Source organism: Saccopteryx bilineata, chromosome 1 (assembly GCF_036850765.1).
Source record: "Saccopteryx bilineata isolate mSacBil1 chromosome 1, mSacBil1_pri_phased_curated, whole genome shotgun sequence".
Classification (NCBI taxonomy): Eukaryota; Metazoa; Chordata; class Mammalia; order Chiroptera; family Emballonuridae; genus Saccopteryx; species Saccopteryx bilineata.
Genome location: NC_089490.1, coordinates 14,295,721 through 14,358,153, shown reverse-complemented (window position 1 = coordinate 14,358,153; position 62,433 = coordinate 14,295,721). Strand labels below are relative to the sequence as shown.

General features: G+C 52.0%; 2 protein-coding genes across 6 annotated transcripts in view; both read left to right on the top strand.

Annotated features, from left to right (window-relative positions):
- Positions 1 to 2,627: 2,627 nt before the first annotated feature.
- Positions 2,628 to 26,328, top strand: ETV7 (ETS variant transcription factor 7). Of its 2 annotated transcripts, none has more exons than XM_066252918.1 (8): positions 2,628 to 2,849; positions 4,352 to 4,487; positions 17,782 to 17,946; positions 18,331 to 18,429; positions 20,569 to 20,799; positions 22,573 to 22,715; positions 25,002 to 25,102; positions 25,215 to 26,328. In XM_066252918.1, exons 1-8 carry the CDS (start codon positions 2,844 to 2,846, stop codon positions 25,330 to 25,332), a joined length of 999 nt encoding a protein of 332 aa, XP_066109015.1. In that variant the 5' UTR covers positions 2,628 to 2,843; the 3' UTR covers positions 25,333 to 26,328. The 2 variants fall into 2 exon arrangements, with proteins under 2 accessions (XP_066109015.1, XP_066109014.1); XM_066252917.1 differs by having other exon boundaries at positions 18,331 to 18,456.
- A 21,937-nt stretch (positions 26,329 to 48,265) lies between these two features.
- The window catches only part of BNIP5 (BCL2 interacting protein 5), a 36,143-nt gene continuing 21,975 nt past the window's right edge, over positions 48,266 to 62,433 (top strand). The window contains exon 1 of one of the 4 annotated variants that reach the window (XM_066236827.1): positions 48,266 to 48,361. Coding sequence is in view for 1 of the 4 variants with exons in the window: in XM_066236653.1 (XP_066092750.1) it covers positions 61,291 to 61,490 (200 nt within the window). In the remaining 3 variants the exon portion in view is untranslated. The other 3 variants (XM_066236911.1, XM_066236745.1, XM_066236653.1) reach the window with 3 other exon arrangements.

Sequence of the window (62,433 nt, the reverse complement as noted above, 5' to 3'; positions counted from 1 at the left end):
TCCGCCGCGCTTTCCTCTCTGTCTCTCTCTTCCCCTCCCGCAGCCAAGGCTCCATTGGAGCAAAGATGGCCCGGGCGCTGGGGATGGCTCTGTGGCCTCTTCCTCAGGCGCTAGAGTGGCTCTGGTCGCAACATGGCGACGCCCAGGATGGGCAGAGCATCGCCCCCTGGTGGGCAGAGCGTCGCCCCTGGTGGGCGTGCCGGGTGGATCCCGGTCGGGCGCATGCGGGAGTCTGTCTGACTGTCTCTCCCTGTTTCCAGCTTCAGAAAAGTAAAAAAATATATATATATTGTTATTTTATTGAGCATGAACCACCTGTGCAGATTTCTTTTGTGAAGGAGGGATTCCACTTATTTCTGCTCCTGTGGGTTCATACTTTTGTAGGCTTAGATCATAGGCAGCCTTGCCTTTGCCCTTCCAAAGGGAAATGTTCCCGTTTTTAGTTATTTATCTATTTTTTAGTTTGCCCTTGGATTTGGCTTGCTGACATGGAACAGATCCTTAAACAGTTTTCTTTCTTTTATTCCCCCTCTTTTGAATAGGTATTTAGTCACGTGGTTCAAAAATCAAAACAATATAAAGAAGTTTGCAGTGAAAACCCTTGCTCTTATTTTCTATCTTGAATCCCAGTTACGCTTGTTTGTTACACATCCCTCCAGAGGTGTCTTTGTACAAATATCAATATACTACACACACACACAAAAGGTAGTGTGTAATATATACATGCTGTTCTATACCTTGGTTTATTTATTATTATTATTATTATTTTGCTTAGTATGGTGGTCAGGCACTGTTTTTTCCAATGTGAGCTCACTTACTCTTCATAACAACCTTATGAGACAGGTCTTCTTATTAGCTGTATGTTGCTGTTAAGGAAACTGAGGCAGGAGTCAATACAATGGGGCAGTAAAGAGGTTAACTAACATGCTCAAGGGCACAGGGCCCGTGAGTGACATGGCTGGTGTTCCCGGCCAAGCAGGCTGTCCTCAGACTCCAGGTTCCTACCTGCTCTGCTGCTCTGCCTCTGGAAAGCTTGCCAGGGTCCACAGAGACCCCCTCACACAATGCACAGTATTCTGTTAGATGGATATACCATAACTTATTTCATCAATCCCTTTTGAATGGATGCCTAGTTTTGTTTTGCCTTTTTTTTTTTTTTTTTTTTTTTTTTTTAAGTGAGAGGAGGGGAGAAAGTGAGGCAAACTCCCCGCATGCACCCTGACCGGGATCCACCCGGTAACGCCTGTCTAGGGCAGATGCTGGAATGAACCGAGCTATTTTTAGCTCCTGAGGCTGACTCATTTGGGCCAACTGAGCTGTCCTCAGCCCCCCGGGGGCTATGCTGGAACCAATCTACTGCGGGAGGGGAAGGGGGAGAGATGGGGGAGAGGGATGTGGAGAGAAGCAGGCGGTAGCTTCTCTTGTGCGCCCTGACTGAAATTGAACTGGGACATCCATACATGGGGCTGATGCTCTATCCACTGAGCAGACCAGCCAGGGCCTGGTTGTTTCTTGTTATTTGGCATTATAAGCCATACTGAAGTAAATACTCATGTACTACATTTTGAGTATGTGTAGGTATATTTGTTGAAAGAATTGCCGTTGGTGGGAATGCTGGTTGAAGAATAAATGCGTTTGTAACTTGGCTAGATTCTGCCATACTGCTCCTAGTGGGGTTGTACCTGTTTGTGCATCCAGCGAAGTGCCTGTTCCTCTCAGCCTCTCCAGCGGACTACGTTAATCAGCTTTTGAATTTTTGTTTAACGAATGGAGTAACAGCAGTATCTCAGAATTTGCACAGCTTTTTTATGAGGGAGTGAGTGTGAGCATCTTTTTCTATGTTCAGGGCCCCACTGGGCATTTTGTTTTATGTGGACACTGCCTATTCGTATCCTTTGCTCATTTTTCTGTTGTATTTCTGGCTTTGTTCTTACCGGCTTCTGGGAGCTCATGGTACATCCATGCTGAACCTTCCTTCTAACAGCATCCACATCCTCAGATGGTGTGCAGGTTATTCTGCACGTTTGTTGGTTTGCTTTAGTGCTTACAACCTCTCCCCCTTTCAGCTCAGAACAGAGGGAGCTAAGACAGGTGCCCGCGGGTGATGGGCAGGTGGGCCTGGCTCCTGAGGCAGCCAGAGGCCTGGGAAGAGGTGCCAGCCGGGTCCACTGAGTCAGGGCTCTAGGTCAGGAGGAGCACCACGCCAGCCCTGATGGTGGCTCTTGAGCCCAGGGATTTGGGGTCCCCACCCAGCCAAATGTAATATGAACAGAGGTCACCCACCCCTAAGGGGAGGCACCTGCTCCAGACCCCACGGCAGGAGCGGGTCCCCCTCCTATGGCACAAGGACAACGTAAGGTTGGTCTGTCGTGGTCCCGAGCCCAGGACAGGGGCTCCCTCCTCTCCCCGAATCCCGCCGAGTCCCACACTCATCTCCCTGGGAGCCAGGACCAGGCCGCCCGAGGAGCTGTCCGCGGGTCGGAGGGTGCAAGCGGGGACCCACGCCTCCAGACGAGCCGCGGCGCCCCGGGGTTCCGCGCCCGTGGGGCCGTCCCTGCCCTCCCCCAGGCCCGCCGGGGCGGGAGTGGAAGCCGGATTCCGCTCTTTCGTTTTCGTTTCCCGGAAGGATAGCGATTACCGGAGCGCCCCGCGCGCCTGGGAACCGAGCGCACACCACCCGGCACTTCTTGGAAGAGATCTCCTCCCGCGAGACCTCTCCGCTTTGCGGGGCAAGTTAGGGGTTTGGGAGGGGAGGGTCCGGAGTGCCGGCCCAGGGCCCCGCAGCCGCAGGCGTGGCAGCGCGCACCACGGACAGCCGGGCGGCTCCCGCGCCTCCACCTGTGATGCAGGTAAGAGCCTGGCCGCCGAACCCCGCAGCGCGAGCGCCACCGACCCCCACCGCTTCTCCACCACCTAACTTTCCCTACCATTCCATCGGGACTCCCCTCCCCCTTCCTCTCTCCTGGAGGGGATCTGACTCCCCGCCACACGCCCAGACCTCGCCATCCATCCCTCCCGGCTCCTCACGCTCTCTCTCTTTGAAACCCCTCTGCGTGCTGCTCCTTCTTCCCTTCTCCTCACCCCTGCTGCACCCGCATGTGGAGTCTCTGCACGTTTCTGCACAAGGCAGCCCCTCACAGGGGGCACGCACAACCCCCACGCAGGGGCCCTCTTCTTAGAGTCCCTCTGCTTTTGCCTTATTTCCCTGGGAGCCTCGGAACCGGGCCCAGAGCTGCTCTACTCCGCAACCCCCCCCCCCCCCAGGCCTTTCTCGGATCCCCTCTCTCCACGATCCGTATCCCTGCCTTTGCTTGCTCCCTGGCTTGATGCGGAAACCCCGTGCTCCAGCTCCCCCAGCTCGGGGGTCGCGAGGGTGGGGGGGTGGCATCTGGCCTTTCCCGGGCCTGCAGGCCCGCAGCCACAGGCCCGGAATTCCCCCTCCTCTGGCTTGGAACAGGGTGGAGGAGTCGATGGTCTTCTCGAAAGCCCTAGGCCAGTCTGGGGCCGCCAGTCCCTTCTCCAGCTTGGCAAGTCCCCACTGTCTCTGAGGCTGGGTTACCTGGGAAACAGCACCAACTGGGGCAGAGTGGGGGCGGGGCGGCCAGCAATGAAGCGGGAACTACCCAGAAAGGTGTTGGATCCTCTCGAGCAGTGACCCAGGCTCTGGAGTGTGCCTGGCTGGCTTCAGGTCCGCAGTCTTTCACTGCAAGTTGCCCTCCTTGGAGATGAACGCTACCCTCTCTCGGGGATCCTGGAGTGAGCAAGTGACTCTTGCTGGGACTAGTTTCACTTTTACTTTTCACGATGTTGCAGCTTGAGACCAGGCGTGAGCCCCCCCCCCCCCAGGAGCCTCCTGTTTCTGCAGCATCCTTCGGCCCCTTTCATCCTCTGGATGAATGGACTTGATGAGTGTCCTCTGGGGGCTACGCTGATTGGAATATTGGAAAGGCACAGACTTCCCTGGTGGGGGGACTTTGGGGCTCAGAAATGTATCCTTTCTTTTTCTCTTTTGAAAATAGCATTTAATGGTTTATTTCTGACTTAAGATTTTTTTATCCGGGCCCCTCAGGCCCCCAGTGAGTAAGAAGTATTAAGCCCTCAGAGTCTTGACAGGGCAGACTTCTCAAGCACATGCACGAAAAGCTCGAATAGGAAAGATGAGATTTATCACGCGTCCACCGTGTACAAGATGTTAATGGTGTCAAGCTGAAGACCGACATGGCTCCTACCTTTATGGTAGACAGGGGGATGGATGTTCTTTCCCGTGGAAAAAAATTCTAATACGTTTAAGGATGACCGTGCCGGTACCAAGAGGCTCTCTATTGACTGCCCTGGTTTCTCCTCTGCCCAGGAGGGAGCGCTGGCCGGTTCTCCTGTGAGCCCCGTGGCGGCCACGCCACCTCCAGGTACCCAGACCCAAGCCAGATGTGAAGCGTGGGTGGACCTGCTGGGTGAGGCTGGCATCTGCAAGCTGCCAGGAAGACTCCGTGAGTAGAGGGGAGGAGAACGGGAGATGTTTGAAAAGGACATAGATGGGAGGCGTCAACTTCTCTTGTCCGAGGACTTAACGTCCCTCCATTTGCTATTTCTTTGCTGGGTTTTCTTGAACTAGGAGGTCAGAGGAGGTAAATGTGGAGCCTCCCTGCAGAGAGAACCGCTGACATGCCCAAGCGTGAGGGTGCCCGTCCCCTCACTGGTGAGATGAAGGTTGGGGACCCCGTGAGCAGTTGGGTCTCTTTCTCTGGAGTCTGAAGACAAAGAGCTGGGGGCGTTGTGAGTGAGTAAGCCAGCCGGGGCTAAGCAGTGGACAGTTGTAGGTATGTGGAATCCTCTTGTGAAAAATTATGTTGACTTTTTATTGTTACAAAAGTAGCATGTGCTTATTAGTAAAAAACTGGGATATGGCAGAGAAGCAGCAGAAGAATGATGTAAAGAACAAACCAAATCCACCCCAAAATAAGCACAGGAAATGTATTGGCCGTGCAGTGCCTTCATTGCAGCTTCTAAGTCCTGCTCTTGCCTGAAGGCAACCAGCTGTGGGGCAGGCTGTAGACTGCCCGTGTTTATGCCCGTGTTTCAAATGGCAAAGCTGAGAGGTAGAAAGCTAAGTGATGCGTTGGAGATCACACAGGCTCTCTGTGCAAGGCCTTGGTGCAGCCAATACTCTTCTAAGAGATCTTTAAATGCACTTCCTAAGCTGTAGGAACCGTGTGGGATAGGCAGCTGGCTGACCGTGGGCAGGGTCTTTGATCTGGGTGGGGGTCCTGGGGCAGCTGTAGGAAGTCACGCCTGACCTGGACTGTGAAGTGCCCAGGCCACTTCCTCTCAGCTGGCCCTGCGGATGGAATACTGCTTTATTGATTTGACACCCATCTCATTTCCTGGCCACAAAGTGCTTTCCGAGGCACCGACAGGACTGAGCAGGATGTGGGGTCGGACTCCACAGGCCTTAGGAAGATCCCGCAGCCCCCTAAAGCCTCTGCTCTTTACTGCCTGGTATTTTTTAAAATGGGGGACAGAGCCTGCCTTTCCATGATTAGAGGGAAGGTGGGGGCCGAGACAGGGACACAGGGACAGGTGAGGAGCCTGGAGTGCCGAGGAGGCCCTCAGTGCTGGCAGAGCTGGGTGGAGGGGAGTGCCCTGTGTTTGGGGAGAGGGTAGGAGCCCTGCAGGGAACCCCTGCTGTTTCATTTTGTCCAGATGCTGACCCTGACCCGGAGTTTGGGGCTCAGGGCTGCTCCAGGGAGATGTTTGGTGACACTTACATAGAGGGTAGGATTTGGGCTCCATTCCCAGCCCAAGCCATGGTGAGGAAGAAAAACAGGACCTCGGGGACAGACCTAAGACCCTGAGTGTTACTGCTGAGCAGGACCTGAGAGATCACCTAATCAGTCCTCTCTGGCAGCTGAGAACGCTGAGCCTCAGGAGGGAGGGCTTCTCTGTGGGTCCCCAGGGCCCTCTGCATGCCCCGGAAGGCCACCACCCTATTCAGAGACCACGCCCACAGCTGGCTCTCCAAGCCCTAGGATGTCAAGACTGGTAGAGACCCTAGCTGTCACCTCAGGCAACAACCTCATGTTCCAAATATGGAAACTGAGGCCCAGGAGGTTTGTTCTGCCCGAGGTCAAGTATTCGTCAGTCCTCTGCCTTCCATTGGGTGCCTTTGCTCAAGGTACAGAAGTGGGGACTTAGAAAGGTTAGTTAACCACCTCGGTAAATACAATTATGTAAGCCTTTTCATTTTTTTGAAACCTCCTTCAGCGAGGCCCCTCCGCGATGGTCATCAGGCCTTTCTGCACATTTCTAGTGATAGGAGTTTCCTCCCCCCTTGAGCCAGCCCATTCTCTGGTTACTCAACTCAGAATACAGGGTCGTGGGACCGATCTAGAACTCCCGTGGTACTAGTCCTATTGCCCTGGGTTAGGTTTCCCCAGAAGCAGACCCTGAAATACTTCACAGAGGAGAGAAGGAATTCAAGAGTGTTGTTCTCCCAGGCCAGCTAGCCCTGTGGGCAACTGGAGCTCAGTCCCAATGGGGACCTCTGGGGGGCAGTGAGAGCACAGCCGAGGTTGTCTGTACCCAGAGGTAAGGAAGCTGGGTCTCCTGATGGGTAGACGGCTGCTTCCAGGGCTCTGGACTACCCAGCTTCTCAAGGTGCCCCGTTCACTGGCTGAGTCAGGCGCAGGGTCAAGGGCAACGCCTGGCCGCCTTCAGGGTGCAGAGGTTAGAGAGCCAAGGGCCATGGGCAGGGCACTACCGCGTCTTCTGCCTTTCTCTTCGTAGATTCCATGACTCATATTTACTTCTGAAAATATTGAGACAACACAGTTCTGGCCTTTAGTATACATCTAACAGTCTTGAAAGATAGGGTACCCTAAATGACTCATTTTCCTGTCGACAGAGTCCCAAATCAGCAAACTCCTGACAGCTCGGGAGGGTCTGACCTTTCAGGTGGCTGGGGTGATGGTGTCAGCCTGACTCTGACACGGCTGGAAACTGGATTTCCATCACTGGGCAGCTCTCTGACATTTGTTGCCGGTCACCCACCCCATTCCCTCCTCCACGTCCACCTTCCGTTCTCATCATTAGGGCTGGTTTGCCCCAACAGGGCGGTGAACACACAAAGCAGGTTCGGTTTCGCTTGGGAGTCGGCATGAGCAGGAGGGCCGTGGAAAGCCCACTCCAAGGATGATGTGATGCCTGGTGACTGCGGTGCGCCGGGCGGAGGGATAGGATGCGCGGGGCGCAGGGATAGGAGGCGCGGGGCGCCCGGATAGGATGCGCCGGGCGGAGGGATAGGCTGCGCCGGGCGGAGGGATAGGATGCGCCGGGCGGAGGGATAGGAGGCGCGGGGCGCAGGGATAGGAGGCGCCGGCCTCCAGCAGAATGGCCTCCGCTCACGAAAGGAGAGTCAGACTCTGCGTCCCTCTGTGCGAGTGGAGAGAGAGGGAGACTTGCCCCCCACCGCCGTCTCAGGGTCTGTCTGCTCGTGGCCAGGGTGGGGGGAGGGGGCCGTCAGGAGCTACGAAGGCAGTGCCAGTCCTATGACCACTTACAGGCCCGGGGCTGAGGTCACTGGAGTGAGTCTGGGAGGAGGGGATGCCACCCCAAGAGACACCTTGGGGGATCTCGAGAGGAGGCCATTTAAACATGATCACCAGCTCAGCCTGATTCAGTGGCAGAGAAACTGAGCCTCGCTGAGAGCAAGGATCACCGTGACGCCCGCGGTCAGATGGGGCCCTCACCCAGGACACTCAGGTCTCAGTCCCGAGTCTCCTGCTGTCCCAGGCATGCACTCCTGGAAGAAAGCTCCGTGCACTTCCTGCAGCCGGAGGTAGAGGGATTGAGGCATCTTTGTGTTTTGACTTTGACTTTCAAAGCTCCTAGTTGTGGCTAAGCCACAGGCAGAGACAGAGAGGCTGCCTCCTGCCTTCAGAGGTCACAGGCAGAGGACGGTCCTCTACAGCTCCCTGGCGGGGTGGCCAAGGGAAGACACCCTCGGGAGCTTCAACGGAGTTTTCACGCCCCGGCTCAAGCTCACATTCGTCACTTATAAGATAGTCCTGGGCCCTGGCCGGTTGGCTCAGTGGTAGAGCATTGGCCTGGCGTGTGGGGGACCCGGGTTCGATTCCCGGCCAGGGCACATAGGAGAAGTGCCCATTTGCTTCTCCACTCCCCCCCTCCTTCCTCTCTGTCTCTCTCTTCCCCTCCCGCAGCCGAGGCTCCATTGAAGCAGAGATGGCCCGGGCGCTGGGGATGGCTCCTTGGCCTCTGCCCCAGGCGCTAGAGTGGCTCTGGTCGTGGCAGAGCGATGCCCCAGAGGGGCAGAGCGTCCCCCCTGGTGGGCGTGCCGGGTGGGTCCCGGTCGGCGCATGCGGGAGTCTGTCTGACTGTCTCTCCCCGTTTCCAGCTTCAGGAAAAAAAAAAAAAAAAAAAGATAGTCCTGGGCACTGATTTTAGTAGATACGATTCTAACAGCCGTGGCTCTTCCTGGTACCCTAGAGCAGGGCGTTCTACAGGTGAAGGTGCTCAGGAATCTCCTGGTACAGTAGGTCTCGGGTGGGGCCCTGGTTTCTGCACCTCTCCTGGACCCCCAGGTGTCGCCACCGCTACTGGCCACGACGCATCTGCGGACTCATTCACACCTTTAAGTCTTAACAGTGATGTTCAGAGTCTGGTGCAGACTCACTAAGGAGGTGGCATCAACCAGTGTGTCAAATCAGTTTGTTTCAAAGTGACACAATGTTTATCAGAGTACGTAGTAAACAGAAAAGGTCACTGTGATTTCACAAACACTTTGTTTTGGCTATTTGTATACACGTGTGTGGGTCATAACATAAGGCTCATTTTCTACGGTGGGTTGAGGTCAGAATGGTTTGAGAAACGCTGCCCTCGGTCAAGGCCCGTTTGAAACAGTAAGTTAGGAGGATGCAGGCTTTAAAGCAAAAGGCAATGTGGAGTAGGGTGGATGGAGACTAGAAGAGAAGGTTGTGGAAGCTGTTAGTTTTTTTAAATTTTATATTCAGTATGAAGAGGGGAAGCAGAGAGATAGACTCCCGCATGCACCCCCACCAGGATCTGCCCAGCAAGCCTTCTATGGAGTGATGCTCTGTTCACCTGGGGTGTTGCTTTGTTGCTTGGCAACCAAGCTATTTTTTTTTTTTTTTAGTGCCTGAGGCAGAGGCCATGGAGCCATCCTGGGCCAACTTGCTTGAACCAGTTGAGCCATGCCTGCAGAAGGAGGAGAGAGAGAGAAGGGGAAAGAGGGTGGAGATGCAGATGGGCGCTTCTCCTGTGTGCCCTGACCGGGAATCGAATCCTGGACATCCACATGCCTGGCTGACGCTCTACCACTGAGCCAACCGGCCAGGGTGAAGCTGGGAGTTTTGACAGTGGCGTCATCACCCAACAATGAAAGGGAGTATAGCAAACAGCAAACAGATGGGAGATTCCTACAAATGGACAAAGAGCCTTTTCTTCTAAGCTCAGGGCATGGGCTGGGCTGTGTGCACTGTGGTGAAAGTGGAAAAGACCCCTTCTTCGGGCACAAGCCAAGCCAAGCTGTGGCTGGGGTTCACGCTGCTCCCCCTTTCCTCCCTTCAGATGGTTCCTTAATGCGGGACAGTAGAGCTGTGCGTGCTGGCCTTGTCCCCACAGCCTGGCGACAACCATATAACTGAGTGTGATTACCAAGGAAAGCAGTATCAGCCAAACAACCAGGGCAAGAACTGGGGTGACAGATCTGAGGGGCCCCTGGACAGACAGTGTCAGCAGTAAACTAAGAACAATGTTAGTGCTGACCCATAGTCATCGTGGCAGAGAAACAAGGCAGGCTCCCCCAGTGAGGGTGCTGGTCATCATAACAAAAGCCCACGGTTGGGCTTTTAGTCTTGACCAGGTACTATGCCGGGCATATCCAGAACATAGATATGCCGTCGGAATAGATGCCCTCACTAGGTCTGGGAAGGAGGTTCTGCCACTATCCCCACCGTACAGATGTGGAAACTGACCTTACAATGGGATGAATGATCTTGTCCATAGTCACCCACCAGTAAAATGGTGAAGCTGAGATTTGAACCTACGTCTCTCAGGCCCCACAGCCGTCACTCACTCTGAGCAACAGCCTCCAGCATCAAACAGTGACAGCCTCCATTTTTAGGAGCCCAGCCAAGCACGTTACCCGGTGCCCTGCTTTCGTCCTGGGGGCCCTCAATGGGGTCTCGGAACCAGGACAACCCGGTTGCGGGGTTTTTGACCTGATAAGGTTGACAGTTGGGAGCCACTTGAGTATCTTGAGCAAGAGAGAGGAGGGGTGCAGTGGGAAGAGAGACCTGGTCAGGTGGGCTGGGGGTGCAGAGGGGGTTGGGCAGGACCCCCAGAGGCCGTTTTGGCCCTCACTGATTAGCTCAGCTCCCTTGCTTAGGCAGCTTATCTTTATTGAGCATCTACTATGTGGCTGGCATTGCTGTAGGTGCTGGAGAGACAAAAATGGCTGCAACTGACACAGCCTGTGGCTCATGGTGCCCACGTTGGGGTGGGGGGGCAGTGCAGTGACTACATGAGGAAACCCTACACCTGGTGGTAAGGGCAATGAGGGCAACGCAGCGGAGGGACGAGGGGCGCCCCATGTCCAGCCCTGCTCTGCAGGTGGGGGCAGAATGTTGACTCTTTTTTTTTTTTTTTTTTTTTTTAAATACTTTATTGATTTTACAGAGACAGGAGAGAAAGGGGAGCATGGAATGGGAAGTAACAACTCATAGTTGTTTCAGGCTAGTTGTTCATTGCTTGCTTGCGGTATGTGCCTTGACCAGGGAAGCCCGGGGTTTCGAACCGGCAACCTTGGCATTCGAGGCTGAAGGTTTATCCACTGCGCCACCACAGGCCAGGCAGAATGTTGACTCTTTAGGGCAGTGATTCTCAAACTTTTTGAAGTCAGGGCGCATGTAAAATCCTACAACTGCCTGACCAGGTGGTGGTGCAGTGGATAGAGCATCGGACTGGGATGTGGAGGACCCAGGTTCGAGACCCTGAGGTCACCAGCTTGAGGGCGGGCTCATCTGGTTTGAGCAAAGCTCACTAGCTTGGACCCAAGGTCGCTGGCTCCAGCAAGGGGTTACTCGCTCTGCTGAAGGCCCACAGTCAAGGCACATATGAGAAAGCAATCAATGAACAACTAAGGTGTCCCAACGAAAAACTGATGATTGATGCTTCTCATCTCTCTCCGTTCCTGTCTGTCTGTTCCTATCTATCCCTCTCTTTGACTCTCTCTCTGTTTCTGTAAAACAAAAAATCCTACAAATAATTGTAGACACACTATATACAAATTTCTAAGAAATATGTTATAATAATTAAGTCAAATATTAAAGAAAAAAATAAAGTCCAAGCGTGCTTTATGATAATTTAAACAAAATAAATACAAAATTAAATTTATTCTGAAATTAAAAAACATTTTTATGTTACCTTTTTTTTTTTTTACAGAGACAGAGAGAGAGTCAGAGAGAGGGATAATCAGGGACAGACAGACAGGAACGAAGAGATGAGAAGCATCAATCATTAGTTTTTCGTTGCGCATTGCAACACCTTAGTTGTTCATTGATTGCTTTCTCATATGTGCCTTGACCACGGGCCTTCAGCAGACCAAGTAACCCCTTGCTCGAGCCAGCGACCTTTGGTCCAAGCTGGTGAGATTTTTTTTTGCTCAAACCAGGTGAGCCTGCGCTCAAGCTGGCGACCTCGGGGTCTCGAACCTGGGTCTTTGGCATCCCAGTCTGACGCTCTGTCCACTGCGCCACCGCCTGGTCAGGCCTATGTTACATTTTTTGAGTTATGCTTTTTAGAATTTGTAAAAAAGAGGGGTTAAAAAATTTAAAAATGACAAAAAATTATTGTTTTATATATATAGATGCATTCTTAGTAAGATTTAGTAAATTCTGTAGCTCCCAGTACAAATGTGTTAAGTTTTTCCATTCTTGTGTTTATGAGAAACATGAGCCTGATGTGTCTTAGCGATTTCTTCAATGTTTGGGCATATGTTTGAAAGGCAAACTCTCATTTCCTCATCCATACATTGAAGAATTCCTCTCTTTTTACTCTTAACTGTGTTGAGTGCAGAAAACCCCCACATATCATCTTAACTTTACATCAAACAAAGGATAGAAGAAACTTGCCTCTAGTCTTTCTGGGGAACATGGGGGGTAGTGTAAACAATCCAGCACCACAGCTTAACAGCCTTTTGCAACCTAATCAGGCAAATGAGGTGGGGAGTTGAGCAGACTGTCAGCTTACAGCCAATTCCCCACACCTCTGTCCCCCCAAAATGTAAACTCCAAACACCCTGTTGGTTTTTTGGTCCCCAACAGGCACATATTTCTCTGGAATACCATAGGGCGCACCTGGAAATCTAATAGGGTGCACCAGTGTGCCCTGGCACACAATTTGAGAACCACTGCTTTAGGGAGACATCCCCCCAAGCCCTCCCACCGAGCCCTAGACAGGCAGCTCCTCCCACCGCCCCAGCCACCAGAGTCTCTGTTCAGATCTGTCCAGAAACTGGGAGCCAGCCAAGCTGGAAATTCCCAGCAAGCAAGTCTTGGGACAGGACAAGTACAGTGATAGCTGGCTGGAGTCTGGAGAGACAAAAGATGGTTGGTGTGAAGGAACTGAAAACACGGGGGCCATTGCCAAGAGGGGGAGAAGCCATGGGCTGGCCTGCAGGCGAAGCCCCAGAGGTTTGGATAGACTGCCAGGGAGACCCAGTGCGCCCATGCCAGTTACAAGGCCCGGAGACTCCTGGGCAGTCCACACCTTAGCCAACACTCACCAGCACTGGCTGGGCTCTTAGGTGTGCCAGGCTCCGTGCCAGGCATTTCCCAAGTGTGACTTCATCTTACAGTAAGAGCTCTATTTGTCTTGGAGGGCACATGCCACACACCAGACATGGGCTTTATGGATTCTCCCACGGAGTCCTCGGAACAGCCTGTGTGGCTGGCACTGTGTGTTCTAACTTTGGTTGCTGTAGGCGGGTCCAGATGAGGAAACTGAGACAGTCATTTAGGTCCCATTGTTGACAGCTGGCCAGGCACCGTTGTGGGTATTTTTTGTTGCTGTATGTTTTCCTTCAAGTGTACTGATCATAAGTGGACAACTCCATGAATTTCTATGTATGTATGCACCTGCGTAGCCATCACGAACATTAAGGTCTGTCTAGACCATTTCCAGCGCCCCAGAAAGTTGCCTGGTGCCTCCTCCCAGTCAGTTCCCTGCCAGAGAGCAACCACTCCTGACACCTCTCCCCAGAGGAGTGCTATTTCTTCTTTTTTTTCTCCCCTGAATGTGCCCTGACCAGGGAATCGAACTGGCAACCTCTGCACTCTGGCACGGCACTCCAACCAACCAAGCTATTTGGCCAAGGCTTCATTTCTTATTTTATTTTTATTTATTGATTGAGAGAGGAAGAGAGAGAACAGGGAGAGGGAAGGGAAGCACTCATTTGTTGTTCCACTCAGTCGTGCATTTATTGGGCGCTTCCTGTGTGTGCCTTGACCGGGGATCGAACCCGCAACCTTGTCATTTCAGGACGATGCTCTTAACAGACTCAGCTAACTGGCCAGGGCCAATTTCTTACCTCAGTTTTATGTCTGGCTTCCTTCCCCAGCAGAGTATCTTTAAGCTTTATCCAGGTTTCGTGAGTGGCGCTCGGTTGGACTTTCTGGTTTATTACCGAGCATCATTTATTGCATGAAAATATCACAATTTGATTGTCCATTCTTGGGCTGATGGATATGTGGGGTGTTTCCGGTTCTTGTCTGTTGTGAAGAGAGCCGCAATGAACATTTGCATGCACGTGCTTGGATGTGGTCACCGTGTCTCTGAGGTCTCTACCTAGGGGTAGAAATGCTGGGCTCCTAATCACTGCACCACACTGCCCCTCAACCCAGCAGCCCAAAGAGGCAGCACTATTATCCCACTTCACAGAGGGGGGAAATTGAGGCTGAGAGAGGCTGAGCGGTGACTTGGCTAGTGAGGGGCTGAGCTAGAACCCAAACCTTGAGCGTGGGGGTTTGGCCCCGAGCTGGGTGGCTGACCCACTCACTGCTTGGAACCTGGTCCTTTCCTAGGGTACAAGTCCTATTCGAAAAGCCTTTTGACCTCAGTATTCTTTGAAAACATGGGGAGTGAGGAAGTCCCTTTTCTTTGTCACTGGACTGGAGGTAGTGACAGGGACTGGATGAAAGGTGAGCATAGGAGAGATCACACCATAATGAAAGAGAAACGGAATCACCCTCCAGGCAGATGGCAGGCTTCAAGGTTTCAGGTGCTGCTGTGGGCTGTGTGTGACCTCAGGGTCCCTCCGCGACAGCCTGGGAAGTCCCCTGCCCATCCCTGTGGACCTGGGAGCAAAAACCACATCTGTGTTTGATAATGTCTGCAGGTGCAGGGTCTCTCCCTCTTAGTGTCCTTGTAGTTTCTCGCGGAGGCAGAACGGCCAGAGGTGTGGGGGAGGGGGGAGGGATGGGGGCGGAGTGCGATCCCTCCTCCACGCTCTGGCCAAACACAGGAAAATGGGCCGCTTTGACTTCAGGAATCATAGTTTCAGATCTTTAGACTGACAGCCTCAGAAATCATGAAATAGGCAATGCTGGGGGAAAAAAAAAAAAAAAAAAAGCAACGGCCAGCTGTCCGCAGGAGCCCGGGCAGGCCAGGCTCCCGACAGGAGCTCCGTATCTGAAACCGCACGGCTGTCTGTGTACCACCAGGCTGCGCTCCCGCCCAGGCCCGAAATCCCCACTTCCACCAGCAAGGCGCCTTTGCCCGTGCATTCCTGCCCGGGGTAGGTGTTATTAAAACACCATCTCATTCTCCTGTGACTGCGCCTGGCCCTGACTGTGGAGGTGACACTTCCCACGTGTTTCTTAGTTTATTAGCCGGTTTGCTCTACCACACGGGAGTACTCGACTGGCAGGGATTCTGCCCCGCCCCTCTCCCGGACATTTGGCAATGTATGCAGACATTTTTGGTTGTTAAAACTTGGTGTGTGCGTGTGCTGCTCACTAGCGGGCGGAGGCCAGGAAGGTTGCTAAGCAGCCTTACTGAGCTCTGGACAGCCTCCACCGCCAGGAATTCTCGGGCCCCATGGGTCAGTAGGACTGGAGCATCCTGCTCCACTGTAAACTGAGGTAAGATTTTTTTGTTTGTTTGTTTTAGAAAATATTCAGAGCCCTGGCTGGATAGCTCGAAGCACGGAGGTTGCCAGTTCGATCCCTGGTCAGAGAACATACAGCAACCACACAGACCAATGTTCCTGTCTTAGTCTCGCCCTTCCTCTCTCTCTCTCTCTCTCTCTCTCTCATCAATAAAACCAAAAAAAGAACAAAAAAAAACCTCAGAGATGCCCTCGACCTATCTAGGCTTTAACCTTTTCTCTGTCATTTGCAAGTATTTTTTTCCAGAATCTGACCTCTTTTAGGTTTGTTTATGATATCCTTGTCACAAGTACAAAAATTGATGTAGCCAAACATGTCTTTCATTTTATGACAGCCTCGGAGTTTCCTTTCATGGTTATGGTTGACGTGTCCCCTGTTCTTCTTTAGTGCGTATGGTTTCTTATTTCTACTCTGTTGAAGTTTTCATTAGGCCATAAACTAATCAGAAATTGGTTTTTGTGAATGGTGGGAGGTTAGAGTTCAAATATATTTTTTCTGCGTGGCTTTACCATATCTTAAATGAACTATCCTTTGCCACTGAATTGAAACCCCACCCCTGCCGTATTTTAACTTTGCGCACATACACACAGACGCACACACAGACACCCCCCCTCCAGGCTCCCTCTTCTTTTTCAGTGATTCTTGTCAATCTTAGTTTAGTACCGTCAGATCCTGATTACATGACTTTGTGCTGTGTGGCGCCACAAAGATCACTTGTCACCTTTATTCTTTCTTCTCCCCTTAAGTAACGTTTTGGTCCATTTCCACCATGTATTCTTCCTTCCTGTTCACTCGTAGGTCCCAGAATGAGGCCGGGAAAGCCTCCCCTCCCCTCTGAGCCAGACCGCGTGGCCTGCATCCTGCGTTGGCAGCGCAGTGCGCGTTCCCCTTGGGCCGCCAATCAAGATTGTTATTAGACTGTCACTGACTTTGCTGAGGCCCCTCCCTCCTGCCAGTCTCCCTCTGTGCCCTATCCCCATGGCACAGTGCTTGGCACATGGCCAGTGCTTGTTAGATATTGGCTGAAGGAAGGAAGGAATGAATGAATAAGAGGATGATGCACATCGAAAAAAATGTTTTTCCATTGGTTTGAGAGAGAGAGGAAGGGAAGAGAGAAGCATCAACTCATCGCCCACTTACTTGTTCCATTTAGTGGGCACTCATTGGTTACTTCTTGTACATGCCCTGACCAGGGGTCGTACCTGTGACCTCTGGCGCACTGGGTCAGCACTTTATCCACTGAGCCGCCCGGCCAGGGCTGATGCACATTTTTTTAAAAAAAAAAAAACAGGTTCCAGTGAAAACTACTTTTCTCTGTTGTGTTGTTTGGGAGCAAGACAGTCAGAGGCTGGGTTGGTCTCTGTCACTGCCAGGGTGAGATGTTGGACAGCTGCCTCTCCCCTCTGCCTCAGTTTCCTTACCCAGGCTCCTCCACTCTCACACGGCGGGGGCGGGGGGGGGGTCCTGAGAGGGACACAGAGCTCTTGCCAGAGAAAGCACGCCCCAGAGCAGACCCCGGCCGATTCGTCACAGGGCAGTGCTGAGGGTCCAGGGCTTTCAGGGGCCCATGAAACAATTCTGATTTCTTTTGAAATCAGAAGAAAAAATAACTTTCAGGTAGAAGAAAATGTTTTAATCTGTAACAAATACTTAGCTTTATGCCAATGCAGTCATAAAACACAATTTAAAAAGAAATTTAGTGAGGGAAGAGGCCCATGAAGGCAAGAGTGCCCGGGACCCACGGGAGTCATGCTGTAGCCCTGCTGCTAAATGCCCCGGGGTCGGGGAGGGGGTAAATGACCGGCACTGGGAACACACTTGCCAAAGCAGAGGGGGCGGGGAAGGGGGAGAGAAGAAGGTGGCCACTTGTCTGAGTGTTGCCCAGAGGTGGGAACACAGCAGTCAAGGGTGGGTGGGGACTCCTCTGCCCCCTGAGCTGTTCCCTGGGCCAACCCTGACCTGAGCTGTCACCACGGAGTGGAAAGGTACCACAGACAGACAGACCTGGTTCCCGACCGGGGTGTGCCTCAAGCTCCTGTGTGACTGAACCTCTGGGAGCCTCGGTTTCCTTACTTGGAAAACAGTAACAACCCCTTCTTTGCAGGACGGTTGGTCTTTCACGCAATCCTTCAACGCGTGTTTATCGAGCACCTACTGCGTTCTAGGCACTGTCCTGGAACATACACGCAGTGTGCCCAGCACACCCAGCCCAGTGCCTGGCAGAGAGGGGTCCCTCATTAAACATTTGTTGAATGAGTGATTGGAAAATGGGCTGGGGTGGGGGTGAGGCGGGAGGGAGCACCAAAAATAGATGTGACTACATACATAATGCATAGATAATGATAAGCATAAACATATAATTATATAAATGTAAAGTGTAATCACAAAAAAAGTAAGGTGCCAGGAGGGGAAAGAACAGGGCTCGGTGACAGAGACAGTGACTGGGCGTGGGAGGCAGGAGTGTTTAGAGTGGGCTTCTCGGAGGAGGTGACAGGAACGGGAGGATGAGATGAGCGGCTGGTGGGGAGAGTGCCCCCGCCGGCCCCGCCCCCAGCCCGCGTGCGTGCTGCGCTTGCAGGGATCCAGCCGGCGCTCTGGAGCCGGGAGGACGTGCTGCACTGGCTGCGCTGGGCCGAGCGCGAGTACGCGCTGCAGCGCACCGCCCAGCACGGCTTCGAGATGAACGGCCGCGCCCTCTGCATCCTCACCAAGGACGACTTCCGGCTCCGCGCGCCAGGTTCAGGTCTGCGAGCTCCCTGGCTCTGTTCTCCAGCCGTGGGAACCCAGCTGGGCCCAGGGGGAGGTGCGGGGGCGTTGGCTGGAGGGCCACGCTCACCTGCCAGCCCCGAACACTGGCGCACGCCCCTCCTTCCATCGGAGCCAGAGCTGCCCTGCGGCAAAGGGGTCAACTCGGCTGTTGTTTTCAGAGTTCCGGGGCCCAGCCTGCTCCCTCACTTTCCCCTCCCGTTCCCTGGGGCCCTGTCTCCCCTACCACACTACCGCCTCTCCTCCCCATCAGCACTGGGCTTGTGACAGGACATGCCACCCAAGGGGCAGGTGACTGCAGCGGAATGAGGCCAGCTCGCCCACCCAGTCTGATCAGCTGCCCGCCCCCGCTCCACCCCAGGTGACGTCCTATACGAGCTGCTCCAGTATATCAAGACCCAGCGGCAAGCCCTGGCGTGTGGCCCATTTCTGGGAGGGGCCTTCAGGCAGAAGATGCCTGGTCAGTACTGCCCCTGCCTTCTGGCAGGTGAGGAGGCTCTTATCTGAGCTCTGAGCCTGATTGGGAGGGTTGGGAGGGCAGGGCTTCCCCCAGCAAAGTAATGAAAAGGGAGAGGTGTGGGGAACCCCTGTCCCCTCCCTGCCCTGCGCCCCCAGCCCTCACATCTTGCCCTCTGGGATCTGCAACAGGCAGCCCGTGGTCCAGCCCTGTGGCCAACAGGCCCTGCCTCTCACCTCCTTGCTCTGCTCTCCTCTCCAGCAAAGGTTGTTTGTATGGTGTCTGTTTCTTCTCCCCCTGATCTCTGCATGGAAACCACTCTTGTTAGGGTCTCTGGGGACCTGCACTTACGGATGACCGTGTCCACTTGCTGTGACCTCTCACAGCCTCCCATCCAGTGGGTCACCCTCCTCCCCCAAACCCTTCCCTTGGTTTCTAGGACACCCCACTGGTCACTCCTTCCCAGTCTCCTGGTTCTCCTCTTCTCCTGGACTTCTGAATGCAGGATTGCCCCAGGGCTAGGGGCCTCTTGTCTGCCTGCACTCAGACCTGGGTAATCTCACCTAGTCTCGGGTGTGAAGTGCCAGCCAGTGCCGGTGACGCCCCTGTACACCTGGACCTCTCGGAGTTGGAGACTTGAGCCCCCACACTGCCTGCCCCACCCCTGCACTGGGATGTCGAGTGGCCATCTCAACTCTAAGAGCAACTCGACTCCTGAAACAAATACCAGGCTCCCGCCTCTCCCCCAGGTCTTCCTGTCTCCTTCCTGTCTCTGGCCAAAATGCTGGGTGCCACGTTGGATTGCTTTCTCTCTCTCCCAGCTTTGGACCCCCTCACTGGCCTTCTTCCTTCTCCTCTTAACGTCCTGCGATCTGTTCTCAACGGAGCAGCAGGGGAGAATCATTAGTCAGGTCATGTGACACCTCTGCTCCAAGTCTTCCAATGGCTCCCGTCTCACCTGGAGTCAAGGCTCCAGTTCTGACAGTGATCTCCTGACCCTCTGCCGTCCTCTGCCACCCCTGTCCTCCGTGCTCAGCTGCTCCAACCACACTGGCTGCCTTGTTCACTGAACAAGTCAGAGACACTCCTGCCTCAGGGCCTTTGCACTTGTTCCCTGTGCCTGGCATTCCCTTCTCTAGATTCCCACATAGCCCACTCCTCTACCTCCTTCAGGTGTCTGTTCGGATGCTAACATGTTGATGAGGCCTTCCCTGAGCAACATGCACCTTTCCCAGGATTTCCTCTCTGCCTTATGCTGCTTTATTTTAACCCCTTATTATATACTGTTTCTATTTCCTTTTCTTATTACTATTTATTTATTTTTTAGTGCAAGGAGGGGAGGCAGAGAGACAGACTCCCACATATACCCCGGCTGGTATCCACCTGGCAAGCCCACTAGGGAGTGATGCTCTGCTCTACTCATCTGGGGCCATGCTCAGCAACCAAGCCATTTTTTAGCACCTAAGGTCAAGGAGCCACTCTCAGTGCCCAAGGCCAAATCGCTCGAACCAATTGAGTCATGGCTGCAGGAGGGGAAGAGAGAGACAGAGAGAGAAGAGGAAGGGTGGAGAAACAGATGATCACTTCTCCTGTGTGCCCTGACCTGGAATCAAACCTGGGACTTCCACACGCTGGGCTGATGCTCTACCACTGAGCCAACTGGCCAGGGCCTATTTCCTTTTCTTATTTTAATCATCTACCTGCCCCCACCCTCAACTAGACTATAAGCTCCATGAAGGCATGGGCTTTTCGGGGTTCAGTGATGTGTCCCCAAGATTCTTAGAACAGTGCCTGGCTCATAGAAGGTTCCCAATAAATATTTTTTGCGTGGATGGAGAACACACTAGGCTGAGATACAGGCCCCGGGCTCTGGACCCAGCTCTTTCAGGACTTGGCTTTGCAAACAGTTTTACAGATGAAGGAACGCTGGGAGACGGAGTTACTTGTGTAGGGGCTGGGGTGAGCACAGGGCTATCTGGCTCTCGCCCACGCCCTCCCCTGCCTCCTTGACCTCTAAGCAGGAGCTGGGCGGAGGAAGATCATTGGGAGAGCTGCCCCACCGGGCCCCCAGGCATGTCATCCAGGGGGCTGGGTTGGGGGAGGCTCTGGTCCCATGGAATCAAGGGTGCCATTTGCTTACAGAGGGGACCAGGCTCTCTCAGATGGTGCCCCAAAGAGGCCTCTTGCAGCAGCCACCAGATCTGGGGCTTTCAAACCCCCTGAGCCTCCTGGATACCCCTGACCTGGCCAAGTGGCCCCTCAGCAGGGAGAAGTCCCTCGACTTACCTCACTGTGCGGAGTTCGGCTGTAGGGCCGAGGGAGTCTGCTCCTTCTCGACGGCGTCACCAGCCCCCATCGACGGCAGGATCGCAGGTGGGTAGGAGGCTGTGTTCCCCTGGCCTGGCGGGGGGCGGCGGTCGTCGTCACAGGTGACAGGTGACAAGGGGTTTCATCTGGGGCATGAGAGGCTCTGCCTGTGCTGGGCAGTGGGGGTGTGGGGTGACTGTCCTGTGTGCTGGCCACAGTCTGGCCATAGCAAGCAGTGCAGCCTGGCATTGCCAGGTGCCCCTGATCTCCAGAGCAGAGATGGTGAAGCCTGTCATAGTCAGTCAGATGAGCATCTAAGACCTTACTTACTTTTACCTAGTTGAGGCGGCATGATTCTTTATTTAGTCCCACAGCAGCCCTTGAGGCTGGGATTGTTATTAGCCCCGCTCCCAGATGAGGAAAACGAGGCACAGGAAGGCTGAGTGATTCTCCCGTGTTCACACGGCGCTGCATGGCACCGTTGGGGTGTGGGCCCGGGCGGGGTGGCCCCAGGGCTGAGCTCTCACCAGGTGACACCCTGGCACTTTGCGTTGGTTGTGAAAGGACCGACTAGCAGACAGGCAAGCAGACAGACTGACAGATAAGCACCGGGCGATGTGTTCTATCTAGCCGTGCTGGGGCCACTGTGTTTATGCTAAGACACCACAGAGGGGAAGAGCCTGGCTTCTGGGTTGGAAGTGACTGGGAATCACTAAGTCACAGTTATATGGTTTTTAAAATAAGAACACTTAAGGCCCTGGCCGGTTGGCTCAGCGGTAGAGCATCGGCCTGGCGTGCGGGGGACCCGGGTTCAATTCCCGGCCAGGGCACATAGGAGAAGCGCCCATTTGCTTCTTCACCCCTCCCCCCTCCTTCCTCTCTGTCTCTTCCCCTCCCCAGCCAAGGCTCCATTGGAGCAAGGATGGCCCGGGCGCTGGGGATGGCTCCTTGGCCTCTGCCCCAGGCGCTAGAGTGGCTAGCGGTTGTGACAGAGCGACGCCCCGGAGGGGCAGAGCATCGCCTCCTGGTGGGCAGAGCATCGCCCCCTGGTGGGCAGAGCGTCGCCCCCTGGTGGGCAGAGCGTCGCCCCTGGTGGGCGTGCTGGGTGGATCCCGGTCGGGCGCATGCGGGAGTCTGTCTGACTGTCTCTCCCCATTTCCAGCTTCAGAAAAATACAAAAAAATAATAATAATTAAAAAAATAAAATAAGAACACTTAACATTCTCTGAGCACTGACTCTGCCACAGGCACTGGGCTAAGGGTGTGTTGTTGTTGTTTGGTCTGTTCTGTTATTTTGTGCTCACATCACCCAGCTGAGGGAACTGGCCTGGAGGCCCGGGCAGTGGGACTGGAGAGCTCTGAGCTCCCGGGCTCCCTCTGCTGCTTGCCCTCTGCAAAGGTACATTTGATCTTCCTGCCTTCAGGATGGAGATGGATGTTAGACCCTGCTGTAAAGAGTCCCGGGAGGGATGCCGAGTGACTGCCAGGGGCATAGAGGGACCCGGAGGCTGCCTGCCCCTGCGAGAAGGGCGTTGGCTCTGTTGTCAGCAGAGCTGTCTGCTCTGCCTGCCACCTAGGAGCTTGTGCCTTGGGGCACATCTGTACCTCCCTGAGCCCCTCGCCTCCCTCATCTCTTCCTGGGGATAAGGGTAGCTACACCTCAGAGTTAGGGCGATTGAATGAGACAGCGAGTAATGGGTGCCCCGTTTCTGCTAATACTGTGGTCCTCACGGTCCTGCTGCATGCCGGGGCTGCAGCCTCGAGGGCCCCAGGGCCTTCCTGATGCCCACCCGTGCAGCCCCGGAGAGCGGCTGCCTACACCCCTGTGCTCCATTGCAGACTGCCGGCTGCTGTGGGATTATGTGTACCAGCTGCTCTCTGACCCCAGGTACGAGTCCTACATCAGATGGGAAGACAAGAAGGCCAAGACCTTCCGCGTTGTGGATCCGAACGGGCTCGCCAGACTCTGGGGAAACCACAAGGTGAGAACGTCAGTCAGCGGGCGGGACGGTCCCAGTGCATCCGGAAGAGGACAGGCCGGCGGTCAGATGGACCGCTCAGCACTAGGGCGGGCACAGTCCTCACCTGACGGGGCTTCACAGCAGCTCCAGAAGATGTTGGGATCATTTTATCCTGGGCAAACCTGAGCCACAGACAGTTACTTCCTGAGGCTGGGGACTGTCCCTGGAACTTGGGAATCTTGCCTTCTGATTTCTTGGTCCCACCTCCACTTGGCACGGAGACCTTTCAGAGTGTGTTGACATGAACTGTACCATCGTACGCCGTGAGTGGTTGGACCAGATGAGGAACCCCGTTCCCTGGGGGAAGCTGGGACAGAAACCCAGGTCTCGGCCCTCAGGAGCTCTGGTGACAGGGCCGCAAAGGCCTGTGTGATGACGGGGACTGGCATTCCCCACATGGGGACTGCCCGTGCCTCCCTGGGTGTCTGCCGGGGGGGGGGGGCAATAACCAAGAACCTATTTCAGTAAGAACTAGGATTTAAAACTTAACTCTCATGTTTCTCTCACGGTTTACAGTGGTGATACAAAGCAAGTGTCCTTGTCTATAAATTAATTCATTGAAGTAAAAAGAAAAAAGAACCTTTTAAGAAAAACTAATACTGATAATGATCATCTGTAATACGTAGCCTTTCCTGAAATGGTAGAGCGTTTGATTGGCAGGCACTGCTCGGAGGGCTTTACCTATGTTAACTCATTTATTTTTAAAGATATTTATTTATTTATTTACAGAGACAGAGAGAGAGTCAGTGAGAGGGATAGATAGGGACAGACAGATAGGAACGGAGAGATGAGAAGCATCAATCATTAGTTTTTCGTTGCGCATTGCGACACTTTAGTTGTTCATTGAATGCTTTCTCATATGTGCCTTGACCATGGGGCTACAGCAGACCAAGTAACCCCTTGCTCGAGCCAGCGACCTTGGGTCCAAGGTGGAGAGTTTTTGCTCTAACCAGATGAGCCTGCGCTCAAGTTGGCAACCTCGGGTCTCGAACTCAGGTTCTCCGCATCCCAGTCCGACGCTCTATCCACTGCGCCACCGCCTGGTCAGGCTATGTTAACTCATTTAGCCCTCACAACCGCCTTGTGAGGGTAGGCGTTGTCAGATGGGGAAACTGAGGCACGGGTTGGTTTCTCAGCTTGTCCAAGCGCCTGCAGCCAGCAGGTGGTAGAGTGGGGACTTGGAGCAGCCGGCATGTAGCTCTGTGCTCCACTGTCTTGTGGCTTCTCCGTAGAGCTGGTGGCTGCAGACGTGCAGGTGACTCGAGTTTGGGTGTGCTTATCTGGTCCATCCCCGCATAGTACGGGGTGGTGCGGGGACTGAGGTTCATTTAATGAGCACATACTACGTGCTTTCGTGAACTAGCAAATGTAATCTTTACTACGAACCTGTGAGACGGACGTTCTTGTCCTCGTGTTATATAGCTCGGGACCCAGAATCGGGGAGGTAAAGAAGCTTGTCCGAGGGCACACGGCTGCCAGACGGCGGAGCTAGGGCTTGAATTGACACCAGAGTCCAGCTGCTTTGCCTTACCCTGCACTGCTGCCCCCAGCGAGAGAGGAGAAGGTCACATGGCCCGTGGGCCCAAGCCACCATGCTGCCTCTCTGATCACGCTTCCAACTAAGTGAATATTTATTTGTTACTACTTGTGACATTTGCTATTTAAAAGCAGCATGTGGCCTGATCGGTGTTGAGGCAGTGGATAGAGCGTTGACCTGGGACAGTGAGGTCCCAGGTTCGAAACCCCAAGGTTGCCGGTGTGAGCACAGGCTCGCTAGCTTTAGTGCGGGATCATCAACATGATCCCAAGGTCTCTTGCTTAAAGCCCAAGGTCGCTGGCTTGAGTAAGGGGTCACTGGCTAGGCTGGAGCCTCCCCTGCCTTCCCACATCAAAGCACATACGAGAAGCAATCAATGAACGACTAACGTGATGCAACTATGAGTTGATGCTTCTCATCTCTCTCCCTTCCTATCTCTCTCTCTTAAAAAAAAAAAAAAAAAAAGAAAGAAAAGAAAAAGAAAAGAAAAAAGCAGCATGTGACTCTCCTGCCCGTGGCTCGCAGCCAGGTAGATGAGAGCAGCACCCCGATACTTCTCCCCTGACCGCCCCCTGCCTTTTCCCTTCCAAACCCAAGAGAACTCTCGTGCACCCTCACAGAGCCCCCAGGCTGCTTCCAGGTGTGGAAACCGAGGCCGGGAAGGAGCGGGATGGGGAGTGGGGGGGTCACGCAGCTGCTGTGCCTTCCAGAACCGGGTGAACATGACCTATGAGAAGATGTCGCGGGCCCTCCGCCACTACTACAAGCTGAACATCATTAAGAAGGAGCCGGGGCAGAAACTCCTGTTCAGGTGGGTGGCCGCGGGCCGGGGTGCAGACGGAAAGTGGGGCTGCAGCTAGGGGGGGCGGGAGGCCCCCACTGCCGGGGCTGGGGGTGACTCGCTGCCGGGGACGGGGTTCCAGGTTTCTGAAGACACCCGGGAAGATCACCCGGGACGAGGGCAGCCGCCTGGCGCAGCCGGAGGGCCGGGCGCAGGACGAGATGGAGCTCAAGGAGGAGAGGCTGGAAGTTTCTCCATGAGGGGCACCCACGGGACAGAGACCGCCTCCCGTGAACGCTGCCGGCTGCACGGCCGGCCTCCTCCCTTCGGCCAGGGAGGCAGGGACCCGGCCCCCAGCCGGGCTTTGCGCTCAAGGGGTCAGAGCTGTTGTCTCAGGCCTCAGAGCTGCCTGGGAGACTGGGCCCACCTCTGAGAACGGGGAGGCTCGGTTCAGAACCCTGTGGGGGCCTCTTTCTTTGAGAAGGGCAACTATGGGCTAAGCGGGGCACAGGGTGGGTACACTCTTTCCCTGCCTTCCCCCGGCTCCCTGCCCAGTTAGGGAGAGGTCGCCTGGGCTGGGCGCATCAGCCCAACTCCTCCCTCCTACCGAAGGAAGCAGAAGGCGCTCTCTGAGCCTCAGTTTACCTGCTCGGTCAGAGGGGCGCGTTCCCGGAAACCTGCCCGCCCTCGGGGGCTGATGTATGATGGACAAAGGGCTATTGTTTTGTCATCCTTACTGATAGTAGCAATGATGATACCTGGCATTCAAGTGCTTACTGTGTGCGTGCCTTGTACTAACGGGTCCCGACCATGTTTTATCTCATTCAGTTCACACGCCCACCCCCCAGGGGGCGCGGAGGGCAGAAGTGGGGGCTAAAGATGGGGAAACAGAGGCAGAGATGCGCAGGGCTGGGATGTCTCTCCAGAACCCAGTGCTGGGACCTGTTCTCTGGGCGTGGCTCTGAGGGACGTGGGGCTTCTCAAGCACACAGGCTGTGACCTTGCCTCTCTGCCCTTGGCTTCTTTGTGGGACAACCCTCTTGTCCCCGGTTTCCAGTCCTTTGGTGACCCTGTGACTATGACTCGGGGAAAGTTGCCGCCCCCTCCCCCTGTGGCTTCCTGTGCTCCTCCCACACCTGTATCTGCCGTGTGACCTTGGACAGGTTGTCCCACCTCTCCGGAGCCTCCAGTTTCTCCCGTGTAAGGGGCGGGGTGCCGCCCTGACTGACCTCGGGGGACGAGCAGGTGTCCGTGCGGCGCTCCGGGTTGGCCTGCTCTGCAGGAGCACTCTCTGTGCTGCCTGAGGACCGCAGACCGCAGGCTGCTCTGGGGTGCTGGTTCCGCTTCTCCTCTCTGCTCCCCACCCACCCCGACTGCTGGCCGGGCCTCTGCCCCTGCACTGACCCCCTCCCGGACATGGGACAGGGCTGGGGAGAAAGCAAACGGAGAAGGGAGTAGTTTCACTTCATCTTAAACAGAGCTTCTTAGAGTTGCATCTTCTCCCGTGGAAGGAGGAGAAGCCCCTGTGGGGCCGGGCGGAAACCCCCTGTCTGGCTGAAGCTGCGATGGCCAGAGTCACTGTGCAGGGGCAGCTGATAAGCAGGCTCGGACTCTGGAACTCAAAGCCGGGACCGCTCACGAGCAGGGAAGCTCCTGGCTGAGTCCTGTCTGCGGCTCCAGACAGTGCCACACCCGACGAGGCCAGTCCGGGGGTCTTGGCCAAGGGTTCAGCAGGAAAATCCTGTCCCTTCCATCTTCCTTGAGACTGTTCTAGCAGCTGGACTTCAGTCCAGGATGGACCCATACCCCGTGGCCTTTTCCACCATCCCCAACGCAGAGCTGAGTGGGAGGGACCATCGAAATCAACTGGTCCAACCTCTCGCCCGTCGTGGCCATTTACATGCAGGTTCCCATTAGATTTCGACAGACGGTAAAGAAACAGTGGAGCCAAAAAATGGTGGGCCATTCCCTTAAGCTAGCCTCACACCAGCCAACGAGCAAACACACACAGGTAAAAACACTCCCCTCTTCATTCAGAGCTCACAAAGCCCTGACACATTCTCCGGTTCCACAACCAGGAGAATCTTCTCCGGTTCTTCCTAGAATCAAAAGCCCCACCAGTCTCAGCGGAGCTCACAAGACCCTTCAGCTCTGGTTACCCATCTGCACGACTTCATTCTCTCTGTTCTCTCTGCAAACATGGCTTCTCTCTCTGCCTCTTCTCCATCTCTTCAAAACTTTCTGGCACAAAAACCTCTCCTTCAGCAAACATTAGCAAGACAATGGCCCCTCCCAAGCAGGAAGGTAATTTGCAGTTTCACAGATCACATACCAGGCCCTGCCGGGTGACATTTTTTAACATTAAAAGTGAGCAAACTAAGGCCTGACCTGTGGTGGCGCAGTGGATAAAGCGTCGACCTGGAATGCTGAGGTCGCCGGTCCTGGGCCATATGTGCCTGGTCAAGGCACATATGGGAGTTGATGCTTCCTGTTCTCTCTCTATATCTCTCTCTCTCTCCTCTCTCTCTCTAATAAAAATGAATAAATAAAAAAAAATCTAAAAAAAAAAGTGAGCAAACTAAAAAAATACATTTTACAAACTCATTTGCCCCAAAATAGATAACACAACGGGGGCCAGTGACGGGGAAAGACTTGCCCAAGGTCGCAGAACCCAGCTCAGCCTGCTGGCCCCTAATGTTGCTTTCTTCCGGTCTCAGAACTTTTTCCTGGATCCATGAATGAAGTCGTAGGTCACTTCTTCCAGGTAGATGTTGGCATGTGCCTGCTGGTGTGTTCATGGTTGAAAACAGCTGCGTACCCTAAGGAGCGGGTCTCTGCCCAGGGCGATGAATCTCAGCCCACACGGGGACTCCTGGGGGCAGCGGTGGGCTGTGGGCATCGGCAGAGTGCCCCACCCGGATCCCAGGTCCTCGGAGTGTGCACGCAGCCCCGGGCTCCGCTCCACCCTCTCCCCACCTCCCCAGGCACAGTGGGCTGCACCTGGGATGGCGCCTAGGTGCCAGGAATGCAGGGATCCTGCAGCCCTTCCTTCCGTGAGCGCTGACCGCACGCCTGCGGTGTCCCTGGCGTCTGCGAGGCTCTGGGTTTACCTCCATTTTTTTTTTTTTTTTTTTTTACAAATTAGATTTCTGAAAAGTTGCGGGTCACTTGAAAACAGCACATGTCAGAATGGACTTATTCACAAATAATTTTTTTTTATTTTTTTGTATTTTTCCTAAGTAAGAAGCAGGGAGGCAGAGAGACAGACTCCCGCATGCGCCCGACTGGGATCCACCCAGCATGCCCACCAGGGGACGATGCTCTGCCCATCTGGGCCATTGCTCTGTTGCAACCAGAGCCATTCTAGCACCTGAGGCAGAGGCCATGGAGCCGTCCTCAGTGCCCGGGCCAACTTTGCTCCAATGGAGCCTTGGCTGTGGGAGGGAAAGAGAGGAGTAAGGGTAGAGAAGCAGATGGGTACTTTTCCTGTGTGCCCTGACCGGGAATAGAACCCAGGACTTCCACACACCAGGCTGATGCTCTACTGCTGAGCCAAAAGGCTAGGGCCTCACAAATAATTTTAACAAGTAGAAAATTTATGCCAGATTACATTAATTTCCACAGTAAATAAAGAGTTTATAAAAACAGCGATATATTAAGAAGTTTACCAGGCGGTGGCGCAGTGGAGAGAAAATCGGTCTGGGACGCAGAGGACCCAGGTTTGAAACCCAGAGGTCACCGGCTTGAGCACGGCTCATTCGGCTTGAGCATGGGCTCACCAGCTTGAGCCCAAGGTCGCTGGCTTGAGCAAGGGGTCACTCGGTCTGCTGTAGCCCCCCAGTCAAGGCACATAGGAGAAAGTAATCAACGAGAAACTAAAGTGCTGCAACAAAGAATTGATGCTTCTCATCTCTCTCCCTTCTGATCTGTCCCTCTCTAGTCCTCTCTCTCTCTCTCTCTCTCTCTCTCTCAAAAAAGAAAAAAAAAAAAAAAAGAAAAAAGTGAAGTTAATTAACAAAATAACTGATACAAGCCACGGTCTCCATCCAGTCAAGCTGTTTACAGCATTAACCCAGGACACAGCTCTGAGTTTGTCCATCTTCCCCTTGACATGCACCCTGTTTTGAAATTGCTTTTTAGTTTCATTTTTCAATTACAGTTGACATTCAGTGTTATTTTGTATTGGCTTCAGGTGTAGAAAATAGTGATTAGACAATCATACACTCTATAAAGTTTCTCTTTGGTATTTCTAGTACCCACATGGCACCATACTTAGTCATTACAATATTATTATTATTATTATTATTATTATTATTATTTTGGGGGGAGGGAGAGAGATGAGAAGCATCAACTCATAGTTGTGTCACTTCAGTGTTCATCGATTGCTTCTCGTAAGTGCCTTGATGGAGTGAGGAGCTCAAGCCAAGCCAGTGACCTCTTGCTCAAGCCAGCAACCTTGGGCTTCAAGCCAGTGACCTTTGGGCTCAAGCCAGTGACCTTGGGATCATGATAATCCCGCGCTCAAGTTGGCAAGCCTGCACTCAAGCCGGATGAACCTGCGCTCAAGCTGGCGACCTTAGGGTTTTGAACCTGGAATCTCAGTGTCTCAGGTGGACGCTCCACCCACTGCACCACCACTGGTCAGGCTACCGTATTACTGGCTATATTTCCTACGCTGTACTTGACATCCCCATGACTATATTGTAGCTACCAATTTGTACTTCTAAGTCCCTTCCCCTTTTCCACTGTCTCCTCAACCCCCTCCCCTCTGGCAACCACCAGGCTGTTCTCTGCGTCTGAGCACAACACGGATTCTCGCTGCGAAAGTCTTTCCCTCACCAAGAGGTAAGCGGCAGACCTGGCTCTCCCAGCTTCACTACAGCATGGCGCTCTTCCTGGAACCTGGTGCCCCGCCCGGTCCTGGGCTCTGACAGCAGGATGTCTGGCTGATGCTGGTGACCCGCGGCCTTTCTTGTGCAGGATCCTAGTGGTGACAACCTTTCCTGACTTCCTCCTCCGGTCCCTCCCCACGATGTTAATGCACATTTTCTACTCAAGTGTTCTCTCAGTGGTTTTGGAGACACGCAGGAAGCACGCCCATTTACAGAGCAAGGGCTTCGTGGCCGCAAACTGTCCAGCGTCCGGCGGCACCTGCTGGGCTCGGACGGAGCCTGGCCAAGGCTGGGGCCAGGTCCACTCCTCCGCGGTGGCTTGGCCACTCCTGGGACAGCCCTGACATTAGGGAGAGGAGTTTAAAGCGGGTTGTCTTGAAATCAGAACACGCAGTTTTAAACATATCTTCTTTTTTTTTTTTTTTTTTTTTTTTTTTTTTTGTATTTTTCTGAAGTTGGAAACGGTGAGAGACAGTCAGACAGACTCCCGCATGCGCCCAACCGGGACCAACCGGGATCTATCCGGCACGCCCACCAGGGGCGACGCTCTGCCCACCAGGGGGCGATGCTCTGCCCCTCCGGGGCGTCGCTCTGCTGTGACCAGAGCCACTCTAGCGCCTGGGGCAGAGGCCAAGGAGCCATCCCCAGCGCCCTGGCCATCTTTGCTCCAATGGAGCCTTGGCTGCGGTAGGGGAAGAGAGAGACAGAGAGGAAGGAGGGGGGGTGGAGAAGCAAATGAGTGCTTCTCCTATGTGCCCTGGCCGGGAATCGAACCTGGGTCCCCCGCATGCCAGGCCGACGCTCTACCGGTGAGCCAACCGGCCAGGGCCTTTAAACATATCTTAATCAGGCCCTGGCCGGTTGGCTCAGTGGTAGAGCGTCGGCCTGGCGTGTAGAAGTCCCAGGTTCGATTCCTGACCAGAGCACACAGAAGAAGCGCCCATCTGCTTCTCCACCCCTACCCCTCTCCTTCCTCTCTGTTTCTCTCTTCCCCTCCCGCAGCCAAGGCTCCACTGGAGCAAAGTTGACCCCGGCGCTGAGGATGGCTCTGTGGCCTCTGCCTCAGGCGCTAGAATGGCTCTGATTGCAGCAGAGCGATGCCCCAAGATGGGCAGAGCGTCGCCCCCTGGTGGGCGTGCCGGGTGGATCCCGGTCGGGCGCATGCGGGAGTCTGTCTGACTGCTTCCCCGTTTCCAGCTTCGGAAAAATACAAAAAAAAATAAAAATAAAAAATAAACATATCTTAATCATAATCTTAATTTTTTAAAATTTCCAAACCCTTGCGAGTTAACTGCTTGGGTGGGGTGGTGTGGGAAGGAGACCAGGCCCTGCCCTTGGGTCAGCACACTCCAGGAGGCGGGGCACCTGGCAGGCAGACGCAGACCCATGCGATGCAGTGAGGGGCGTACCTGCTGGGTCAGTGGTGACAAAGGGACACTGTGAGCCCTGTTTGGCAGGTGCTGGGGAAAGTGTCCCTCGGAGGGTCGTCCAGCCTTCCGCCCTGCGCCCTCTTTTCTTTTTGGAGGGGTGAGTATGAAGGTGAGGTGGCGGTGGGTGTTCCGTTCACAGGGGTCAGGGGAGCAGGTGCAGGGGACGGGGAGGGGGCTGACTGCAGAGGCCTGTCCCTGTCCCTGAGAGGAGGCGAGGGGGCCTGAGGCTTGTGCTCGGGCCGGCCTGGCACCCGCACCCAGGGAAGCAGGCCGGGGCAGGGCCCAGGCCTCCCGAGGGTGAGGAGGAAGCCTTCCGGAGAGGGAGGGACTGTCCCGTGTCTGGCCCACGAAGGAGGAGGCTCCCAGCAGCCCTGCCCGCACCCCCGCCGCTCCACAGGGCGACTGCTCTGTGAGGACAACACCACACTGCGGACACCGGTCCCCAGGGAGCCTGCCGCTCAAACAACAGACATTGGGGCTTGGCCTGCACCCTGACGCCCAGGCCTCGAGGTCGCGTGGGGGATTGAAACCATGCCCTTTGCTCACAAAGAAGTGAGATGGAAGGAGAGATGACGAGAGGAGCAGCTGGCCTGGGCCGGGGACTCAATGTGGGGATGGGAGCGTGTCCCCTCAGAGGACCGCCCAGAGCAGAATCCTGCGCTCACCCTGACGGCTCCGCCGGCCCACGGGGCTCTCAGGTGCCTCTGGTTTTGCTCAACTTAAGCAAACTCCGTGGGGAAGTGTGAATACACGAAGCTCATCGTGACTTCCACCGGTGGGCAAAGGCCTTTGATGACAACCAATGACATAATAAGATAAATAGAAATAATAGTATAACAAAGATTGTGAAACTATGCTCCTTGGTAGACAAACTCTTTCAGAATCTGATATCCATGGGGCCAGCACTTAAAGAGGTTTTCCTTGGGGAGAGGTGCGATGGTAGGTGTGTGTGTGTGTGTGTGTGTGTGTGTGTGTGTGTGTGTGTGTGTGTTTTGGTGGTTCCATGGAGGCTCAGGCAGAACTGGACACATTGGGAACTTTTACCTCTGGGCAGACAATCCCAGGTCATTCCCAAATACAGAGATGAGCAGAATGAACAAAGGAGCCTTCTCCCGCCCTCCTCCAGGCAGCTTTCCTGGCTTGTCATCCAGGAATCTGGAATAAAGTTTGGGAAGGATGCGTCTCTTCCAATGCCAAGGCACGCCTCCGCGACCCCCGAGTCCCGTTGATGAACCCTCCCTGTAATGATGACCTTTCTGACGCCTGCTGGTGGCTGCCTGATCCAGGGCAGGGGCCCCGCTGAGCTCTCACAAACCGTGCAGGTCCCCATGTAACCATTAGAGACTATTCTGGCTTCACCATCTGCCAGGATTCTGCAGACACAGGCTGCTTGCTGGCGTCTCTCCACGGACGGGTCTGCAGTTTAAAGCCATGTCCACCAGGTGGCACAAAGCCTCACTTGTTAGCGTTGGGAGACCTCTATCTGCAGACAGTGCCCGTTCTGTGACAAGTGGGTAAACAGACATGCGGCCCCTGCTTGAACACCCCCAGTGACAGGGAGCTCACCACCTCCGGGGGCAGGGGAGGTAGCATGGAATTGAAGGTACCAAAAAGCCACCTGTTCAACGATGTCACCCTTCCTCTCCCAAACCACACTGGCTTCTGAAATTCCTGTCTTCCCAGTCTCCTTGTTGGAAATAAGTTATGTCCTTTTATTTTCACCGTGTCCCCGAGCAGCTTATCGAATTTCTGAGCAGAGGCCCCGATGAGACTTTTTATTTCATTTTATTTATTTATTTTTGTTGAATTTATTAAGGTGACGTTGGTTAATACAGGTATGTAAGTTTCAAGTGTACAATTCTAGTGTGAACACACCATCTGCAAGTGTATTGTGTGTTCACCACCCAAGTCCTGTTTCCTTCTGTCACCATGAAACCCCCTGTGACCCTCATACACCTCCCTCCCCCCTGCCCTTCCCCTCGGTAATCCCTGTGCTGTTGTCTGTGTCTGTGAGGGTTTCTTATCCTTAACCCCCTCACCTTTCTCACCCAGCCCCCAACCCCCCCTCTGACAGCTGTCAGTCTGTTCTCTGTATCTGTGAGTCTGTTTCCATTTTTTGTTAGTTTATTTTGTCCAATAGATTCCATGCATAAGTGAGATCGTATGGTACTTGCCTTTCTCTGACTGCCTTATTTCACTTAGCATAATAATCTCCAGGTTCATCCATGCTGTTGCAAAGGGTAAAATTTCCATTCCCCCCCTCCCCCCGCAAAGGGTAAGATTTCCTTTTTTTTTTTTACAGCCGAGTAGTATTCCATTGTGTAAATATACCACAACTTTTTTTTTTGTTTTTTTTTTGTTTTTTTTTTTTGTATTTTTCTGAAGTTAGAAACGGGGAGGCAGTCAGATATTCTCCCGCATGTGCCCGACTGGGATCCACCTGGCACACCCACCAGGGGGCGATGCTCTGCCCATCTGAGGCATTGCTCTGCTGCTATCAGAGCCATTCTAGTGCCTGAGGCAGAGGCCACAGAGCCATCCTCAGCGCCCCGGCAAACTTTGCTCCAATGGAGCCTTGGCTGCAGGAGGGGAAGAGAGAGACAGAGAGGAAGGAGAGGGGTAGGGGTGGAGAAGCAGATGGGCGCTTCTCCTGTGTGCCCTGGCCGGGAATCAAACCCGGGACTCCCGGGCGCCAGGCTGACGCTCTACCACTGAGCTAACCGGCCAGGGCCACCACAACTTTTTCATCCACTTATCTACTGATGGGCACTTGGGTAGCTTCCAAATTTCGGTTAGTATAAATAAAGCTGCAATGAGCATAGGGGTGCATATATTCTTCTGAATCAGTGTTTCAGATTTCTTCAGACATATTCCCAGAAGTGGAAACACTGGGTCATAGGGCAGTTCCATTTTTAATTTTTTTATTTTTATTTTTAGATTTTTTATTTATTTTTTAGAGAGAGGAAACAGAGAGAGAGACAGAGACAGAGAGAGACAGAGATACAGAGAGAGAGAGAAGGGGGGAGGAGCAGAAAGCATCAATTCCCAGATGTGCCTTGACCAGGCGAGCCTGGAGTTTTGAACCAGTGACCTCAGCATTCCAGGTCAACGCTTTTACCCACTGCACCACCACAGGTCAGGCCCGTTTTAAATTTTTTGAGGAAATTCCATACTGCTTTCCATGTTGGCCGCTCCCATCTGCGTTCCCACCAACCAGGGCCCCCTTCTCTCCACACCCTCGCCAGCGCTTGTGTGCTGAGTTATTGATGAGCGCCATGCTGATAGGTGTGAGGACATATCTCATTGTGGTTTTAATTTGCGTTTTCCAATGAGACCTTTTACAGGTCTGGGACACAGGCCAAGGGTGTGTCTAAGCCTCTGCACCCCCACGCCCCACGCAGCCCCCCCCCGAGTAGAGTCACAAGGACAGAGGCTCCCTCGGTTCCCTGGTGACTTTCGTGAAGCCGACTGCTGGGCCTCAGTTTCCACATCTGTGACATGATTCACAGCCAGCCCTCTCCGCCCTGCGTGCCCCATGAAGTTGTTAAGAAACGTCAAGTGAAGTCACGTAGTCATTCATCGAACAAACACTTACTAAGCGTCACCCACGATGGGGCGGGGCAAAAGTAGGTTGACAGTTGTTCTTATGGAAAAGACTACAATAATAAGTAATGAATAATACAAGACTCTGTGTTTTGCCTACTCACGACTGCAGACCTACTTTTGCCCCACCCTATATGTTAGGCAGTGTTCTGGGAACTGGGAAACACAGCGGTAATCAAGTCAGGCAGATACACAGTGAGTGACAGCATAAGTACCAGGAAGAGAAATAAAAGGGTCAGGGGAAGGGGGGCCGATGTCCAGCTGAGCCGCCAGAGAGACGTGAAAAGCACATGACGGGAGGAGCGAGTCACCCTCACCTGCATCAACTTTCCCCCTGTAGTCTGTCTGTCTGGCCTGCGGCTCATGCCCGAGGTAGACGCTGTTGTTATGTGCAGTCACAGGAGATATGAAGAATGCCGACAGGAAGGCTGGACGGAGACCAAGTTGGCTCTGAGCCGCCTCTGTCTACACCTGTCTTGGCCCGTGGAGGAGCCATAAGCTAAGCGCAGGGGATCATCAGGTCTCCTGAGCAGATCTCAGGCGCCCCTGGCCAGGCCACCTAAACCGCCCGGCTCAAGGACGCACTGGGGAATTGTGGGAAAGACGCTGGCTGGAAAGCCCCAGGGTTGTCCAGATAACACTTGAAATCCCAGCCATTCTGATCAGAAAGGGATTCTCCTAGGTCACAGGATCACACTCTCCTGCTTGGGGAGAGGCTCAGGTTCTCAGCCTGTGGGATGGGGTGAGGGGTGCACATCCCCCCCATTCTCAGGGAGCAGGTGCTTGGAGGCGGGGCCTGGACATGCTGTGGGAACCCCAGAGAGATTCTGAAACACCTGACGAGGGGCGTCCCTCCCCACCCGCCCTCCCTCGCGAGCACCGCAGTCTGACCCCACGTTAGGGGTGGGGAGAGTGCGGATCAGAGATGGGAGGGGGAGCCCCGAGGTCTGGGATCCCCACTCTCATCCAGACCTCCCTTCCAACCTGTGCAACAGACCCTGCCAACAAAACTCCAAAGTGATTTATGGGGAGGAAAAAAAAGGTTATGTTTTCCTGGCTGAACAGTGACTAATTCTCCAACTTAGGTCTTGTTCAGTCACACCAAGAGATAAGAGAGAAGATCTGAGCTAGAGCTAACACAACAGCAGAGGGTCCCCAAAGGAATACGTAACAGAACCTGACCAGGCGGTGGCGCAGTGGATAGAGCGTTGGACTGGGATGAGGAGGACCTGAGTTCAAGACCCCGAGGTCGCCAGCTTGAGAGCGGGCTCATCTGGTTTGAGCAAGGCTCACCAGCCTGAGCCGAAGGTCACTGGCTTGAGCAAGGGGTCACTTGGTCTGCTGTAGTCCTCTCCCCCACCCCCCGTCAAGGCACATACAAGAAAGCAATCAATGAACAACTAATGAGCTGCAACAAAGAACTGATGCTTCTCATCTCTCTCCCTGTCTGTCTGTCTGTCCCTCTCTCTGTCTCTGTCACAAAACCAACCAACCAAAGGAATACCTAACAGAAATGAAAGCTTGTGGCTCAAGCACATCTTTATTTTGAGCAGACGAAGGGCCTTTCTGATCATACAAATCCAGTCATCCGACTTTGCGGCGAGGGCGACATGCCCACGAGAATCCAGCTCCACGTCCAGGGAAGCCGGCCGGGTGGTCCTGCTTCTGCTGCAGGCGTGCAGTAACTCCTCTGTGCATTACAGCATCGCATCCGAGCTAGGGTCTCTGCGGTTTCCCATGAGAACTTTGTTTCTCAGCCATGCCAGGTTCGGCTGGTGGGGTGGGGGTGGGGACGGGATCCTCTCCACGAAGTCATTCGGGGACCTGGGCTGATGGAGGCGCTTCTCCCTTCTTCCTGTGGTCTCCATGTGGGCGGTGGACCTCCAGCCAGCAGGTGGGGGGAGAGGCGGCACAGAGGAAGGGGTTTAGATGGGCCAGGCCGTGCGGGGAAGCATCCCTCACTTCTGCCCCCAGGTCACAGGCAGGATCAGGAAGCTGGAATCCCAAGTACACCCCCTGCTCCTTCTGAAAGACTGGGCCATCCTTACTCATACCCCTGTCCACCCCTCTTCCTCCTGCTCCATGGCCAGGGGGCCGACCTGCACGGGCTGTTTGTTATCAGTGCGCCCCCTGGTCCTGTGCTTCGGGGTGGGTTCCTCAAGGAAGCCGCTGTCAGGAGGAGATGGGAGGGGAGTGCGGCCAAGTCCCCCCAGACCCCCGAGGCCCTCCTTGCCGGCTTCCAGGGGTGGGCTGGCTATGTTCCTGTCCTAAGGGGCCACAGTTCCGGTCACCACCTTCCCCGTACAGTTGCTCCCTGCAGGTTGTGTCCCTGTGCCCTCCACGTGTCCTTGTTTAGGCATAGAGATGGCAATTCCCGGCATTGCTGGTCCAGGAAGTCATCATTGGTTGTTTCCCCTAAACCCTGCACTCGCCCTTGTCAACAGCCTCATTACTGAGGGTGCACGTGGCTCCGAGTGCACGTGCCGCCTGTCTCCCGCTGTGACGGCTGTTGGCACAGGCGTGCAGAGGGGTGGGGAATGGAGTCCCAGCCTGGGCGGACAACTCCCCACAGTGACAGCCAGCGGCCTCTGCCCATTCCCTTGGATCGCTGAGCCTTTTGCCTCTCTGTCTACGCTGTCTGGGTCTCTTCTCTGCACCCGTGTTTTCTCAGCTGTAACGTGAGGGGCTGGGCCAGGGGAGCCATTCAATTGGCATTCGGTAGCCCCTCCGGTGGCCAGTGGTCTCTCGGTTGCCCTGAGATCTTTGGCTCCTTGTCTGTGAACTCAGCCGCAACTTTCTCTCTCGGGAGCCGAAAGAGAGGTAATCCCATAACCCACTGCCGGCCACGCAGCCTCTCCTCATTGCGTTTTATGGGCTGACTGTGTCCCCTAAGATTCAGATGTTGAAGGCCTACATCCCTAGCACCCCAGAACGTGACTGTATTTGGAGATAAGGCCTTTAAGGAGGTACTTGAGCTAAGACAGGCCATGTAGGGTGGGCTCGAAGGCAGAGGGACTGGTGGCTCGTAGAAAGGGGGGCGAGGGCACCAGGGTAGGCAGGCACAGAGGAGAGACCTCGCGAGGACACAGCGGGAAGGGCTGCTGTCTGCAAGATAGAGAGAGTCCTCAGAAGAAACTAAACACCTTCCACTTGAATTTCCAGCCTCTGGAACTGTGAGAAAGTAACTGTCTGGTGTTGAAGCTCCCCTCCCCACCCCCGCCCCAGCCTGACTGTGGTGCTTTGTCACGGCAGCCTGAGCTGACTAATACGTGTCCTGTCCTGGCCCTTTAAGGCTTCCTTGTGTTCTGGCTCAGTGCTTTGATAAACGAACTGGGGATGATGTTTTAATGAAGGCGATCGAGTCCCTCAAACTTCCCTCAAGAACACAGCTACACTTGGAACATTAATCTTCAATGCCTCTCCCCTAAGAGGCGTTGGCACCGCGATAACGCAGGGGTCAGCCCCGCACCCCTCTGCCATCCTGCTAACAGCGGATTTGTGCCCCTGGGAATGGCTCCTGTCCTCCTCTATCAGTCCCCTGCCCTTGGCCGTGGTGGAGGGCCCTGTAACCCAGGCAGGGCCCCTGACAGCAGCTCGTCCCCCCCACGTGGGGACTGAGAGTTGATGAGCACCACAGGGACACACCATATACATAAAACAAACGACAAAATCCGCGTGATCACCTCAATAGACACACAGGAAGTGATTGACAAAGTCCGAATTCTTTTATGATGAAAATGCTCAACCAACAAAGGTTGGAAGAAAACTTCCTCAATCCAATAAATCTTGCTGCAAAGCAATAAAAGGCGTCCAGGGTGTTCATCGGTGACATGATATTGCCTAGGGAATGTCCTGAGGAAAACAACCTATTAGAGCTCATCAGTGAGTTCAGCAAAGTTTCAGGTTACAAAATTTATCTACAAAAGTTAATAGTATTGCCTGACCTGTGGTGGCGCAGTGGATAAAGCGTCAACCTGGAACCCTGAGGTTGCCGGTTCGAAACCCTGGGCTTGCCCAGTCAAGGCACATATGGGAGTTGATGCTTTCTGCTCCTCCCCCTCCCCTTCTCTCTCTCTCTCTTTTTCTCTCTCTCTCTCTCTCTCTTCCCCCTCCTCCCTCTCTAAAATGAATAAATAAATAAATAATCTAAAAAAAGGAAAAAAAAAGAAAAAAGAAAAGTCAATGGTATTTATTTTATTATTATTATTTTTCTTTCTTTTCCAAGTGAGAGGAGGGGAGATAGAGAGACAGACTCCCACATGTGCCCCGTCTGGGATCCACCTGTTAACCCCCATCTGGGGCTGATGCTCTGCCCATCTTGGGCCATGCTCACAACCCAGCCATTTTTAGCACCTGAAGCAGAGGTTCCACAGAGCCATCCTCAGCACCCTCGAACCAATCGAGCTATGTCTGTGGGAGGGGAAGAGAGAGAGAGAGAGAGGAAGGGGAGGGGGAGGGGTGGAGAAGCAGATGGGCGCTTCTCCTGTGTGCCCTGGCCAGGAATCGAACCCGGGACAACCACCTGCCAGGTTGATGCTCTACCACTGAGCCAACTGGCCAGAGCCCAATAGTTTCTTAAGTATGATACCAAAAGCACCAGCAACAAAAGAAAAAAAACAGATAAATGGACTTCATCAAATTTAAAAGAAACTGAAAAGACAACACAAAAATTGGAGAAAAATATCTCCAAAACATTTATCTGACTTGTATCCAGGATATAAAGAACACTCACAATCCATTAATTAAAAGACAAATAACCCAATTTAAAAATGGGCAAAGGACTTGAATAGACACATCCCAAAAGAAGAGATACACAGGGCCGATAAGCACACGACCACATGCTCCCCGTCATTAATCGTTAGGTGAATGTAGACCAAGCCACAGGGAGGTTCTGCTTCACATCTGCTAGGGTGATCATGATGAAAAAGACGGACGGTCGGACGTGTGGTGAAGATGTGCAGAATCCCCGTGCACGGAGCTGGTGGGACTGCGAGGTGGTGCGGCTGCCATGGAAACCAGCTCAGCAGCTCCTCGAAAAGCTAATGGAGCTAACACGGCTTTCTCATGTGATCCAGCAGTCCCATTTTGAAGTACATGACCAAGAAAATTAAAAAAATACATGTCCACACAAAAAATTCATCAACCAAGGTTCACAGCAACCCCTCATTCGTAACAGCCAAAGGCAAACACAACCCAAGGGCCCGTCAGCTGATGCGTGGATAAACAAAGGTGCTGTAGCTGTACAAGGCAATATTATTTGGCCATTAAAAGTAATCAAGTTCTGGCCCTGGCCAGTTGGCTCAGTGGTAGAGCGTCGGCCTGGCATGCAGAAGTCCCAGGTTCAATTCCCGGCCAGGGCACACAGGAGAAGCGCCTATCTGCTTTTCCACCCCTCCCCCTCTCCTTCCTCTCTGTCTCTCTCTTCCCCTCCCGCAGCTGAGGCTCCATTGGAGCAAAGATGGCCCGGGCGCTGGGGATGGCTCCTTGGCCTCTGCCCCAGGCGCTAGAGTGGCTCTGGTTGTGGCAGAGCGACGCCCCGGAGGGGCAGAGCATTGCCCCCTGGTGGGCAGAGCGTCGCCCCCTGGTGGGCGTGCCGGGTGGATCCCAGTCAGGTGCATGCGGGAGTCTGTCTGACTGTCTCTCCCCGTTTCCAGCTTCAGAAAAATACAAAAAGAAAAAAAAATTAAAAGTTCTGATAGACGCTATCCTACGGATGAACCGTGAAATCACTGTGCTCAGAGAAAGAAGCCCAGTGCAAAAGGCCACATGCCGCAGAATTCCGTCTGTCTGAAATGTCCAGAATAAAATACCCACAGAGACAGACGTTGGACGAGTGGCTGCCCAGGGGCGACCAGCAGGAGGGAGTGGAGGGGGACTGCTGGTTGGTACGGGAGATCTTCGCACAGTGACGCCAACGTTCTGGAATTAGAGAGCGGCGGTCGAGACACAGCTCCGTGAGGATACTGAGCACCATCGCAGCGCACACTTGGAAAGGGTGAACTTCTTGAATTAGGTCTCAGTAAAGATGCTATTCAAGAGAAAAAGAGTTTATGGACAAACAGAGCCTTCTGCAGAAGTTCAGCTTCCCCAAAGGGGAAGGGGACCTTCCCGGGACTATAAGAGGGAGATTAGGGTTCGAACCCAGGATTTGAGTCCTGATGGTTGTGAGTTTGAATCCTGCCTTCCTTCACCTCTTAAGAATTGTGGAATGTTAGGACTCTGAGTCTCTCATCGAAAACAGAAAATAATTCCTAACTCGTAGGGTTCTCATGAGAATTAACTGCGTGGTAGCTTAGAGTAAGCAATACAGAACAGCTGTGATAATGATCGTTCTCTCTTGGCCATAGAGGAGAGAGGTCTCTGGAGGGAAACCCCTGGCCTTGGATGAAAAGTGAGAAGAAGAAGCCCAGCAGCCTCATGTTAGGTATCGATCGTTTGTGCCAAAGTCAGCCCAGGCCCCACTCGGCGGGGCTGGTGATGCGCTTTCAAACGACGAGGGCCAACCTCTCAGAGGGCCTGAACGTTTCCTTCTCATCAATATCAGATTCTTGTGTAATAACAGATGGTTTTATTTTTCCTTCTGCTTTTTTTTTTTTGCATTTTTCTGAAGCTGGAAACGGGGAGAGACAGTCAGACAGACTCCCGCATGCGCCCAACCGGGATCCACCCGGCATGCCCACCAGGGGCGACGCTCTGCCCACCAGGGGGCGATGCTCTTCCCCTCTGGGGCGTTGTTCTGCCGTGACCAGAGCCACTCTAGCGCCTGGGGCAGAGGCCAAGGAGCCATCCCCAGCGCCCGGGCCATCTTTGCTCCAATGGAGCCTCGGCTGCGGGAGGGGAAGAAAGAGACAGAGAGGAAGGAGAGGGAGAGGGGTGGAGAAGCAGGTGGGTGCTTCTCCTGTGTGCCCTGGCTGGGAATCGAACCCGGGACTTCTGCACGCCAGGCCGACGCTCTACCACTGAGCCAACCGGCCAGGGCCTTTCCTTCTGCTTTTGTGTACTTTCCAAGTTGTCTGCAGGGACGAGGTATCTGATCAAACTGTTATTAGGAAGCGTGATTCACGACAGGCTGCCCTTTGTCTAGACTTTTCTTTCTTGTTTCTTGAACGGCTCGGTCAAGATAAGTATTTGTGAAGCTGTGCCAGTCGGGATTCAGTTAGAGGAAGCAGGAACTTGACCAGCTCATCTCAGCAGAAAAGAAGTCAGGGGCTTGCAAAGTCACTGAAAGGGTTGGAGGAGGGGTTCTAAGTGGGAGCTCAAAGAATATGCTGGGACACCAGAGGGCCAGCCTTGCTCCATGAAGGGGTGCCCACCCGCTGGAACCTGGCTGGAAGATACACAACTTCTCTCTCTCTCTCTCTCTCTCTCTCTCTCTCTTTTTGTATTTTTCTGAAGTGAGAAGTGGGGAGGCAGAGAGTCAGACTCCCACATGCGCCCGACCAGGATCCACTGGGCATGCCCACCAGGGGGCGATGCTCTGCCTATCTGGGGTGTTTCTCCAATGCGACCTGAGCCATTCTAGCACCTGAGGCAGAGGCTAGGGAGCCATCCTCAGTACCTAGGCCAACTTTGCTCCAATGGAGCCTTGGCTGTGGGAGGGGAAGAGAGAGATAGAGAGGAAGGGGGGGGAAGGGTGGAGAAGCAGTTGGGCGCTTCTCCTGTGTTCCCTGGCCAGGAATCAAACCTGGAATTTCCACACACTGCGCTGACGCTCTACTGCCGAGCCAACCGGCCAGGGCCAATACACAACTTCTCTTGACCTTGCTTGTCGCAACGGCAGCTGGATCTCAGGGAACACAACCCCATCCCACTCACTCCTCCCACCTTGGGCCAGGACATCTAGTTATCGGATCCAAAGTCACATCTAAGCCAGACCTGTGGTGGCGCAGTGGATAAAGCATCAACCTGGAAGGCTGAGGTTGCTGGTTTGAAACCCTGGGCTTACCTGGTCAAGGCACATATGGGAGTTGATGCTTCCTGCTCCTCCCCCACTCCTTCTCTCTGTTTCTCTTCTCTCTAAAATGAATAATTAAAATCTTAACAAGAACAAAGTCACATCTGACTGTTGGGGACCGAAATATAAACAGGGTGTTTTTATATCCAGGGGACAGGTGCTGGGCCTAACTACCCATCTCACCTGCCCAGTTAACAAAGAGCTATACCTGATTACTGCTTGTCCCACCCATGTTCTCCAGAAGAGGCTGGAAGCTAGTTTCTTATTGGTGTAAAGTTAGATCTAAATGGTATGGTGAGGGTTGTCTTTGAGTTGTCTTGGAAACAATTGAATTGCTAATGGACCATGTTTTTTTCCCTGAATAAAGACGGATGCGCTTCTGGGGGCCGCCATTGCATCGGCTCAGGAGCAGTAGAGACTGCTCGCTGTGTGGTCCTCCCAAACCCATCTTTATGTATATATCTTTAATTCTCTGTCTATCATTTATTTAATTCCATACCTTTTCCCATTGGAGGACCCCGTAACAGACTTGTCGTGGCTGGACCGTGACATCTGACACTCTAGCTGCAAAGGAGTCTGGTAAACGTGTTTTCCAGCTTTCCAGCCCCCGTGACAGTGGGAGGGACCTGAGGCTTTGAAGGCGGGTGAGACGGACCTGCACAGAGTCAACCCGTCAGGACCATCCTCCTTTCAGCAAGATTTTAACATTTAATTTGGTTTGGTACTTACTCGAGCTAAACACCTGATGCTCCCTTCCTTTGTCCGTATAAAATTTATATCTGCAGTGTGAAACGACTTCTCTTCCCATTCATGGGGCCTCTCTATTTACCTCTGAAGCCCCGTCTGCGATCCCAGCCCTGGAAATCTGGAGAAGGGGTTTGCTCTGAGGAGTCCTTGTGTTGAACTCCGAGGGCTTCACAGCTGGCCGAAGCCGAGATGAATAACTGCTTTCTCTATGGGGAGTGAGAGGCTCCCGTGTGGTTCAGGAAGCAAGAACTTCCCTGTATTCTCCGGAGCATGACGGGCACTTCCTGCAGGAAGCAATATACTTGATAAGTGGAATATTGTTTCAATAAAGAACTAGCTGCTCAGGAACACAGTCAGAAGCCAAGAAGCATTTGAGAGGATGCCGACCTTCACTAGTGTGGAAGGAGGGGCAGGCCCCCTCTCTCCTGAGAAGGAAGAAACGAAAAGAATACAAGGGAAAGGAGCCAGCTGGGGTAACCGAGTCAGCCAGTGATAAATTATCTATATCCTGGCCTGACCTGCGGTGGCGCAGTGGGTAAAGCATCGACCTGGAACGCTGAGATTGCTGGTTTGAAACCCTGGGCTTGCCTGGTCAAGGCACATATGGGAGTTGATGTTTTCTGCTCCTCCCCCTGTTCTCTCTATCTCTTTCCTCTTTCTTTCTCCTCTCTCTCTAGTTAAAATGATTAAATAAAATCTAAAAAAAAACAAAAACCCATCAGTGATGTAAAAAAAAATATCTATATCCCATAGTTACAATACAAAACAAGATCTGTATGTAACTATGGCCAGTGATCTGGAAACCCCTTCCTCCTTGTTTACTCCAGTGAAACTCCCCCTCCCCTCTCCTGGAGCCCTGGGAAACCTTAAAGAAATCACACACCGCCTGACCAGGCGGTGGCGCAGTGGATAGAGTGTTGGACTGGGATCCAGAGAACCCAGGTACGAGACCCCGAGGTTGCCAACTTGAGCGCAGGCTCATCTGGTTTGAGCAAAGCTCACCAGCTTGGACCCAAGGTTGCTGGCTCGAGCAAGAGGTCACGTGGTCTGCTGTAGCCCCCCCCCCCTCAAGGCACATATGAGAAAGCAATCAATGAACAACTAAGGTGCTGTGACGAAGAATTGATGCTTCTCATCTCTTTCCCTTCCTGTCTGTCCCTCTCTCTGTCTTTGTCACTAAATAAATAAATAAATAAATAAAATTAAAATGCTTAAAAACAAACAAACAAACAAACAGAAAAAGAAATCACATGCCCATTGCTCAGATAATGTAAATGTATATAACCTGTAAGGAAATCAACTTCAGGGAGGCTGTGTTTTGGAGCTATAATCTCCACATGCTCCGCCGGCTTAATAAATTCTCCTTCCTTTATTGATTGAGTTATCTGAGTGTCTATCCTTTGTTGGGTCGCTTCCTGCAACACTAGGAACAAAGAAAGGCAAATTCAAACAAGAGCAGCTCATCTGACCGGCGACAAGGAACGAGATCAGCCTTGTCCCCGTCCCCCGTGGGACCCACACCCCCCGCTAGAGGGAGAGAGGTGCAAACTTCCGGAAGGGAATTCAAATATGTCTCCCCCGCAAGCCAGCCATTCTATGTCTGAGAATACACCTTTCAGAAACGTTCACACACACACACACACACATTTATAGAGATACTCTCTGAAGCACAGGGCTTCAGTTACAGAATCTTGGGGAAAATCCAAATGTCTAGTGTTGGTCAAATAAGTTTGTAAATATGATATATAGGTTTGATCGCTTATAGTTTGCATTGGGTGTGGGGGACAGGCTGTTGCAGGCAGGGTGGTTATAGCCTAAGGCTTAGTTTTAAGACTAAGCCTTTCCCACCCTTTTGAGGAATCCCATTATGCCTCAGATAAGTGACTTTATATCAGAGACTTTTTTCTTTGTATATTGGATTAAAGGTTTGATTTCTACATTATAAAGTGGGGCAGACCAGGAGCTTGTTCCCTCTCAGTTCCTGAGATTAGCATTAGAGAGGAGAGCAGAGAAAGGCCACGTGGAGGAGAGGAGAAGCAGCCAAGATGGTGGAGTGCTGAAGGAGAAGCTAGTTTGTACAGAGTTCGTGCAGAGAGAAGGAGATGGGGAACAGAGGTGAATAAGGCCGGTGAGGTAGAAACCTTTGATTCTAGGAAACTTGGATGAGTGAGTGGCTTTGGGAGCCCTGAATGGAAAGGAAAGTGTTTTCCCACTGTGAGTATTTCTTGCCTGCCGGTTGCAAGCTAGGATAAAGATGATGGCCCACCAGTTCTTGGCTCCGTTGTTTCATTACCATTTGTCCGAATCAAATGCAAACCTGCATGAGCCAGGCGGCTGTGATGGTGGCTGTGACTACTGGCTTACATCTAGCAGTGGGGTTTGGATAAATAGACCCAATGAAATGCTACTCAGCCAATGAAAAGAGCAGTAGGTCTGCAAGTCCTGATGTGGAAGGGACGTGTGGATACTCTTGAAGGTGCAGGGCTGGGCTCCTCTTGGCCTTCTGCCAAATGGTAATGCCACCCTCGTCTGTGAACATTTGGAATTGGTAGAACCATCATTCAGAGAGCACGGGCACAGCAAGGCGTAGGTCGATTTTGTTCCTTGAGATCATTTATATAAATCACATTGAGGAATTAGACTAAAGGCGTGGGATGGTCTCTAGTCTTCATGTCTTCCATTAAGTTGTGAGAATTCTACTTACGGTCTTTCCCCGTGTATAAGACGCACTCTTTTTTGAATAATTTGGGGTCTAAAAACTGGGAGCGTCTTCTACAGTGGTTGCAGATTTTTTTTACTTGCATTTCCTGCTTTTTTGCACTTGATTTTGCACTCATTATTGAAGACAGTGATCTGTCATCAGACACAGATGAGGACAAGCTAATGGATGGGAGTTTTGATAGTGATGAGGAGTTGTATGAATTTTATGATAAATAAAACTTGAGTTCAAAAACTTTATGTAATACTTTTTTTTTTTTTTCAAATTTCAGGCCCCCAAATTAAGGTGCGTTGTTGGGCAAATAAGTTTAATGTGATTTTTACGCTCACTTTTATTGTTAAAGATGGCGTTGCCCAGGTGGATGGCCGTTGCCTAGGTGATAATACTAATTACCTTCCTGCTTGGGAAGGGGCTTGATTATGCTAATGTGTGTGGGAGAAGGGGGTTGTCCTGCCGAAAAGTTTTAAAAGGAGGAGCTAAGCGGCCATTTTGGAGGACAGAGACCACCACGTTGTTGTAGAGAGAGGAGGAGACTATGTTGTCGCAGGGCGGAGAGGCCACGTGGAGGAGAGGAAGCAGCCCAAACGGAGGCATGCAGAGGGGACTGAGTGAGGCTGGTGAAGCCTTGGATTCTAGAAAAACCCAGGAAGATTCTCCTGGTTGTGGCACAGGAAAACATGTGAGTGGGTTTTGGTGTCCTGTGTGTTTGTTTTTACTCGTTGGCTGGTAGGAGTCTAGAATAAAGGAAACCCGCCCACCGGTTCTTGGCTCTGTTCTTTCTCTGCGATCCACCCGAATTAGACGCGAACCTAAACCCGCACGGACCAGGCGGCATGATGCTGGCCGGGGCGACTGGCCCTGCGTGCGTCTTATACACGGGATCATCTGATCCAAGGGGGAATATGGTCATTCTCAGTGCCCAGTAGAAAAAAAGGACGGTTGAACCTGGGTGTTCTCTAATTGTGAGAGAGGTGGCCTCGCCGCTGCTGACAAGCTGGTTTTGGTTCCCGCTCTGGTCCCCTCCCTCCTCCCTGCCTATCTACATTGACGCGGGGGAGGGGCCCCTGCCAGTTCCGCTCCAGCCTCTGAAAGTTTCAAGCACAAAGGTCATCAGCAGCACAAGGCTGAGAAGCCACTGTTGGTAAAATGACATTTTCTTACTGTCACTTTGCTTGGGAAACGCAGGCGTGGCGGGACATCCCTCTCAAGTGTCACCTTTCTCGGAGTACACAGCCTTTCATTCCTAAGTTAAAAAAAAAAAAAGAAAAGGAAAAGAAAGAAATTATTCAGGGCTTGGAAAGGAGAAGGGAGTTTCCTTCCTTCTTTGGCTGAAAAATCCCTTAAGACGATGTTTATTGTGGAGCCAACACAAGAACATTATAAAAGGGGGTAGGGAGAGCAGTATATATTGAAAGTGTTCCTGTCTGTGAAAACGTGGAGGGTGATGGCAATAATAATAATAAATGATGCTGTGCTATTTTCTATAAAAAGCATCCCAGAAGAGCAATTTCAAAAAAAGTGACCCTCTCCAAGGAGTGGGGTGTTGTGGGGTCTCTGGCCTTCTGAGTCACACACAGACGTGTATTGTTATTATTGTAGCACAGCAGAAATGACCCAACGGGGGGCTTGCCTGCCTGTCCCGTAGGCTCTTGTTTTGATAAAAGAACTTCAGAGCCCCTAGTGTGGGTGGAGTGATCCGACTTATCAACTGAGAGGACTTGCTAATTAATGCAAAAGCCCACCTCTTCCCCCCATCACGCTCCTTCCTGCTGGGGCCTGGGGCCTGAGATGCCGCCATCTGATCACATTCCCCTGTGAAGAGAGTGGGGCCCTCACGTTTCACCTTGCGACCTTGCAGACAACCTCTGTGGTGGGAAGCTGTCCCCACCCTGAACTGGGAAGTTGGAGCTGAGAGACTAAGAGCCACCAGGGGCAGAAAGAGCTGTGAGTATTGCCTCAGGAATCCTCAGGAATCGATCGGGGCTTCAGGTGCCTCCATACTGGCTTCACGTTTTCAATTTCAAGATTAATTAGTTTCTCTTTTGTTTCATTGGATTTTATTTTTTTAGGGTGTTCTCGGTGTCTCAAACCTGGGACCTCAGCATCCCGGGTCGACGCTCTATCTATCTAACCTGCCACCTCCAGCTGGGCAGGTTATCTACCTCCTTTTTTTTTTTGGTATTTGTAAAGTGGCATTGTTTTTACATGTAATGTTGCACTGCACCTGGAAATTATTTTATACTGTAGTATCAAGTGTAGATCTAAACTAATCCAGCCATTGTCCCCAATCCCATCTGCTACATAACCCACATCTTCTTGTCAGTTTGTGTTCTTTCTCATACATTGTTGATCAAATAAGTTTGTAAATATAATATATAGGTTTGCTCCGCTTATAGTAGTTTGCATTGGGTGTAGGGGACAGGCTGTAAGCAGGCAGGGTCGTTATACCCTAAGGCTTAGTGTTAAGACTAAACCTTTCCCACCCAAACTGACTTTGTATCAGAGACTTACTTGTTTGTATATTGGATTAAAGGTTTTAATTTCTATACTATAAAATGGGGCACTATAAAACCAGGAGCTTGCGCTCTCTCAATTCCTGAGATTAGCATTAGAGAGAAGAGCAGAGAAAGGCCACATGGAGGAGAGGAGAAGCAGCCAAGATGGTGGAGTGCTGAAGGAGAAGCCAGTTTGTGCAGAGTGAAGAAGATGGGGAACAGAGGTGAATAAGGCTGGTGGAAACTTTGATTCTAGGAAACTCAGATAAGTCAGTGGCTTTGGGAGCCCTGAATGGAAAGGATAGTGTTTTCCCACTGTTCTTTCTTGCCTGCCAGGTGCAAGCTAGGATTAAAGGTAATGGCCCACCAGTTCTTGGCTCTGTTGTTTCATTACCATCTGTCCAAATCAAATGCGAACCTGCACGATCCAGGCAGCCTGATGGTGGCCGTGGATACTGGCTTTACATACATGAAATTCCTGTGTTCCTTGGAATGGTTTCAAAGCTATCTGTTTTTTCTTTTGATCTGCCTGTTAATCTTGTGGACAACTTTATTTTCCTTCTTTATCTTTATTGTATATTTACTACCTGGCAGAGAAAATGTCCCTCTCTCATCACAATTATTTTTCTTTTCCAAAAGCTTGATAGTAATCCTACCTGTTAATTCTCCAGGTGGAGATATAGCCAGAAAAATTTTTGTCAGTTTCTAAATTCTAATTGGGTGAAATTCTTCGGAATTTTAATTGGAAGTGTGGTGAGCTGTGAATGAATCAGCAGAGAAGTGAGACTTTTCCCAGAGGTTTTCCATTCAAGTGTATAGATGTTTCTATAGTTTCTCATGTCTTTTATATCTTTTATATCACTTATAGGTCTCATATGTTTCTTCTTAGGGGAAGTTAGAGGATCTTTTCATTGTTATTGTGGTTGGGATATTTTCTGTCATCACACCTTCTAACTGGTTACATAGAAATAAAATAACTAGAAAGCCTAGTAAATAACAGTAAAAAAACACCCTAGCTTTTTAAAATGTATTTATTTTGCACACAGCCTCCTTTGTTTTATTCTAATTTTTATAAATATTTCTGTTGATCCCAATTTTCTGGCTATGTAATTATATTTTAACAAGGATAATAATATTGCCTTCCTATCTATATCTATATCATATAGCTATCTATATCATCTATAGCAGTGGTAGTCAACCTGGTCCCTACCACCCCCTAGTAGGCGTTCCAGCTTTCATGGTGGGTGGTAGCGGAGCAACCAAAGTATAAATAAAAAGATAGATTTAACTATAGTAAGTTGTTTTATAAAGATTTATTCTGCCAAACTTAGCGAAAATTCGACATAAAGTACTTGGTAAGTAATTATTATTATATGCTTTAACTTGCTGTAACTCTGCTTTATACATTTTATAAAGTAAAGTTACTTCCCTACTTTATAAATCACCATTACTGTGGAACTGGTGGACGGTTAAAAAATTTTACTACTGCCCTGGCCGGTTGGCTCAGCGGTAGAGCGTCGGCCTAGCGTGCGGAGGACCCGGGTTCGATTCCCGGCCAGGGCACACAGGAGAAGTGCCCATTTGCTTCTCCACCCCTCCGCCGCGCTTTCCTCTCTGTCTCTCTCTTCCCCTCCCGCAGCCAAGGCTCCATTGGAGCAAAGATGGCCCGGGCGCTAGGCATGGCTCTGTGGCCTCTGCCTCAGGCGCTAGAGTGGCTCTGGTCGCAATATGGTGACGCCCAGGATGGGCAGAGCATCGCCCCCTGGGGGGCAGAGCACCGCCCCTGGTGGGCGTGCCGGGTGGATCCCGGTGGTCGGGCGCATGCGGGAGTCTGTCTGACTGTCTCTCCCTGTTTCCAGCTTCAGAAAAATGAAAAAAAAAAAAAAAAAATTTTTACTACTAACAGAGATACAAAAGTGGGCGATAGGTATAAAAAGGTTGACTACCCCTGATCTATAGCTATAACTATAACTATATCTATCTATAGCTATCTCACCTATCTAAGGATATAAATCTAAAATAAAACTAGAGAATATAAAATGGAGAACCTTTGGCATGTACCCTCAGAAAAATGCAAGTTGAGAACTGGGACTGATTTCCATTAAATATCTATCTGATTTACAGAAAATAGAGACTTATCTCCTGACCAATTAATATCTGCCAGGAGTCTCTCCCCATTTTCAAGCCAATGGACTTAGTGCTTGGATTCTGGCTGGACTTCCCCTTCTTTGTACTCCTTGCCTAAGCCCTCAATGGACTCGTCCGTAGCTCGCTGTGGCATGTGTTTCTAGAACTGCAATTCCTCTGCTATTCTCAAATGACTCAAATTTCTGATAATTTGAGGTGGCCTCGGTGTACCTCCTTATTTAGGTTGACATCAATGGTGTCAGAAGTGGGATCTGAAGGAGGTCACCCCTGGAATCAAGGGAGGTGCCCGCACTGAGCCCCGTGATCTCAGAGCTTCTGTGAGTCGCCTTTCGTTTCAGGGTTGGTGAGTCTCCTTGTGGGTTTCCGGCTCCCTCCTTCCTGGTCGAGCTCTCTGACTTCATTCGGGATTTGGATTTGGATAAGGATGGATTGTCCTACAGAGCTGCACTTCTGGCTTCTGAATTTGAATGTGCTTGGTTTGGATGTAAATTTGTGGGTTTCCTGAAATGGAAAATTGGTGGGCGCAGGCTGGGCACCTAAGTGCTGCTAGAGCGCTGGCCCCCATCCTACGAGAGACGAGTGCCTCCGACACAAAAGCCTCCTGTATGAGGGCAGTGTGGTCACAGACAAGCACGTTGTACAATGGGTGGCTTACCTCCCACAAGAAAATTCCATGCAAAGAAGGACACAGAGTCACGGGGTGGACAAGGCTGTCCACCAGGAAAAGGTATATAGACTCTCATAAAACTATACTATTAAACAAAACTCAAGTTCCAACTCTACACATGCCTACCCCTAGGCTATCTAGGATTTATTTCTTTGCTCTTGGGAAGACTCCAGAAATGGGGATCCCAGTCTAAATACATCAAGGATGGCCCCTCTTTAGGAATCCTTCTTGGTCTTATGTTAAAAAATAAAAAATTATGGTGCCTTCTCATGTACAGAGACCAATTTTACTGAAGAAAATGATGGTGCCTTCTCATGTACAGAGACCAATTTTACTGAAGAAAATGATGGTGCCTTCTCATGTACATAGACCAATTTTACTGAAGACGACCCAGAACTACAATGACTGATGAAAAACGCTCCAAGTAGACAAGCTCCTTCGTTGAAGCAAGGGTTCCCAGTGGGATAGCTATTCTTTTGTAGCCCACTTTTGTATCTCTGTTAGTAGTAACATTTTCTAACCACCCACAGGTTCCACAGTCATGGTGATTTATAAAGTAGGGAAGTAACTTTATAAAATGTATAAAGCAGAGTTACAGCAAGTTAAAGCATATAATAATAATTACTTACCAAGTACTTTATGTCAGATTTTCACTGTTTGGCAGAATAAATCTTTATACAGCAACTTACTCTAGTTAAATCTATCTTTTTTTTTTTTTTTTTTTTTTTTTAGAGAGGAGAGGGAGAGAGAGAAGAGACAGAGAGAGAAAAGGGGGGAGGAGCTGGAAGCATCAACTCCCATATGTGCCTTGACCAGGCAAGCCCAGAGTTTCGAACCAGTGACTTTAGCATTTCCAGGTCGACGCTTTATCCCACTGTGCCACCACAGGTCAGGCCTCTTATCTTTTTATTTATACTTTGGTTGCTCCACTACCACCCACCATGAAAGCTGGAGCGCCCCCTAGTGGGCGGTAGGGACCAGGTTGACTACCACTGCTCTAACGCATATTCTATTCACCTGTCTGAATTGTCTTTCCTCTCTGTGGACAGTGCATGACCACGAACCAAAGTCTGCCACCTTAGTGGTCTCACAGACACCCCCACATCTACCCTTGAAGGAGGGCACCCATACGGGTCCCTCCCAGGGTTAACAAGACACAGGAATTTTCTGGTGAACTGCTAAGGGAAAACTAAAACTAAAACGAGTGGAAACCCTGGCCGGATAGCTCGGTTGGTTAAGCATTGTCCTGAAGCACAGAGGTTGCCAGTTCGATTCCCCGGTCAGGGCACAGCTCGATGTTTCTGTCTCTTTCTCTCTTGCTAAAATCAATAAAATAAAATTAATAAATGGAAAACCTTGTGAAATCCTGGCAGATACCAGAGCCGCTCTCTCTACTTGACAGCCCCCTGGCTTGGGAGCCTGCGGACTGGATCCTAGAAACACCGGCAGAGGAAGCCAGTGAAGGGTGGGGAGGCACTCCTGCCAGAGTCGGCTCTCTGGGATCCCTGTTGTGTGCTCCGCTGAGAGAGGGAGATAATGTCTCACGGCACCGTTCCTTTCCAGATCCAGACCCACTGGTTATTGATCCTTTCTTTCTCAGGGGTAGCTGTAACCTTCTTGTTTGTCTCATTTCATGTCCCAAGTTCTTGGCTGATTAATCATGAGGTTGGAGGCTCCAAAATATGGCTGGATGGAAGTGTGGGTTTCATGCCGTTTGCAGCTAGGGTCTATTGCAGGGGTCCCCAAACTACGGCCCTCAGGCTGCACGCGGCCCCCTGAGGCCATTTATCCGACTCCTGTTACAAGGGGCACCTCTTTCATTGGTGGTCAGTGAGAGGAACATAGTTCCCATTGAAATACTGGTCAGTTTGTTGATTTAAATTTACTTATTCTTTATTTTAAATATTGTATTTGTTCCCGTTTTGTTTTTCTACTTTAAAATATGTGCAGTGTGCATAGGGATTTGTTCATAGTTTTTTTTATAGTCCGGCCCTCCAACGGTCTGAGGGACAGTGAACTGGCCCCCTGTGTAAATAGTTTGGGGACCCCTGGTCTATTGCCAGCCCTCGGAGGAGTTTCTAAGCCTTTCTTTCTTTTGGTTATCTTTGGGAGTGGCTCTGGATATTTTGCACGCTCTTTGGGGATGGCTCATGAGTCCGTGGGGTTGTTTGATACTGTCAGGAATATTTACTGTTTGTCCCGGATGAAACCTGATGAGATATTTGAAAGGATTTTTAAAAAGTAGCTCTATGTTCAGAAGCTGGCCAAAGCGGAAGCTGATACCTAAGTCTAGATCCAGGTCTACATTTACACCTATAGTTATCTGTATCTGTATCATGTATGTATATCTATCTATATCCATCCATTTACCCATCTACCTACCTAGTTACCTTTTAGTTATTACTTTTATTTCTATTTCATGTTTTGTTGCATTGGTCAGAAATTCTGAGAACAATGTTAACTAATTATAAGATAATTGCCTTTATATGTATTTTATTCCTGTTTTCCGTTGGAACCCCTCTGATTTCCTCACTATTGTGTGTGATGTTTGCACGTTTAAGAGATTTATTCTCTTCTTGTCTGCCGTTATTAGTTTGCCTGTTTTGGGGTACAGCATCCTTTGCTTAGCCAAAGCTTCTCAGAGGCGGCAACGTCTGAGCACAGACCTGGAGGGTGAGTAGGAGCTGGCTATGTGGGTAAGGGAGGTTGGAGGTGGCAGGAAGAATGTTCTGGACAAAGAGAACAGCATGTGCAGTGACCAGAGGTATCATGGCTTGTTGGAAGAACTGGAACATTTTTTGTATTATGATTTGCATTAGAGGCTTTTTTGTAGTTAGCCCAAGTTTAGTTTGCATATGCATAAATAATTGCCTTTAAAGAAACTCTTGGTGGTATAAACAAGGAAGGGAAATGGTAAATATTGATTGACTGATTCACTCATTCATTCACTCACTCACTCATTCATTTATTCAACGAGAACTTCTTGAGCACCGTCTTAGTGCTGAGCACCGGGCTAAGAGGCTACCAAGGAAAACATAAGGAGGTCCCTGTCCTGAAGTTTCTCATGGTTTCGTAAGTAAAACAGATAGAAAGATAATTTCCAAGGTATGAGGGCTGCCCACACTACCATGTCAGGGAGAGCACATTCTATTTCTAACCTCCTTCTCCCTGGCCACCTAGTCATTTTCCCAGCCTTCCTTGCAGCTAAGGCTGAACATATAACCAGTTTTGACCAATAAGATACAGGAAAGATCTTCTGAGACATGTCTGGGAAGATTCTTCACATTAAAGGTGAAGCCACACATGACACCATCACTTTGCCCTACTTGCTGGCCTTTGAGGGGGATTGTGATGAGGACGCAGTGAGGTCTGCGGCAGCCATCTTGTGACCATGAGGAGATGAGCATCAGGATAACACTAGTTCTTGTTAGCATCAAACCTGGAACTACCTACCTTCAGGGACTCCTGGTTGGATGAGCTCATTACACATCATTGTTGCATTAGCCAGTAGTTCTCGGCTGGAGATGATTTCGTCCTCCAGGGGATATTTGGTAATGTCTGGGGGTATTTTTGGTTTTCACTATTGGCATCTGGTGGTCAAAGGCCAGGGATAATACTAAACATCTTACAATACAGAGGACAAACCACATAACAAATAGTTATCTGGCCAAAAATGTCAATAGAGCCAAGGTGAGACACCCTGGCTTAAGCCATTCTGACCAAGTGCTTTCTTTACCCAGAGAGTGTGAGAGCTTGGCCTCAGCCACGGAGGGTGAGCAGTCCAATGTCCTTAGGAAAGAGGAGGGCAGGGAAGTATTCAAGCTGGCCGTACTCATGCAAATACTGTCAGGCTCGGATCAAGTTCCACGAGAGGACTGTGGGCCCCCAGTTCCTAAGGTGAGACCTCATCAGGGGGTCTCCAAGACCTAATGCAGTCACTGCCCAAGTGCTGACTGTGTGCCCCGGGATAGGTGCTCAGGTGATGCCTCCTTCAAGTTTCCTAGCAACCTTCCAGGGTTGGTATCAGTTATTCCCGTTGCACAGCTGTGAACACTGAGGTTAAGATGAACAATGGGCCCTGGCCGGTTGGCTCAGCGGTAGAGCGTTGGCCTGGTGTGCGGGAGTCCCGGGTTCGATTCCCGGCCAGGGCACACAGGAGAGACACCCATCTGCTTCTCCACCCGTCCCCCTCTCCTTCCTCTCTGTCTCTCTCTTCCCCTCCCGCAGCCGAGGCTCCATTGGAGCAAAGATGGCCCGGGCACTGAGGATGGCTCTGTGGCCTCTGCCTCAGGCGCTAAAATGGCTCTGGATGCAACAGAGCGACGCCCCAAGATGGGCAGAGCATCATTCCCTGGTGCGCATTCCCGGTGGATCCCGGTCGGGCGCATGCGGGAGTCTGTCTGACTGCCTCCCGGTTTCCAGCTTCGGAAAAATGAAAAAAAAAGAAAAGAAAAAAGATGAACAATGGCGGGCCATGGGTAGTGACCTGCTCTGGAGACTGGCTGACAGGTCTTAGTCTGCCATGGGTAGTGACCCGCTCTGGAGACTGGCTGACAGGTCTTAGTCTGCCATGGGTAGTGACCCGCTCTGGAGACTGGCTGACAGGTCTTAGTCTGCCATGGGTAGTGACCCGCTCTGGAGACTGGCTGACAGGTCTTAGTCTGCCATGGGTAGTGACCCGCTCTGGAGACTGGCTGACAGGTCTTAGTCTGCCATGGGTAGTGACCTGCTCTGGAGACTGGCTGACAGGTCTTAGTCTGCCATGGGTAGTGATCCGCTCTGGAGACTGGCTGACAGGTCTTAGTCTGCCATGGGTAGTGACCTGCTCTGGAGACTGGCTGACAGGTCTTAGTCTGCCATGGGTAGTGACCTGCTCTGGAGACTGGCTGACAGGTCTTAGTCTGCCATGGGTAGTGACCTGCTTTGGAGACTGGCTGACAGGTCTTAGTCTGCCATTTAGCAGTGTCACTGAAGCACTGTCTGTCTGAGCCTTACTTTCCGAACTTGTAAAATAAAACACTATCTACTTTATAAACACATTAGGAGGGTAAAAATAGATAACGCATGTCAAAGCTCTTAGTACAGGGCCTGACACAGAGAAAGCATAAATGGCTGTTATTAGTACTCTAACTAGTGTGTGCCCGCTGGGAGTGAGGAGCCGGGGACAGGGCAGCTCTGTCCCATGTCAAAGCTGCTAGTCATCATGATGGTCAACTGAGTTGCCCACTTACAGCGGGAACCTGGGAGCAACTGAGGGAGGGGCGACTGTGGGGTCCACGAGAGGGACAGAAAAGTCACTGAGGCAAGAGTGCATAGATGGGAATAGAGATTCGTTGAGCACTTTTAGGTACAAGCCCAAAATTCAGTTGTTTTTGCTGCACAGGAACCAAAAGAATATTCTGAGACTACCTTCTGGCCTGAGGACTTCGGCACTGAAGACGGCTCTTTTAGGCGGCTCAGTTGGTGGGAGGCGCAAACACAGGGTGCGGCTGGACTTTGAATTGGAGGATTCCAAGCAGAGGGTGTGGCCCTGGGAAGGGGGCATGTTCATACCCTTGCTCTTTGCTCCTGGGAATTTCCATAATGCAAAGGACCTTGCCAGTATGGAGGTAGAATTCTGGGAAACAGGATTCCAAACTCAGAGGGGTTTGAGTATCTGGTGGGAATTCTTTCTCTCTTAAATGTGTCACTCAGGACTGCCCCACCCACGGCTCCTGAGACAGGGCACTCTCTTAAATTGCTTTCTTCATTTTTCACACAAGACCAAGTTTATCCTCTATGTCCCTGTGTTGTGTACCCAGGTCACACGACAGGGTAAATAATTTTTCTAAACAAACAGACAGACTCTCAGGGAAAATATTCTCCATTTTATGAACAGACCGTTTGCTCATTTTATTGTTCCTGGGAATTTGAGTTGTTTCAAGTTTTTGAGTTTGGGGCGATTACAAATAGTGCTGATCTATTGCTCTTACAAATGTTGTTTTGGGGACACGTGCATGCATTTCTGTTGTGCGTGTGCCCAGCACTGGAGGGCTGGCTCACTGGTGGTGTCCGCTCAGCAGAAGTAGATGCTGCCACTCCATTTCCCAAGGTCTCTGTGCCATTGCCACGCCCACTGGCAGTGGAGGAGTTTGGGTCACCCCACATCCTTTCTGACACTTGACAGTGACAGTCTGAGAATGTACAACGACAGCCCCACACAGCAGTGTGGCTGATCTCATAAACATGAGATAGAGTGGGGGGGGGGGAGACATAAAAGAAAGCATGCAGTGTGACTCCCATTTCTATAAAACCCCCAAACAGGCAAAAATGACCTAGGCACTTCAAAGTCAGGAGAGTGGTGCCCGTGAGAGGTGTGGTGGGGGTGGTTCTGCGGTGCAGGTAGTGTTTTGTTCATTAGTCTGGGTGCCGGTGACGCAGGTTTATTTCTTCCCTTTATGGAAATTCTTCAGGCTGTGTAGTTATAATTTGTGTACTTTTATGTTATACTTAAATTAATTTTTCTATAATTAAGTGAGAGTAGGAGAGGCAGAGAGACAAACTCCTACATGCTCCTGGATCTGGATCCACCTGGCAAGCTCCCTATGGGGTGATGCTCTGCCCATCTGGGGCCATTGCTCTGTTGCTTGGCAACTGAACTATTTTTAGCACCTGAGGCAGTCCAAGGAGCCATCCTCAGCGCCCAGGCCAACACAATTGAACCAGTTGAGCCATGGCTGCTGGAGGGGAAGAGAGAGAGAACGGAGAGGGGAATGGGTGTAGAAGCAGACGATCATTTCTCCTGTGTGCCCTGACTGGGAACCAAACCCCAGACATCCACATACTAGGTTGACACTCTACCACTGAGCCAACCAGCCAGGGCAAATTAAAATTAAAAAAAAAATTATTCTCAATCTTCTTCTCTGCCTTCTTCTGCCATCTTTCCTCACAGCACCTGGTTGGGGATTGTCCCCATCAGAGTCCCTTGCATGGCCATGCCACCTGTACAAGTTGCATGGGGCCCATGCCCACAAGGGCCTGGGATTGGTTTCATGCTCCTTTGTCTCTGTTTTGAAATTTTTCACACTTTTGAACAAAGGTGAAAAATTTCGCACACAACACGCAGCCGGCCCTGGCTGTGGGCCAAGTGTCTCTCCACAGGTCCCCCGAGGCTTGGTCTTCGATGGGCACCGAGGACAGGGCCAGATTGGCCCTCTGCCCAGGTGGAGAAGGTGCCGATGCCCACGATGGCCCCAGGATGCCGCTCCCTCCGGTGAGCCCCTGCGGATGGAACGAGTGGGTCTAGGGCAGCTCCCGGCACAGTGCTTTCCTCCCCACCCCCCCGCCACCCGCCGTGGCTCCCTGCCCCTCCCTCCGTCTGATTTCTTTCTTTTTTTTTTTTTTTTTTCTGAAGCTGGAAACGGGGAGAGACAGTCAGACAGACTCCTGCATGCGCCCCACTGGGATCCACCTGGCACGCCCACCAGGGGCGAGGCTCTGCCCACCAGGGGGCGATGCTCTGCCCCTCCGGGGCGTCGCTCTGCCGCGACCAGAGCCACTCTAGCGCCTGGGCAGAGGCCAAGGAGCCATCCCCAGCACCCTGGCCATCTTTGCTCCAATGGAGCCTTGGCTGCGGGAGGGGAAGAAAGAGACAGAGAGGAAGGAGAGGGGGAGGGGTGGAGAAGCAAATGGGCGCTTCTCCTATGTGCCCTGGCCGGGAATCGAACCCGGGTCCCCCGCACGCCAGGCCGATGCTCTACTGCTGAGCCACCCGGCCAGGGCCTGATTTCTTTCTTTAATTGTGGTAAAATACAGCCCAGTAGCATTAAGTACATCCACCGTGTTGTACAACCCTTCCCACCATCATCTCTAGAACTTTCTCATCTTCCCGAGCTGATCCTCTGTCCTGCGAAACAGTAACTCCCCCTTCCCCTCTGCCTGCTTTTCCGACTTTCTCTGTGTGCCCTCTTCCCAGCCACGCCACAAAGGTGGGGTATGCATGATGCTTGGAGGAGGTGGGTAAGAAATCACAGTTCTGCCCTGGCTGGTTGGCTCGGTGGTAGAGTGTCGGCCTGGCGTGCGGAAGTCCCGGGTTCGATTCCCGGCCAGGGCACACAGGAGAAGCGCCCATCTGCTTCTCCACCCCTCCCCCTCTCCTTCCTCTCTGTCTCTCTCTTCCCCTCCTGCAGCCAAGGCTCCATTGGAGCAAAGATGGCCCCGGGCGCTGGGGATGGCTTTGTGGCCTCTGCCTCAGGTGCTAGACTGGCTCTGGTCCCAACAGAGAGACCCCCGGAGGGGCAAAGCATCGCCCCCTGGTGGACGTGCCGAGTGTATCCCGGTCAGGCGCATGCGGAAGTCTGTCTGACTGCCTCGTTTCCAGCTTCAGAAAAATGCAAAAATTAAAAAAAAGAAAAAAAAACCACAGTTCTGTTAAGTCAGTGACATCAGGGATCTACCTAACCCCTGTTGGAAGGCCGTGTTGGCTCCCGGTGTCTCTACAGTATTCCCTAAATGCAGTGTTGAGACAGTGGCCAGCACAGAGAATCCAGACCTGTTTGCTTCACAGAATGAATGAAGCATCCCTAACTCCGCTGCCAAGAACACTGTGGGCCCTTTATCGAGCACGAGTGAGGGGCCAGGCACCCTCAGTGCACAGAACTTAGAAGGTGCCTGGCACTCAGTTCTTTGAAGTGTTATCACATAATAACATAGATGCATATTCTTATAAACAAGGAAACCCCTTTTTCGAGTGAGAAACAAACTCAGACACGTGACCCCCACCCTCGCCCCCCCCATCCAGAGGTCACATGGCTGATATATGGTTTTAGCTATGGGTGACCTCAAAGTCCAGCGTTTTAAATGTTTACTTTAGAAATATTTCATAAATACATAGATATTTACAGTCTGGGAATTGTCATTTGTAATGCCACCCCACGTCAGTTAACCAAAATACAATTTCTGACTTTTTTTTTTTTTTACTTTTGTTTAAATGACACTAGCTTTTCTTTTCTGATGTATGAGAACAAACATGTATGTACTCTATCAAAAAAAAAAAAAAAATTCTAGCACTACCGAAAGTGAAAATATGATTTTTTAAAAAGACTAGTTAGAGTGCTCTGTCCAGAGGCAGGACAGCCTACCAGGGGTGGCCGGGTTTGGGACGCACATCCCGATCAACGCCGCCTTCTGAGTTGTGTCTGCAGGTCAAGGAGGAGGACAGGTATTCCACTCATGACCCTTCTCTGTCCGTCCTTCTTTCTTTGGAGTGCTTCGGGGAGAGCGGAGGGAGGGTGTGGAGATGAGAATCCTATCTGCCCCTCCCCCCCACCCGTGTTTCCCATAAGCACCTTTTTTTTATTCTGAGGACTGGCCCCCGGCCAGCTCAGGGCTGTTTTCTTGTTGGGGTTGAGTGTAATAAGGAAGTTGTCAAACGAAACTGCTGTTTTCAGGGTGGCTGGAGTGAGCCTCCCGTCTCCTGAGGAGCGGGAAACAGCGCTGGGCGGGCCGGGCCGGGCCGGGTCAGAGGGGGCGGCCCCTGGGTCCACGGCCCGTGAGCTCAGCTCCTGGGAGACAGGTAGGTATATATGGGAGCCGGCCTGGAGACTGGGAGCAGCAGTAGCCGCATCTTCTCCCTGGGAGAGCGGGACCTCCTGTTCCTCATTGGATACAACTTCCAGCTGACAGCGGGCAGGCTCAGCCTCTCAGGGTTTCTGCCACAGAGCCCCCTGGTCCGGAGGTCCCGGCCAACGGTGTCCTGGGACAGGAGTGACTTTCGTGATCCGAGGTTGGTGGAACGATACTTTCTCCTTAGGGGACTGGAGCAGTGGTTGGGTCTCTTGGGGTCCTAAACGGAGTGTAGACCCAGGGGGTTAGGCCCTGAGTCCGGTCCCAATATTGCTTCCAGCTTGCCGGTCCCCCCTGAGGCCTCAGTTTCTTCCTGTCTAGAATGACACAGCAGGGCTTTTTTTTTTTTTATAAATTTATTTATTTATTTTTTAGAGAGGAGAGGGAGAGACAGAGAGAGAGAAGGGGGGGAGGAGCTGGAAGCATCAACTCCCATATGTGCCTTGACCAGGCAAGCCCAGGGTTTCGAACCGGCGACCTCAGCATTTCCAGGTCGACGCTTAATCCACTGTGCCACCACAGGTCAGCACACACAGCAGGGCTTTAGGACGTGATCTCAAACGGGTGTCACAACGGGCGTCACGCGAAAGGGTCTGAGCTCAAGTCAAGGAACTTCAGCCTGTCGGGCCTCAGTTTCCCCCTTCGCAGGATGGGGTGGCGTCCCATGCCTCGCCTGCTCGTTTTTCTACTGGATGTTGTATCAGTCAAATTATTGGTCAGATTGACGGGAAGACACGCATTAAAGGGAAACGTCACATACATGGAAGGGGATGTGGTTACCTACGACTGGACTAAGGTTTACATTTTCAGGTTTTTGCAAGTTAGTCCAAGTCCAGAGAGACCTGACGAAAGGCGTTCTGGTGGCCCGGTGCCCTGACAGGGACCGGAGGGGGACCATCATCGTGACTGGGTCTTGGAGAGAAGACCAGAGTGGGGCGGGGGACGGTGGTGTGGCCCCCCCGGGGACTTGGACTCGTGATGGATGGAGGGGGGCGGTGGTCGTCCCTGGCGCCCTCCGGCTTTGTGAATGACATCCCGCTGCCCCCGCGCCAGGCCTGCCCCTCTGAGGGGGCTCATTCTTTTGGGTTTTGAAAAATTCTCAA

What these genes read in the sequence shown, in the direction of transcription:
- ETV7 (XM_066252917.1), top strand. An exon ending in CTGCCCCTGCCTTCTGGCAG is followed by an intron (nt 18,457 to 20,568) that starts GTGAGGAGGCTC and finishes ATTTGCTTACAG; the next exon opens with AGGGGACCAGGCTCTCTCAG. An exon ending in CATCGACGGCAGGATCGCAG is followed by an intron (nt 20,800 to 22,572) that starts GTGGGTAGGAGG and finishes GCTCCATTGCAG; the next exon opens with ACTGCCGGCTGCTGTGGGAT.